Source organism: Mercenaria mercenaria, chromosome 15 (genome assembly GCF_021730395.1).
Source record: "Mercenaria mercenaria strain notata chromosome 15, MADL_Memer_1, whole genome shotgun sequence".
Taxonomy (NCBI): Eukaryota; Metazoa; Mollusca; class Bivalvia; order Venerida; family Veneridae; genus Mercenaria; species Mercenaria mercenaria.
This window is the reverse complement of record NC_069375.1, coordinates 6,497,352-6,569,440: the sequence shown is the minus strand read 5'-3', so window position 1 is coordinate 6,569,440 and position 72,089 is coordinate 6,497,352. Positions and strand designations below refer to the sequence as shown.

Below are 72,089 nucleotides of genomic sequence, written 5' to 3'. Positions count from 1 at the left end.
TTTCAATGTTCAGGCCCCTGTGACCTTGACCTTTGACAGAGTGACCCCAAAAACAATAGGGGTCGTCTACTCCAGCAGTCCTACAACCCTATAAAGTTTGAATGTTCTAGATCAAATGGTTCTCCAGTTATTACTCGGAAATTAAGTGTGACTTACGGACGGACGGAAGGACGGACGGACGGACAGGGCAAAAACAATATGTCTCCTGGGGGAGACATAATGATAATGAAATCAACCAGAATTACTCGACAAGACAATAAGGACCACACATAAGTATATTCAAACTGTTTACGGACTGCAAGTATACACATTTTACACAAATTAAAGACGAAAGAAGTCGCAAAAACACAGACAGACAAAACAGATCCAAAATATACATAAAGAAGAGACTCTACGGGGCATATTACATGTCTACAAGACATTTTTTTTACTTTGATACAGCTGTATTCTCGATAGCCGACAGCTGACTTCAACGACTGCCTTTTGCAAATACAGCGGCCGTTTTCGACAGTCTTTTTTTTTCGACCATGCCTATTTAACGGCTAATATACTTTTCCAGGAATAACGTAGAACCCGGAAACTTCACACAGGTGTTCCGAAAGGACACATCTGTTCAACCAGATGATAAAATTTTTCACAGGCTGTTCATAAACAAAACAATTTGCGCAAAACTTTGGATTTTTGCTCGATTTTTTAAAGTGAAGAAATTGTTAGCGAATATCTCAAAACATAACGATCGTTTCTGGCCCAGAAATTGTAAATGTAAGCAATGGTCTTTCCTTGATAAAACTGTTGATTTGCAAGAATTGGCTTCGTTTTAATAGAAATAAATGAAAAACTTTACCTACCTATTTACAGCTGCGTTACATTTCCAGCTGAGTTACATTTCCAGCGGGCGTCAAGATAGCCGGTTATCCAGTGTGGGTACTAAACAAGCAAAAACATTACGCAGATTTATAGAAAATTTCTCACAATGTTTTTCTCGAAAATCACGATGTATATTTTTTTCAATGAAATATTTGTCGAAAATAGAAAAACATCGAGCATATTGAGAAAAGTTAAGTCGAAAAGTGAAAAACATCGAGCATATCTAGAAAAATTAAGTCGAAAAAAGAAAAACATCGAGCATATCGAGATAGGTTAAATTGCATTACCTCTAATCTTTTAATCTTTGTCAATACATTTTATTGACATGTGTAAAACATCTTATCTAGGCGAGTACAGACAAGTCGACTTAACACAAAACATCTCACCAACTGTAGGCTCTAATAAGCTTCCGTATGAATATTATGGTATCATACTATTTACAGCACACAGAAACCACAATATGCAATAAAATAACAGAACAAAATTCGGATCCCTTACCTTTTCCATGTCAGCGTGTTTATACGGAAGCTTATTAGGGCCTACAGTTGGTGAGATGTTTTGTGCTAAGTCGACTTGTCTTTACTCGCCTAGATAAGATGTTTTACACATGTCAATAAAATTTATTGACAAAGATTAAAAGTATAGAGGTAATGCAACTTAACCTTTCTCGATATGCTCTATGTTTTTCTCTTTTCAACTTAACTTTTCTCGATATGCTCGATGTTTTTCACTTTTCGACTTAACTTTTCTCAATATGCTCGATGTTTTTCTATTTTCGACAAATATTAAATTGAAAAAAATATACATCGTGATTTTCGAGAAAAACATTGTGAGAAAAATTTAAGTTGAAGGTCACCGTGACCAGGACATTTGACCTAGTGACCTCATTCTCAGTTAGGGCCAACTAAGGCACTGGGAGATCGTTGTGGCAAAGTTTCATCAAAATTCATTCAGTAGTTTCAGAGGAGATGCGGAAGAACTGACTCACGGACGGATGGACAGACAGACAGATGGAGGGTAAACCTATAGTAATCTCCATATTTCCATGTATTCACATACCAAATTACATTAATCTAGCCACTATAAGTTTTTGTTATCAAAGGATCCATATGGGAAAACTATATTTTGACTACTTCTGTTGCCATAACAACATGAATTTTAACAAAGTGTTGTGCATAATTTCAATATTGCCATCTATTCACATACAAAATTACATTGATCTAGCTAGTATCAAAGCTTTGATAGTGTTTGATATATTTAGTCGAGCTAAAAAGGACAATCATATATAACTGAATGGGAGGGAGGTGGGGAGGGGGCGGGGGCATGTGGAAGTGCTCTTTTGAAATTTCACATGTTCATACTGAAATAGAGCTGGAAAATAAAAAAAAATAACTGGGGGAGGGATGTCACCCTGGTGGGGGTGGTAGAGGGGTTGGGGGTGGGTGCAGGGTGTCGGGATGCGGGGAACTGTTGTTTTGAAATTTCACATTTTCACATGTTTATATTGAAAATATAGCTGAACAATAGATTTTTTTTAATGGGGTGGGTGGGGTGGGGGTCACCTCAGTGTGGGGAGGGGGTTGTGATGTGGGGGTGGGGTGGAAGAGGGGGAAGTGTTGTTGTGTTATTATGGAATTTCACATGTTCATATTGAAATATAGCTGAAAAAGAAAATCATAAATGAAACAATAATTCTGTGCAGACAAGACCACAAATTAGACAAATTTTGCCCTTTTAGGGGATATAACTCTGGAGTCAATCATGGGATATGCCTGGTTCAAGAAAGGAACCAAGATCTTTTGGTGGTAAAAGTTACGTGCAAGTTTAGTTAAAATCAACTCACAAACAAGAAGGGTTTTTATAACAAAAACACATGTCTCCCCCAGCCTCCATGATTTGTTACAGTGACTATTTGTGCCAAGTAATTTGAAAATCCTTTTTGTGAAGGACAGACGGACGAACTTACAGGATTTGTGGGGTAATCCCTTATATTACCTATTATCTTCCTTTGATCCTTTTAACCCCACAATATTACTTTTTAATCCCACAATACCAACTTAACCCCAGAATGACCACAATCTCAGAATGTCAAATTCAACAGAAACGCTAACCCCATTTACATGTGGGCACGTCGGGACAGACAGACGGACAGACAGACAACTCGGGGAAAAACAATATGTCTCCCTAGAATAATTCTTTGGTAGACATAATGAAACCATCACTGTGCAGACAAAACCAATATAGGCAATTTTGAACCTGACGTGTTTAAATATCACGTGACATGCATAATTATATCGCCTTAAGGTAAACGTTCTCGAGAAAAGGATGTAACAAGTCGAGTAAATTATGTTGAAATACCAAATACATGTTATGTTTCTTGACGACTTCGCTGAAAGATCTAGTTAGACGTGTAGAAGTTAATCGCATTGACAAATATTTCACGCAATTCGATAAAAAAGTATGCGTAATGATTAAAAACATTTACGTATAACGTATTAATTATCACGCCTCCATCAGATGTTTTTGTTCAAAACGAAAAGACACAAGTTGACTTGACGCGAAACTTTTAGATAAGTGGAGGCCCTAATAAGCTTCCGTATGTTTAACAGTTTCTTGCATTTATTATTTCAAGATGCCTGTTACAATATATGTTGACTAAAAATATACGAAATGCAAATTGTGCTTCTGTCTTTGCGAGAAAAACGTAAGATGAGAAGTTGTTATTTTACATTAATTCGAAACATTTAAGGCGAGAATACCAATAGGATTTAGTTACATCGCTTTAATAAGTCGACATGTGGAAACATTTTCTCGCATCAGGAGTCCCTTTGAGGTTTCCGTAATAACCAGATAACATTTTCACGAAAACGTTCTCCTAAATTCACGAAGTTTATTCAAATTTTCGCGAAAAGTATTTTTTTCTCTCGCCATTTCATAAAATGTTCATAAAAATTGTATGAATATCGTATGCGGAAATATGCCACCATAATTTGTGATTCTCATGTTCACATGCAGCCCGCCCGCTTAGCTCAGTAGGTAGAGCGTCAGTCTACGGATCGCGGGGTCGTGAGTTCGATCCTCGGGCGGGGCGTTTGTTCTCCGTGACTATTTGATAAACGACATTGTGTCTGAAATTATTAGTCCTCCACCTCTGATTCATGTGGAGAAGTTGACAGTTACTTGCGGAGAACAGGTTTGTACTGGTACAGAATCCAGGAACACTGGTTAGGTTAACTGCCCGCCGTTAAATGACTGAAATACTGTTGAAAAACGGAGTTAAACCCAAAACAAACAAGCAAACATGTTCACATGCTTCCTGCTGGTATCCCATTTTGCATTGTTACATGACCATTTGTGCATCTTATGTTTACTTGTTCCCAGTTGACATTCCTACATTCTTAATATTGTTTCATTTTGATAACATGGTAACGTCTTCATTAGTCTATGACATTATCTTGCTTTCGGTCATGCTGCAATGTGACATGCATCACTCGGTGTATTAGCATGCGGTTAACCCAGAAACTCCTTCCCGATTTTTTATGTTGTATATATGCTGATGGTATGGACAGGAGTGGCTTGGGTTGGACGGGTTGAATGTGCTTAACCGTGCGCATGAACAGCTAACTTTGTTTAAGACACACACAATCTCCCTTGTCACTACGGAGAATGCAGCATAGCACTAAGCATAATGAGGTTACCATAATGTACATCTCTCATTATAATATCAGAGGGAGCTTTAATCTTCGTGCTGGGGAAGCTTCCGCTAAACAAAAGAACAAAGAAAGACACTGCGCATTTTGGCTTTCTATCCGATGACCAGACCTTACCTGTTTGGTTTGTACAGCGCCCAGTAATCAAGTTCGCAAAGGCCTGTGTGTCATCAAACATGTATTGCATCAAGTCAGTTTGGTACCATTCGTTTCTAAAAGCAGCATTAAAAAGCTACAACACTCATCGACTTTTTGACAGACAGCTACGTTTACTATCAATTGAAATTTTCCCTTTATGTTGTTAATTATGTATATTGAACTTAAAAAAGTTTCGGTTCTGCGGAAGATATAGCGTTGGCCAAGTCTACATACATTTCTCTCTGTACATGTACATCTCTTTTTAGTACTTTAAGTACTGCCAATAATTGGTCTACACTTTAACTAAGTAATTCTTTAGCACACTCAAAATCATGCACACACACACGCGCACATACATTTGGTAATGGTTTTAAAAGGACTAAGACTCAGATTATAAATATTCTTGAGGAACTAACTTTAAAGCCCTTTTCTTATATACTTCGAACCGGAAGCGGAAATTAAAATGCATCATTATTAATGAGCAATTTCTCATATACTTCGAAACGGATTCGAATGGTAAACCGAAACTGAACCGAAAACATGCACGAATTTAAATTCTAGCTCTATTACCAAAGTCGGGCCGAAAATGTAGAAGAATCATGTCTTTTCCGCATATTAGTATTTTATGCTTCCCAAATGGGAAAGCATATAGCAACCACTTCTGCCGTCCGTTTGTCATGCAATTCTTGTTTGGGACATTCCTCAGCAACCACTGGCTGTAATTCAGCAAATCTTCATTGAATGCTTCACTTCCAAGAGAAAATGGGCACGTTTCTTCATGTTCTGGTCGGATGATATTTTCACTTAGTTATTGCCCTTAGATACGCCAAATTTAGTATGTTTTTAGTTCCGTTTCTATTCCGAAGTATTTGTCAGCAACCACTGGCTGGAGTTCAATGAAACCTTATTGGAAGTTATGCTTTTTAAAGGAGATATGCGTATTGTGTTCATGTACCGGTCGGGTGATTTTACACAGAGTTATTGCCCTTTGATTATTCAACAATAGTAAACTATAGAGCCATCTTTGTGCAGAGATATCCACACCAACCACAGGCTGAAATTTAGCGAAACGTCATGGGAAGTTTCAATCAGCAAATGCTAAATGAAGCTCCAAGAAATGTTTTGGAAGCTTCAAGATTAAAATGAGGCATGTGCTTAGTCGGTGAATTTCTCTTTTGTACTTTTAGTATACAATAATAATACTTTTGGGAACATCCATCGGTTTTACCGTTGTTATCTTGTTTTTACTCTGCTAATGCAAAACAACGTTAAATATTCCAAGATCATCGTGCAATTCCTACGGGATTGCAGTTCATAATATCATTTTCATTCTCCGCCTTCTACTTCGGCGTACTTTTATAAATAATATCCGAGCACTGAAAACTCTGGCCGATTCCGAAACGAAAGACAAAAACGGTCGGGTGTATGTATGAAATGACCTTTAATAATGGTTGCATCAATCAACAAAATAACATTCAGCGAACAAGTTCCTATTCTAGGATGATTATTTTAAATTACTCAGAAGAAAAGATTATAGGTAAGGGTAGATTTCTCGGAAGCACAGAGTACTAAAACACAGCCCCAGAGCCACGTATTTGCATAGTAGTCCACAACAAAAAGAAGCTGTAATGGAAAAATATTTCAGACGGGTTGCTTCAAACATCCAACAAGTACATATTATTTTTACCCTAAATATAGATGGAGGGGAAGGAAATGGTAAGGGGCAAAATGATACCGGGGGTGGGGGGCAGGGAACCCGAAGGTGAAAGTTGAACAAGGACGAATATACAAGGGAATAACAGTCACAGTCATGTATCAAAGATAAACACACAGCGACGATCAACTGATTTAAATAGAAAAACGAGCAAGCAACACATAAGAAAACAGTAGGGCACCGTTGTAGACTCACAAGCATACAAATGCACCAACGGAAGTAGGAAATAAAATCGTGTACCGTCTTAGGATGTCAAAACAAAGGGGAGACACGAACACTTACTCAAAGTAAAGGGGAGGGGATGCAAAAAGTAACGTACATGCAAGGGAAAGGAGGGGGCAATAAGGGGAGTGAGGAGGAGGAAAAACGCTTTCGACAAACAAGAAAATATACGCAACAGACAATACAACACAGACAAAACAACTAGTTGAAAATAGGGGCACCGCATTGGAACGGTCAGTAACGTATATAAAGGAAACTGGAGGTTTAAACGCGTTTAGGGCATACCAACCTCGCACTTTTCCTATTGTTAACAAGTTAAACAACACAATGTAAATAAAATCCCCGCTGAGAAAGGCTCTAACATTAGTGCAAAAATTTCTCAGAATACAAACCTGTTACATGTGGTGTACCTCAGGGCAGTATTTCAGGCCCTCTTCTTTTCCTATGTTATGTTAATGATATGGTTATCAGTATTGACCCTGAATGTAAATTAACTTTATATGCTGATGATAGTGCTATATTGTTTGCGCATAAAGATCCAAAGGTAATTTCTTTAAAATTAGGGAAAGTTTTAAAGTCTTGTTCAAACTGGCTAGTAGATAACAAACTATCTCTTCATCTTGGCGAACCTGAATGCATTATCTTTGGCTCAAAACGCAAATTAAAACTAGTAAATAAATTTAAAATTGTTTGTAATGAAAACAAGATGTAGACCTCTGAGTGTAAAATATTTAGGTGTCACTATTGACAGCTCATTATCAAGAGAAAGCATTGTTAATAATATAATACACGGCTACTAAACGCTAGCGCCACCACCAAATTGTATTGATAAGGAAATGAGCTATCGACATTTCCGTGGTGCAGCTATCGCCCGTTTCTATTCGTAAACACGTGAGTAAAATTTACATTTTATCTTATGTTTTTATTGATAGAACTTTTTTCGAAAATCGGAGAATGTAGTTCCGTGTAACAACACTTTTACTACAGGTTGGCTGTTATTTCATTAAAATATTATGCAAATTGTGGTGTCAGGAGCTTTTCTCCCGAATCTGACTATGGCGCATTTTCATATCGGCCAGTATTCGAACACCATTCCGATGAATAGACACACTGTAAGAACATATCTGCGCAAGCAAATAGTGCAGAAATGATAAATAATTATATACGCCCACACCATGAATAATAGAATCTCGGGTTAGAAGAAATATACCAGGATTTTTGAAAGTGGTGGCGCTATAACTCTAGTGATGGCGCTATACAGTAGTGGTGGCGCTGTTACGACATTCAATAATACGAACTGCTGACGCGTCCGGAACAAAACAAACACAATATTTTTTCTAATTGATAATTTTCCTGCAAATAATTATGTTATTAAAGAAAGAAAAACACGATCATAGTTTATTTACCTTTATAAAACATTCTCTATCCAAGAAAAAAAAGAACAAAATATTCATAGACCCTTGGGACTCGTGTAGTCAAAGAAAATATTTTCCTTTGTTTAAAATGTTAATGTAGAATTATTTCTAACCTTTAAATATTGTACTTAAGTACACACGTAAGTGTACTTTAAATTCGGGTCAAGAAAAATAGTAGCAATACCTTTATTTCAAACGAAGATTTGTGTCCAGGCAATAATTTGAAGATAGTGTAGAATTTATTTTTATATTAATATTCTGACAGTTACTTCCCTTTGTTTTTATACGTCGTTTGCATATCATTGTAAACAAAAGATCTTACTTTCACAATTCTTTCTGAAAAGTTAATACAGTACATTTTCAATTCCAATCGATTAAATATGATTAATCAATAGAGATAGCTTAGTTGTACAATCTGAATCCATATATATGTAGATTATTTTATGTATGTATTTTGTTGAATAACGTAATTTTAGTATAGTGTGGGATAGGTTGATGTCATCGATTATTGTAGAAATTTCCGTGGCTTGCAGACAGATATTTTCATATATTAAAATTAAATATATATGCGACTAATCATATACAACAGCGCCACCACTACAGTATAGCGCCACCACTTGAGTGATAACGCCACCACTTTCGAAAGTAGTCGTGTTTTAACTTTTTACTGTGTTTTTCGTAATTCTTTGATGTATGGGAATACGTGTAATTCATTTCTACACCATTTGCATGCGCATGTATGTTCTTATAGTGTGTCTATTCATTGGAATGGTGTTCGAATACTGTCCGATATGAAAATATGCCACTGTCAGATTCGAGAGAAAAGCTCCTGGCACCACAATTTGCATAATATTTTAATGAAATAACAGCCAACCTGTAGTAAACATGTTGTTACACGGAACTACATTCTCCGATTTTCGAAAAAAGTTCTATCAATAAAAATATAAGATAAAATATAAATTTTACTCACGTGTTTACAAATAGAAACGGGCGATAGCTACACCACGGAAATGTCGATAGCTCTTTTCCTTATCACCACAATTTGGTGGTGGCGCTAGCGTTTAGTAGCCGTGTAATAAGTAAGGTAGATTCACGCCTTAGATGTTTGTATCGACAAGCTTAATGTTAAGACTTTAATACTAGAAAGTATTTATGTTCTGCTTTGATTCAATGTCATTTAGATTATGCTTGTACTTCCTGGTATCCAAACTTAAATAAGGGTCTTAGACATAAGTTACAAATTTGTCAAAACAAGATTGTTAGATTCATAAATGGCATGGAACCGAGGGAAAGCGAAAATAAACTTATCCTGGCTAAAATGTCATTGTTGAAAGTCGAAAATAGAAATAAGTGGTACGTTTGAACCATGTATTTAATTGTCCACGACAAATGCCCTTCATACATGAGAGACAATTTTGTAGAACCTTTCACTCTTATTCTACAAGGGCCAATATGTATAACTTTGTTCTACCTAAATCATTTGGGAAAGAAAAGATATCTTTCAGGTTTAGTGCAATCTGAAGAAATCAACTAAATTTAATCAAGTCAAACTTTCTGTGAAGAGACATCTGTAAGATTTAGCTGTGAGAAACAGTGTTTATTGTTGACATGGTCTAATACATAGTTTTGTGTTTTAATCACATTGGCTAGTTAATTGTATTTAAGATCTACAAATATATTACAGAAACAGTTTTAGTTTCATAGCGTCCAGATCCCTAATCATTTTTTTTTGTTTTTTGTCTTTGATGTGTTAAATATGAATGTTTTCATTATAGTAAGTATATTTAGCTAAGGAACTCATTGGAAATAAGCTTTCTAGCTTTCATGGGCCATCCTATGTTACTACACACTGCTATTATATATGTTGCTTCAAATTTAAACTATCTTAGTCTAATTAACATTTTTTTTTTGTTTCTATAATATAAAGGTACACACAGTATTAATAAGCCTAGCTGTTCTACATATTACATTGTGATCTTAATTAACTTGTTAATATGTGTTTTATTTATGTGAAACTATAACTTTTTAGTTACCCAGCTACTGGAAATTTTAGCTTAAATTTGTGTAAATTGTTTTAATGTGTGATCAATGTCATTTGTAACTTGTATATGTATATGTGTGTTTTAACCTAAATAAACATCTATCTATCTATCTATCTCTCTATCCTACACTTTATTAGTCATCGCACCATTAAATAGGAAAGCGTAGCAATTAACTGTAGAGGGGTCAATCACTAAACACATGCACTGTGCTTCATTGTTTTCGCATCGTATCCTCTTTTGATAAACATTTTAACCAATTGTACAAATATTTGATTAAAGTAAGGGCTATGTTTAATTTTCCGAATTTTATAAACTACATCTCCGTAGTATTCCGGGTGTGTACGTCCAAGTTTTAAAAGTGTTTTAAGGTTCGTATTGTATTTTTCCAACAGTTCCGATGATTTGTAGTAGAATTTACTAAAAGTTTTCCGTAGCTTATGATAACAGTAACCCCGTTGTAACAATTTCTTGGAGATATGAAGATTTCTGTCATTAAAATCATCTATCTTTGAGCAAGCTCTTGCAAAACGAATAAGTTGTGAACTATAGACACCGTATGATGTTGCTCGTGGGACGTGATGGGGAAAGTTGACAATTTCAAAATTAAAATCGTCCCTTTTATCAGATATTTTCGTTTCTAGATTATTATTCACAATTGTTAAATTAAAATCCAAAAATGAGGCTTCTAAATCTGAAGTATTAGCCTTGTTAAGCTGTAACTCTTTGGGTAAAATAGTTCACCATTTCTGAAAAATATTGGTTGTCCATATTTAAAATATCATCAAGATACTTTGAGGTTCCATTAAAAGCTTTAATAATTTCAAATTGTGTCTCAGTGGACAAACTAAGCATGAAATCTCGTTCATAACAGTATAAGAATAAATCAGCAATGAGGGGGCGTAGTTGGTTCCCATCCGGATACCAATTACTTGTCTGTAAGTTTTATTGCCAAATTTTATAAATATATTATCTAGTAGATACTTTAGAGCTTCACAAACTTGATCACAACTCCATAGGTTGTATCTTTTAAATGCAGTATTAGAAAAGAATGCTCTAGTTTCATTGCAAGCCAGATAATTAACGTTTTCTCCTGCAAATATTGTATTAGTTATTTAAAGCTAAAAGTTTATCTTTAATAAGATTATGTGGTAAATTAGTATAAAGAGTAGGAAAATCATAAGTGCTTATCTTCGAACAATTGAAGAGTTTGTTCTTTAGCTTTTTGATAACATCTCCAGAGTTCTTGATAGACCAAAACAGATTAACACCCGAATTCTCATATACCTTGGAGCAATTTTTCTGTACGTGGTCTTTGATTGTAGTAAGACAAGAAGTCAAAAGTACAGAAATGTTATTTTTTATTTTTGTAGTGCATAAGGTTGAATTTGCAATGAATCGAGCTTTATATGGAGTTTTGGGAAGTTAAGGGATCCAATAAAGTGTAGAGAGCTTCATTTGACTGTCGTCAAGTGCGACATTAAAATTTATGCATTGATTTACATCACTTTTGCAGTAGTTTTCGCATCTAGTTGTGATAACTGGTACGTTTTTGTATGTTTCTGCTCATTTTGTAATACTTCTGTGTAGTAAATGCGTCATATAATAATATTATTATTAATAGAAGCTTTGTCTGCAGGAGTGAAAACAAAACTCGTGTGTACCTTGGATAAAGCTTTCTTTAAACTTCGAAGTGAAAATTTGGGTTTAGGGGGTAATAAGGAAGGATTTGGTTCATAAAATTAAGCTCGAGTTTTAATGATTTTAAATATATTCTTTTTCCATTCAGTGAGAGCGTTCTGATCTGCATTTTCTTTCCGACACCATTTTTTTTTAATATTGTCATCAATAGACTGAGTTTCTTTAGGGAGACATTTTTCAAAGTAAATTGACGAAGGAATTCTATATTTTGGACCTTTGGAAAAATATTTCTGATTCTTTTATCATTAAAAATCTTAAAATTGCCGGTTATGATATGGCTAGCTGGTTGGTAACAGTATTTAGAATTTTTACAGGTACAACTCTCTGGAACATTAAGTTCTATGTCTAAATCCGAGAAAACTCGATTGTAATTAAATATAACGTTTCAAACTGGTTTATTATATTTGCAACAGATAATAGGTGTTTCTGAATTCTTGAAATATTTCGGAACAGAGTTAACTACAGATTGGTCTCTCAAAATACTGGTAAATCAATAAACTCGATTCCTTTATTTATGAAAGATAATTTTAGAAAGTTTCGTCTGTGATCGGATTCAAAATCAATATGAGGTCTAAGAAAATGTTGTGTATAAGTTTGTATCAATGAAGCAGTGCCGTAACATTGATGTGTGCGCATATAAATATTATCAGCTTCTTCATCAGTTTGCTTCAACGAAGAAAAAGATTAAACACGATAGCATAGCATGTCTACTAGAGCGTTTTAGTATCATATGGCAATCAGCAACAGTCATTCTTTTGCGAAGTTTAGGTTTGATATTCCCATTTCGTCGGACACCATGAGAACGAGTATTGCGTCTTCTTGGGGAATAAATGTAGAATATATCAATTCTGGAATCTTCTGAAATATTTCCCTTTTGATAAATGTTATATTTTTAAACATAATGGAAAGGATGTTTGTAGAAATTTAATCCATTTAAATTCAGAGACATGTCTGAGTTTTGCCTTGAAGCCAGAAGTGCTTTAGCCCTACAAATGACACATTTGGAATGTGTTATGCCCACAACTTATTTTAAGCGGGGTAGCAGTCAGACTAATCCTGGGCTAACTTTTATCCGATACAGTTTCCTTAAGCAGGCCCCCACAAAGAACTGTTATTTCGAATGCATATTATATCCAAATGCTGTCTGTGCCACTGGTACTTATCCCCAGCGAGAACCCTACGACCTTGATAAGGTGACTGCCTTTTATTATTATTAAAGTTACAAAACCCACATTTATCTGTCATCACTTATAACAAAGCTATACAGACATGTACATGTACTTGCCACATGTGATAAAACTGACCGGTCACTTGTACATGTATATCTGTAGCATTCCTATTCACACATGTTATGCATCAATAACTTTTACATTATGAACAGTGTATAGATAAGAAGTAAGTTTAAATCAAGTACAGGTTGTTTGCCAAAATTTCATTCCTTTTTTTATTTATTTATATGATTTTAATCTTAAAATATTATTTTTCCATAAATTAACAGATTTTGCCACATTTTTCAACTATAACTCATATATTTGAAACTTCCGTAAACTGAAGACATCATAATTTTCGGAAATTAAACATTTTTTTTTTAATATATATATATATACCCTGGCCTAGCTTTAATGAAGAGACATCTTGATAAGAATAGAAACAAACAAGTTTCTGCTGTAATATGTTAAGTAACACATTGGTTCCACTTTTCTCTATTTTATATGTAATTCGAAACGATTTGGGATTGTTTAATTACTTGATAAGAAGTGTGCATTCAAAATGTAGGCTAGAAGCTTATGATAGTGTCCGAAGTCCTTTCTTGTTAGCTTTGAAAATTGAAGGAATGAATCCATCCATAATGAAGAAGCGAGGTCTGTAAGTCGAGCCCCATATTATCTGGCGTCACAAAACAATATTGTTGTGATGAGAATAGCAGAGAAGAAGGAACAAAACAAACAGGTATTTAGTGTACTAAAAGAGTATTCACAAATGTTTCCGTCAAGAAACCAGACTGTTATAAAACAATAGGTATTTGTTGCATTGTCAACAGTTAGTTTCAATTCTTATGTAAATCATTATTTCTTGAATTCAATCTTTTCCTTACCTTTGACTTTTTATTCCAAAGAATCTCTCTGTCTACTTGCCTGCTTGCCTAATCGTCTGTCCATCAGACCTCATCAATCAGTTGTGAGGCAATACGTGATGGACTTTTTTCAATCTTGGCACAGAATTAATAATGAAATGTCATAGAAGAAAGTGCTTATATTGTTTCAATTAATTCCCATCAGATTGTTTACAGAACAAATCAATTTAATCAATATTTCAAAAATAAATTGATAAATAAATTATTTTCAAACTTGACTTGAATGTGGACTGTTAAAAGCTACTTCAAATTTCAATTTCATCATTATACCCCACTAAACGAAGTTTCGGGTGGGGGAGAGGGGTTATATCGGAATGAGCTTGTCGGTCGGCCGGTCTGTTGGTTTCATGATTCTGGAAATAACTTATGAAATGCTTGACAGATTTAAATTATTATTATATTATAAAATACAGGTCAAGTTCAACTTTGAGGTCAATAGTCAAAGGTCAAGGTCACGATGAAGAAGAAACAGCTTCAGCAAACAACAACTGTATGTTTAATGTTCAGTGCTGAACGATATACTTTAAAAATTACATAAAAGAAAGCCTGTGTCTTTTTATGCTCATTACGTGAGGAAAATAATCCCCGGGGTATATAAAGCACATATAGAAGAAACCAGATATACACTTCGAGCCTAGTACGGGGGCACAGACGTGACATTTAAGTTTTTTTACTAATACGCGCACATGTACTTCTTAATACGTGCGCGTATTAATATAAAAAGCATCTGCGTATATATAAGCATAAGACACATCTGCGCACGTATTAAGTAATATGTGCGCACGTAATAGATGGAAAGCGCGTACGCGATAGTAAGCCAATCACCAGTACTGTACTTGCGAGATTATTTGAACTGGGTGCAATTTTGAATAGGAGAACAACTGCATGGCAACAGAGATGCATTGGTGATAAATTAATTATTTCTGCAAGAACCTTTCACAATATTTAAGCAGGTAAGAATTTAAATTTTTATTTATAGCTAAATGAATTGTTTAAAATGCAGGAAACAACTGACAAATTGTTTTCCATGCGTTTCCACTACCCTTGTAGGCAAGCCTATATGGGGCCCATTTGGGCTATATCTTTGCTTGATCATTACCGAACATGTCCAAATTTTACAAAAGTATTTTTTTAAACTTTAATGAATTTTTTTTTTTAGTTCTAGAGAAATATTTCTCTCAGAAGGTTACTATCTTTTTAATTATTTAAATTTGTCATTTATTTTCTTGATATCATGATATTTTGTAAATAGATATAATTTTTATGGACATGTACTCAGACTGAAATTACTTTTTGCACTTTACAGAATGCCTTTACGGAGAAACTGCGACGTAAGCTCTTTGAGGTGCAATATATTTAGAGAATAAAACAGAGTCCATCGTGCTCCCAAAACAACTACATGAGCAGCTACCAATGTAATGGAGCCTGTTGACAATATCAATAAAAAATATGTCCCATATTGGCTCAGAGGGGTTCAATGTTGAACCAATGCATGACCTATATAGGTCCAATGTGATTTTAAAATTATTGGTCCCATACCAAGCCCAGAAGTTCCCCATGTTTGACCAATGTCATGGCTGATATAGGTACCATTCCCATATCTCATGTTGGACCCAGGTCCATATTAGTCCCGTATGACTCACAGTTGCATTCTCCGTCATTGGCACACTAAGGTGTTCCCTATTTGAGACCAATGTAGAAATCAACATGGGCCTAACATGGGTCCCATATCTTCTGTCAGCTTGGATGCTTATTTCCAGACTTTTACTTATAAATAGTTTGCACTGGCCACATTTTTAAAAAAAGTATTTTTTGGATTACTGTTATATCAAATATTTCTTGTATAGAATAAAAGTTTGTATTTCAAAAGTATTAGTTTTGTTCTACACAACAGTGGCACCTGCTATCTATAATGTATCCCATTGTACAAAAGCTGACTGAAAATTAAAAATGAAATTAGATTTATATATATATATATAATAATGCAACTAAAATAATTGGTTGCAAACAACTTGTTGTGCAACTGCAAATATAACGTATTAGATGAAACCGTAATAACGTTTCTATTTTCTATTGAAATTTCAGTATGCTTTTTAAAACTTATTTCTCTGAGTAGCCCAGTATTTCAATAGTATGTAACTGTTACGTGCAAAATGATTATTTTGAAGCTCTTTAAAAATCCAGCATTGTATAAAGGTAAACATGTATTGGATGCAGCTATGAAACGTCACAAAAATTCCGTATAAATATGCATTAATTATCTTGTGCATTATTTGCTCTTTATATGAAAATGTAAATTCCCGTAATATAATAAGATACAGGGAAACGAGGTGAAATACCTTATTTACTGGTCATCAGTTTTCCAAATTCTTTCACTTCTTATCTTCTTCTTTAAATTGCATAAGTTACTTAAAAGAGAGTGCCAAATTTATTGCGTATTTGACGATTAGAATTGTAAATAAAGACCCTTTAACACAGCATCAAATTTAAGATTTACAATGTATTTCATGTGCATGTAATGATTTAGTTGTAACAAACGTCATTGGTTAATAATCTGACCAGTGGATTTTTCGTCTCTATGAACATAGCATAAAACACAGTAATTAAGTGTACTTCATTACGTTTGTTTCTCGGCATCATTACACTATAGGCAATTTTAGCGACAACAATGTGTAAGGACAAAAATGAAAATTTTGCTGCTTAAGGTAGTTCTGCATGTTTGGATCGAAATTATTTCTACAATGTAGAATTTGATTAAACTTTGATTTTTAAAAATTTCAGAATCTACCTAGAAAATTTAGCAAATAAAAAAGATAGGGTCGTGTGCTTGATTTTTTGCTAGACTGATTTGAAAAATATGGCCCTCACGCAATATTTTATAATGGGAGTCTATGGGAAAATCATAACTTTCATAATATTTTCGCGAATAGAAATTTTTCTACAATGTAGATTTTGATGAAACTTCTCACAGTTGTAAATAAAGACATGGACTATAATTTGGTGAAATAAAATCTATAGGTCCGTGTGCTTATTTTTGAGATATTTGACCATGATTAAAGTAAATCGGACATTTCACGCTAATTTTAAGACATTATTTTGAATTATTTCACGTGTGATATATTTTAATATCATATTTTGACTTTAGAAATATAGCAACAATGTCATTGTAATAAATTTACTCACATGTTGCGATTAATTTATAAAATGATTTTCAATTCCGTACGCCGAATCCAGTCTTTATTCTACATTTTCCGGAAAAATGACGTTACGCCATCACTTCCGGTTTATCAAACGTGCAGAACTACCTTAATATAACTATCGCTAAACACTTCTAGATGTCTCCAATCTGAGCTGGAAGGAGGGAAAACTTCCATAGGTCTGGAGGGAGGCGATCATGGCACCTAATACGTGGAAAGGACAAAAAGAAAGTAGCCAGCTATTGCCCTATTAGCCTCACCAGCACAGCGGGAAGACCATGGAAAGCATCATAAACCAACGCATGAAGTGGTACTTGGAAGCTAACAATATCTTGGCCCACTAACAGGCTTGCTTCAGGTAATTCCAAGAAATAGAAAATGCCTTTCAGGCGAGAAAGGTTACTCTAGTGACATGGGTAGACCTTCAGAGAGCATTTGACAAGGTATTGGTGGATGGTCTTCTGGTAAAACTACTGAGGAATGGTGTTGGAGGCACCATGTACAGATGGATGAAGTCCTATCTTTTCAACCGAAGGGCTAGAGTGAACCTTGATGGAACCTCTAGTCATAAGTTTCTGAAGAGACCTGGAGTTTCCCAAGGAGGAATACTCTCTCCTACTCTCTTTCTTCCCTTCATCAATGATCTGGTGGCTGAACTTCCAAGAGGAGTCAAACCTGCTCTCTACGCGGATGATTTGGTGTTTTGGTGCTCAGAGGAATATGCAACAACTGCTAACCACAGGACGCAAGAAGACACAGACAGGCTTTCAGCCTGGGCAGAAGAATGGTGTGTTCATGTCAACACTGAGAAGTCCTGCACGATCCTGTTTTCCCTGTCACCAAAGCAGACAGATGCTGGTTATATTAGGATTTGTGACACCCCACTTGCAGAAGTGGAGGAGGCAACATATCTGGGAATAACGCTCGACAGGCGCCTTACATGGAAGGCACATCTAACCAATGCAGAAAGTAAGGCACGAATAAAGCTTCCCATTCTGCGGAAACTTGCTGGTACAAACTGGGGAGCACACGAAAACATACTCAAGACAGTATACCTTGGGACCATCAGACCCATACTAGAGTATGGCTCCTCAGCTTGGATAACAGCAGCCAAGACAAATCAGCAGAGGTTAGACAAGGTGCAAAATCAGGCTCTCAGAATCATCACCGGAGCACTGAAATCAACACCCATTAAGGCCATGGAAGACGCTACTGCCATCCCTCAACTTGCCAAGAGAAGTCAGTCCAAAACTCTGGTACAAACCAACAAATACTTATACCTGCCAGATCATCCCATGAAAGCCAAACTTGAAGGGCTTACAAAACAATCGTTTAAAAACAGGCAGCTTTGCACATAAAGCAAAGAAGCTCAACAAAACTATTGCAGAGCATCTTGGACAACCCACTACTCTCTTCACTGTTCAAAATCTACCAGAACCATGGAAACATGACCAATCCAACCTGTCGATACATACCAATGTTCCTGGTCTTCTCCCTGGTACTTCAGATGAAATGACCAAGCTATCCTTTACACAGGCCATGATCCATGACACATATCCGTCAGAGACATGGATACATGTGTACACTGACGGCTTAGCCTCAGCTGCAATAAAAGACGGAGGAGCTGGTATTTTCATACTGTACATCTCGGGAAGATCAGAGACAAATAGTATCCCAACCGGAAGGCACTGTACCAACTATAGTGCAGAGACTGAGGCCATCAAACAAGCTATTAAACTCATTGAGGAGTCTCCAGAGAGCTGCCCCAACGTGGTTATCTTCATGGATACTCTGTCAGTACTCCAAGCACTGGATAATTCCAAACAAACATCCATCTCCAGGGCACTGTTCAGTCTATGCAAAACAAGAGGTGTATCCTTACAATGGATACCTGCACACTGTGGTGTACCTGGAAATGAGAATGCAAACAGATTAGCCAAGCTTGAAGCTACAGATAACCAGCCACAAAATGTCATTACTCACGAGGAGAAGGTGAAAATGATCAAAGCACTGACAAAGCCAAGGCCAACCAAGGATGACTACCACCTACTAGACAGATGGGAACAAGTCATCATCTTTAGGCTTCGCACAGGACATAATAGGTAAAATGCCCACATGTGCACAAAGCTTAAATTGTCTCTCTCTCCGATGTGCCACTGTGGCCTGGAACAGCAAACTGCTGAGCACATTCTGCAGAGATGTCCACGTCTGGAAAACCAAAGAAAAAGTGTGTGGCCAAACAGCACCCCAATGAAAACCAAAGTGCACGACAAGAAGGAGGAGCTGAAGAAGATGGCATTTTTTATTGCTGGATCAGAGGTGACAGTGTAGGCGGTGAACGCCAAGAAGAAGAAGAAAACTATCGCTACTTTGCAAAAAAAATTATGTTCTAGCAGTAATTTTGAAAACAAAACTCAACTTGTTAAAATGAATTAACCAATAGTAGTATAATGAATCATGCAATTTCACAAGTAATGGTGTTATTAAATTGTGAAATGAGCAATATATGTATCTTTACCAAAGTTTATTAGGTTGCATTTTAGAAAACAAATCTTCAAAGAATAAAATATAAAAGACAATAAATAATTAAAAATGATCAAGTACTGCTCTTTATAATTCTTTTAGCGCACCTAAGCACAAAGAAAGTGCTCATGGTGAGCTTTTGTGACCGGCCAGTGTCCGGCGTCCGTTGTCGTGCGTCGTCCGTCAACATTTGCCTCGTTAACATTCTAGAGGCCACAGTTGTAATCCAATTTTCATGGAACTTGGTCGGAATGTTTATATTGATGATTTGTAGATCGAGTTTGAAATAGGGTCACGTTGGGTCAAAAACTAGGTCATTAGGTCAGATCGAAGGAAAAATTTGTTAACAGTTTTAGTTGGAAACCAACGATAATTGGTCAGAATTTGGCCTTGATGACCTCTAGGACATATTCAAAACTGAATCTTGTGGGGTTAAAAGCTAGGTCATTATGCCAGTTCAAAGAAAAATCTTGCTAACACTCTAGAGACCACATAGTAAGGTTGAAACTCAATAAAATTGGTCAGAATGTTTTTTGCGAGCTATTGTGATGTTTCAAAGTGAATTACTCAGGTGAGCGATCTTGGGTCATCATGATCCTATTTTTCTTCTATAGCATAATGTAGAACTTCTTCAATCTACTTCGTACGTTTTGCATGAAAAACATAGTATAATCTTTTTTCTCAGTCACTGCGATTCATCGATTTCAGCTTCGATTCAGTATCATTTTTTTTTGAATTCCAAAGCAATCTAGCCTGTCCAAGAGAAATACCACAAACTAGTTCATTGCATTTTGTCATGATGGAAGTGATAAAAAGTCTTTTTGGGGATTCATAAAAAAGAAAGTTGAGGAAATGTCAACGTCAGGGTCCAAAAAAATAAAGTGCGAACTTTGAAAAATGTCCAAGCTAGGGACTGTAAAAACTATATTTACAGGTCCTTTGGCATGAAGCACTGCTCGGCAGTAAGATAAGGATCAAGTGTTTTGTATATTTTTCTATATCGTGTTATGTTATTCAATCTCCTACAGATTTCACAGTGCCGATTCCCAGGCCAACGTATACTTATGTACTTGTCTTTATTACGAAGAAATTCAATATATCTGTTTCTGTCATTTCCAAGACTTAAGAGGTATTCTACTAAGGTGGTGATATTTAAAAAGTCTGCAGTGTTTATGTAAGTCTGCTCAGGAAGTAAAAGTTTATAGTTTGCACCACCTCTTACAACAACAATCCAACTAGAATTGTAATTCTGAAAAAACTTTTCTGAAATGTAATCAGTACAAAAAGAGTTTTCAAACGCCAAGAAGTATTTATATGTTGGAATAATATGTTCAAGTTCTTCCGAGCTCAATTTTCTTCCATCTGAACCACAGCCTCCTAGGATGTCTACAGGGAAACCTAGTCTTATCATTTCATTCACATACTGCCTTCGAGCACTAGCAACCTGGCAATGACTAACCATCCAAAGTGCGTTTCTTGTCTTTGCATTATAAACAGGAATGTAGTTTTGCACTTTATCTTCGTTTGATCGTATTAAAATGCCATAGGGATTTGGTATATCCGAATCAAGCCTGTACAGACTTGACCAGTTCATCGTGTTATGCCAGGATATTGACTTATAATCAGTATTATAATAATGTTCTGGAGGTTCGACAGTGGTAAATATCCAGGCCTGGTCTGGGTTTCGTTGTTTCATGTTTATTGGTGGATCATTTCCCATCCGCTCATTTCTTATTCCGACGTAAAAAATGAGAGCATCGGCAATCAATAGTTTGGTACTATCGTGTGATATAATGCAATTTTTGTATTCACAGTTTTTATACACAGTATCTTTCCTCGCATAATTTCGCATATAATCCGGTTCATTGTAAAATAAAATAAGTTTTCGCTCTGTCCTTGTTTTTGTTTCTATTGAAATGTCAAATATATTCTTTGTGAAATACAACACATTGATTGAGCCGTTTTGCTTTTCTGTTGGCGGAACGATTTTATCTTGCATTGAAAAGTCTTGAAAATTCCAATTGAACTTCTGCAGCAACACCTTCCTCAAACACAGAGCCAAACAGAGGCAAACGAAAAGGAAATAGATAATAATGACACGAGCAAGGAATTTCATTATGCTATTGCTGTTTAATGACTTATATAAATACTAATATAAATGCAGTTACTATTTCCGCACTTAATACTGATTGCGTTAATCAGTTGTAAGACATTTTGAATATGTACACTTAATTATAATATTTTACTTAGACGGCACTTTTTAGAGGATTTTATAACTGTCAGCGCAAAACTGTACACAGAAATCTTAGTGTTCGTCGATAAATACTATTTTTCTCTGTCATAATACACGGGAAAATCAATCTTTCATTCGGAGATTACGTTGTGGTTGATTGAAAGTCACTTCCTTGAAGGATCGGAATTCGGAACTGAATCCATGCCATGTCTATTTGCCGTTGAGGTTGTCTAGTTTAACAGTCACACAGTTCAATTCAGATTTAAAAGTTTGAATAGATATTAGGAATGTAAATATATCTATGCATAAAGACTAAGTGCAATGAATCAAATCAGTATTCATGGACATCGATATACAAAGTCATGGGTGAAAGTTTAGCGTTTGTTAGCAAAGGAGGCTGTATAACAGGGTAACGGGACTGTATCGAAACGAATTAGGGCAGAAACTGCATTGTGCTTTCGCACATCAAATCTTGCGATTTACATATATGCATTTGTATGATGGCATATTTCTGCATCAACTTAAGCAGATAGTTTTCGCGAAAATTCGTATAGTTATCGTGAAGATTTAAAAACATTTCATGAAAAGAAACTCTTGTTCTAAGTAAGAAAACTAAACGTTTGTTTCAACTACTGCAAACGATAAATATGGAAGCCACAAAGGGACTCCAGATGTGAGAAAATGTTTCCACATGTCGACAAAATTAAAGCGATATAACTAAATCCTTTTGGCATTCTCGCCTTAAATGTTTCGAATTTGTGTAACAAACTAAGTATTTTGCCCTCAGTTTTCCTGAAAGATAGAAACATTGCACATTTCGAATACTTCTTTGTCGAAAACATTTTGTAAACCGTCTCTTGAAAAAACTTTTTGTGCAATGCTTATAAAATTTTCCAATTCACGTCTAGATATACTCGCAATGATGCCGATTTCTTAACTTCGCAACCTACGTTTTTTTTTCGCAAAGACACAAGCACAGTTTGCATTTCGTATATTTTTGGTCAACATATTAGATTGTAACTGGCAACTCGAAATAATAAATGCAAGAAACTGTTGCACACGCACGAAACCGCTGACGTGGAATGTTAAAAAGGTAAGGGCTCCGAATTTTATACTGTTATTTTATTGTGTTTTATGTACTGTAAATAGTATGATACCATAATATTCACTTATAAAACCATATTTGTCAATTTCTGAAATGTGATACATTGATTTTTTATTGACTCAGTTTTTGATGAGAGTATTTCCATCTATTACACATCTATCCCTATGTGTCACCAACGTTCAACCTGATTAAAGAAACCGTGATATCCTTGTGCTCAGGTTTTTCTCTGCACGTGGTCAGGTTATTCTGTCTACCGAAACTGTCTTCATGCAGGGAAAGCCCTGACCAGGCCGTCTCTTATTTAAATCAAGTTGGCATATTCTACGGAAATTAGAATATTAACAAGATGGCATTTAAATAACAAAATATCTAAGATTTGTCATTTTTCAAGATTATGGTATACATGACCTATGCTAATGTATTCTGCGGGGCGTCGCACAGGTGAATTCATAACCTTCAGTGACAGTTCTAATTTTTCTAAGGTGTGTTTGGTTTTCTAAGATAGTTATAAGCTAGACAGGTTTTCAAAGTTTCCCTTTTTGGTACTTCAGGAAACAGCCACACCTTCTCAGAGCCAGTTTGCCAATATTGGTCCTACCGCTAATCAGATATCACAGTTTTAGTGTTGGCACGCCTACTGTAAGTGATCATAGATACAGTTTTTAAGTTAAACTTTAGTATAAAAATGTAGTTATGTTATAACCATCGTGTCATTTTATATCCGTGAACCTTAACATTGGCTATAGTTTTGTTCCAATGCAATTTCAAAATTTACAAATCCTTTCTTTAAGAGTAAAATGAAATGAAAAGAATTTATCTTGCACACTACTGCTTCAATTATTAAATCAGAAATGATTGTCATTGAGTGATCATTATGATATCTTGAAGAAAGCAAACATTTGAAATGTAAGACCATATAACATATACCATATAAGATCCTGCCCGTCGTATGGGTGATGAAAAACACAGAGCGTATGTGAATTGAAATATGGGCATTTATTCACATGCCGTAAACAACTATGGTATTCATGGCTAATTAATTGTTGACAATGAACACATAGCTGCGCGCAATAAAACCGCCAAAAGGAACCTGTACTAACATGGTTATGCTAAAAACATTTCTTCAGTGTTTCAGGTTCAGTGGAAGCTTTCAAGCAATAAATGCCCTGTATGCAAGGACATATTTAAAGATTCAGTAACTTCCTATGCGGACCCATGTGGGCTTCAGTTACAAGTAAACCATCATATCGTCTGTCCTTTATGCAGAGGACCATTACGAAAACTGTGCTCAGTGAATGACAACTAAAATATTAATATCAGGCTACCTACAAGTAACTTTTAAGAGCTAATTTATTACTCTGGACCATGACAGTCCCTCTTAGCTCACGGAGTGACAGGGTGAGCTTTTGTGATCGCCCTTCGTCCGTCCGTCCGTTCTCAATTTCCTTGTGAACACGATAGAGACCACATTTTGTGTTTGATTTTAATCAAACTTGCACACAACTTGTATGGACATCGTATCTCGGTTTCTTTTGAAAACTGGTCAGATCCAATCATGCTCTATTTTATTATCACAGCAGCGTTCTTTGTGCCGTGTGGTGGCCGTAAAAAGTCTCCCCGTACACTCAGTCAAGGCTGTTATATTTCGACCTTCTCAGATCGTTCAGCACGACGTTTATGTCGTGTTATTGGTACTGTTTAGTTTCTCAACATGACCATTTCGGCCTGGGTGATTCCAATACTCCCGCTTTCATAGCCTTGGGTATTGTTTAATCACCACTCGTGGATATGGTGCCTGCTTTTTAATTTTGTCTTTTGACAGTCCCTGTGATACGCAGGCTCCATAACCTCAGATCCTCTTCCTAAATTCCAGTTTGTTTAGTTCTGCCCATTGTTTTCTCGTTTAGGGCAAACCCTTTACTTTATCTGGGGACCAAACCCCGCTCTTCATGGAATTACACGCCTCAACACGTGTATCATTGAAGGTTACATGTTCACCGCCGTTTGAATACATCTGAGGATGTCTCTAAATTGCTTTTTGTACTTTAAGCATGTGTAAATGTTGAGTTCTGCTCAACCCGGGGCTAGAGAGCGTGGACGGTAGCATGCATTTCCACTACAGTCCATGAACAGGCTCAATCAAACCGAGCCTGCAACATTTTTGTTTTTGTCGTGTTAAGCGACCTGTGAAGTTTCCACTTTTCTCTATTACAGATTTATGGTCACTTAAAGGGCCATAATTTGCCATTTTTGGATCGTGAACATGATAGAGACCACATTTTGCAATCAACTTTAAAAAAAACTTGCACACAACTTGTACTGGCATAATATCTCGGTTCCTTTCGAAAACTGGCAAGATCCCGTCATGGGCTCTAGAGTTGTTGCCCCTTAAAGGGCTAAAATTTGCTATATTTTGACTTGTGAACATGATAGATACAACATTTTGTAATCAACGTTAATCAAACTTGCACACAACTTGTATTGGCATAATATCTGGGTTCCTTTCGAAAACTGGCCAGATCCCATCATATGCTGCAGAGTTATGGCCCCTTTAAGGGCCAAAATTTGCAATTTTTAGCTTGTGAACACGATAGAGACAGCATTTTGCAATCAACTTTAATCAAACTTGAAAACAACTTGTATTGGCAAAATGTCTAGGTTCCTTTCGAAAACTTGCCAGATCCCTTTTTGGGTTCCAGAGTTATGGGCCCTTAAAGGTCCAAAATTTGCTATTACGGCTTTTGCAGCCATATATAGACTTAATTTATGGTTTGATCTGATACAAACTTTTAAAATATCTTCAACAACAATAAATTTTGGATTACATGATGAATGTGTCAGAACTAATCATAGATTCCGGAGTCATTTTATATATGATTACCTCTCCTGATTTTAATCAAAATGGATCTATAAATATAAAAATTGATAATTTTTTACAATGTAGAATTAAATGAAACTTCTAACAGATGTAAATTAACATATGGCCTATAATGTGGTGAAATAAAATGTATAGGTCCGTGTGTTTAATTTTGAGATATTTGACCATTATTAAAGTGAATCGTACTTTTAACGCTGATTTTAAGACATCATTTTGAATCTTTAACGTGTCAGATGTTTTAATATCATATTTTAACTTTAGAAAAACAGTAACAGTGCAATTGTAATAAATTTCCTCTTAATTCATAAAATGATTTTCATTTCCGTACACTGAATCCAGGCTTTATTCCACGTTTATCCGGATAAATTACGTTATGCCAGCACTTCCGGTTTATCAAACGTGCAGAACTACCTTAATGTTTCAGGTTTATCTTCTTAGAATTAATGTTCTGGTTTTTGTCCAAAGTTGATAATTTATATATTTTATTAACCATTACAATATTGTAAGTTTAGCTGGAAGGAATTAAGATGTTTTTGATCACTTTCATATTAATGCTGGAATTCCTTTGTCTTATCGGGTACTGTTGAACTATCCTTTGGGTGCCTTGTTCAAGCATAAGATGTCTGTTTCAATTACTTAGCTCTTAGACCCTGTCATGACACTTGCTTTTTCGTGACAATGTTTACAGATATCACTATGTCGTATATAGTATCGAATTTAATAAAATGTGTTATAGTTCTGGATTTTAAATATAAAGAAAACAGTTGTGAAGGAGATTAGAAGATAAGGCTTTCTACGCTTGTTATTTTTTATCCTTAAATCATCAGAAGATTCTTTTTACCTGGTATGACAATGGCGCGTGATTTGAGCATTAAAGATAATTTGATGTCATCTGTTGGTTCAAAGGTTTCACCACAAAGTGACGTACTTTCTTTTTGGTATAAAATGTTAGGTAAACTTTATTTATTTATTTGTTTTGTTTTTCTTTCTTTTTTTCTTTTATCTTATTTTTTTTTTCATTGTTTAAGTTTTAGACTTTTTGTAATTGTACAACTGCAGTTAGCAGTATTGAATGTTTCTTTTATTGCAAATAAATATATTGTTCCAGTAGTTGCGTTCTTATACCTTCTCCCAGTTAGTGTAATGAAGATGGAATTGGTTGAGCAAGGCAGCTTAAGACAGAGCAATTGCAGCGTAAGAGGAAATTATCTACAATGTTAATAACAGAAGCTGAGTTTTATGCTTCATAAAATCAAATATTTTACTAATAATTTCAAAAATCAATGAAAATATCTTTGAAGAAGCAAAGATGAAGGCAGGTGCCACAGAAGTTGAAGTAAATAATCTCAACGAAGGGTTAGCAAAATCTACCTGTATATGACTTAAAAGGGAAAATGCACTTGTCCGTTCGGGCAATCACCTGGAAGGGGCAAATGCCACCTCCCACATTGCCCTTAAATTTGTAATTTTAATGCAAATGAAATCCAGATTTCACCCAAAAAAGTGCTTCAAATGATATTTACATACAATTATGTATTATCTAGTTACTAATTGCTAGACTAAGTACTGATTGAACAATTTCTTATTGGCATATGCCTATTGGTAGTTACCAACTTGCTAGTTGCCAAGTTGTACCTGTGTGATGTTTTGAATCCTTGTTTTGTCAGTATAGAAATGGATATTGTAAGTAGCAACTGGCAAAAAGCAACTCCAAATGGCAAGTAGCAACTAGCAAATAGCAACTGCCAAGTAGCAATTTGCAATTCGCAGTAAGCAACTGGCAAGTTGTAATTCCCATGTAGAAACTTGCATGTAACAATTGGCAAGTAACTACTAGCATAAGTTATCTGGCAAATGTCATTCAACCAAAAATCTTTTTACCATCTTTGATAAGATATTATAGAATGCCGGTCACGACATGCCAGTTGCTACTTGCCAAGTTGCTGAAACTGAAACTGTTTTATTTGATTAAACGCCTATTTTTACGTAAAACTGTTTAATGCCGTTTTTCAAATACATGATAAATACGTCTAAAAATTGATACATTTTAAATGACATATGAAATAAATGAGCATAAATATCATTGTGAATAAACTATTTAGTAAGCATTAAAACAGATCAGGCATCAGATAAGACCTATAAAATATTAATTAGAATATTAAGATGCAGTAAGATAGCTGTTTTGTTATTAAGTAAGTAGAGGTGGATTATTGTAACATGTCCATAAGTTATTACAAACAACTGTATTTTTCTATTTGTGATGACATAGTTTATATTCAAATGTATTTACATAAACAATCCAGTTCATGTTACTTCAATATTTTAAAAATCACAGTCACAGTCCCTAAAAGAGTGCAAAGTAATTTACAAAATAATGAGTTTTCAACTTCTTTTTGAAAACATCTATTGTGTCTGAGTTCCTTATTTCGAGAGGCAATTCATTCCAGAGTTTAGGTCCAACAGTACCAACACTTCTGTCGCTGAACGTTTATCGCTTATTGAAAGGAACAACAAAACATCCAGAAACGGAATTTGAAGAACGCAAGTTCCTTGTTTGTGTTTGTTTTATGATAAGTTCTGAAAGATATTCTGGAGAGTTTCCAACTTAACAATTATACATATAGTTGAGAATTTTGAATGTGATTCTGGCTTTGATGGGTAGCCAGTGAAGGTCATAGAGCGCTTGCTTGGAACTGTCATATTTTCTTCGATTGAAGACAAGTTTTGCACACATGTTCTGAATTCATTGCATTTTGTTTACCTCGCTTTGAGCAATACCATTTAGAATGACATTACAATTATCTAAATGGGATATCACCAAAGACAGCACAAGGGTTTTGGTAGTCTCTTTGGTAAGATATTTCCGGATACATTTTATTCTGAAGTAGATGAGCATTGCTGTTTTACATGTTCTTTTGGATTCAAGTTTTCATCCAGATATACACCTAGCTAGATATCGAATAAAGCTCACTGATTTCACTTCATCACCTACAATGTACATTTTGTCAGTTGCACACTTAAGAGAGCTATTGCCTACTACCAAACATGATGAACTCGGTTTTGGAAGTGTTCATTTTGAGCTTATTTTCATTCATCCAGTTGTTGATTGTTTTACCACATGGTTCAAGTTCTTGTATTGCCTGGGATTCTACTGTTGGAGACGATGGTTTGAAACGTTTTTAAGCAGTGTGGTCATCCGCAAAGCCGTAAACTGAAATCGATGGCGGAAAAAAGTGTCCCCGCATATGTCAAATAGAGCCATGGTCCTAAGCAGCTCCTTTGCGGAACGCTACAATTTAATTGGCGTGGAAAGGACATGGCTGAATTGATTCTTACACGGCAACTTCTGGGATGCAGACAGGAATCGACCCAGCTCAGTGCTGTTCCACGAACGTCATACTGCTTGTTTAACTCATCAACAAAAATGAGTTGCTAGTTGCAACTTGCTAGTTGACACTTGCCTTTGCTAGTTCCTACTTGCCAGTCCAATAAGGAAAAAGTGCTTTTGAAATATTTATTTTGAGTATATAACTCATAGAAAATGAAAATATCTGAAAGTTTGTGACAAAAATGACAACATCTGTTCGTCCGTACGTACGTAATTTAAGATGAAAGCTATATTTCCGTACGGAAAAAGTCCGTGATTTTCATTAACAACTAGTTAATATATGAACCAGTATGCATATTTTCACTAAACAAAAATGATACATTTTAAGACGGTCCCCCGACGAAACCGTTGGCGTTATATACAAATTACTGTTAAGACAATGTTAAAATTTAATTTATAAAAGTTATTTCATTAAAATATCTTATGTTTGGAACATTATACAATTATTTGAAGTTAATGAAAATCACGGAATATTTTCCGTACGGAAATGTACAGAAATACAGCTTTTATCTTAAATTACGTACAAACGGACGAAAAGATGTTATATGTTTTTCTCACAGACTTTCATAATTAGTCAATTTCTATCAAAACAAGTTTTCATTTGCAGTTATTTACCCGAATAAATATTTTAAAAGCACCTTTTCCTTATTGGACCGGCAACTAGCTACTGGCAAGTAGCAACTAGCAAGTGACATATCATAACCGGCATTCCATACTTATCGTATAAAAACATTTCGAATATGTTTATACCTTTTCTGCTAGACGGGTAAATTTAAAAGAAGTCAAAAACGTAAGTTAGTCAATTGTTAAAAAAACGTATATTTATAAAGATATGAAGGATAGATAAGCACCATTATACGAGTTTGAGCAAGAATACGCAATAATAGGTAAACAACAGAGACATACTCTGTACATACATAATGTTACACATTACTAAACCCTGTATACTTTAATCCAGTTAATACACATTTTAACAATACAGTCTGCAATAAAAGTTCTTCGGATAGTTTATAACACACTTTTACTTGGTATTGCCTACCAAAAAGATATAAGCATATTCCCTCTCAAACACGGGATTCCTACTGTGGCAGCCGGGATTACTACTTTGTTGGGCCTAGGACCCTAAAACTTAGTACAGTGGTAATTCGTGACCAGTAGATGATCCTTGGGGTGGGGCAAAGGTTAAGACCACCGTGACCTTAATTACCATAAAACCGTATAACGGGCAACTCTTGGGTCTACAACCTTCAGACTTTGTAGGGAAGATGGTTTTGAATAGTAGATGACCTCGTTGTCAAAGGTCCTGGTCATGATCATCTTGACCTTTGGTATGGTATTCATGTAAGCGATAAAGGGCCCTCTTGTTGTTGATTTGTCATTGTTACAATATGAAATTACACAAAAGTGTAAAATAATTAAAACGACAGTTCAGACTTATCATGTGTATATAAGCACAAATGATAAGTGCAAATAAATACATCATTTTATTACAAATGCAAAACAGCAGTAGCAATAAACCGATACACCAGCAACGTGCATAAAAGATGGTATTTATAAGCTGTAATGCAGTGTAATATAACATGACACATTTACTGATTTACAAGTAGCATACTTGAAAGAAGCAATAAAGACACCTGTAAGTTAGCATTGTTACATTAAAATGAAATAAACAAAGATACATTTCTCAGGTTGCATGTACTGGCGGATATCCCCTTCCATACGCATATGCCTTGTAATGAATCTTTGCCGTACAATTTCACATTTTTATTATCAATTTTAAAACCAATTTTTCAGAATGATTTGTGCTGTTAATTGTATATACGATTATAAAATGAGCCATTACAGTTTTAGTATATTCTTGTATTAGGTTCCAGTTCTTAGCATGTCAGTATGCAAAACAAAAAGGGAAGAATAATGTTCAATCTTCACACTGTGCTAAATATCAAAACATGTGTTACGTAAATTTTATGTCGGTTTTATCCTGTTTCTTCAAATGAATATTTATGCATACTTATAATGCTTACACAAGTAATAAACCACAAAATTATTGTCTAACATTTACATGTATGTCATACGCATATAGGGTAACACATAATATGAAAACTGAGCTGAAACAATATATATACATGTAATGTCAAAATTAAGAAAGGTGTAAAAGGATGTGTACAATATTTTAAAAATATTCAATGATAAAGTGTCATAGTGTCGTAGAAGGTTATAAATGTCTAAATCTAACAGAATTTTCGAAGAAGCAAAGATCAAGGCAGGTGCCACAGAAGTTGAAGTAAATAATCTCAACAAAGGGGTTAGCAAAATCTACCTGTATATGACTTAAAAGGAAAAATGCACTTGTCCGTTCGGGCTACCACCTGAAAGGGGCAAATGCCACCTCCCACTTTACCCTTAAATTTGTAATTTTAAAGCAACTGAACTCCAGTTTTTACCCCAAAGAAGTCCTCCAATGATATTTACATAAAAAAATATGAATCATCTATAATGATTTTATCATGATAGTGTGCAACGGTGTCAAGTTTACATGAAAAGCTACATACTGTGCTTTAACCCGTTACTAACGGTGTAAAAATCACACTGAAAAAATCGCCCAATTTAACACATTAGAGGAAGTTTACATATTACCTATTTGATTTTAAGAAGTATCATAGAAATTATAGAATCTGGTGTTAATTCGCCTTAACCACAAATTTGACCGATTTTAAAACGGGACCCTTAAGCCTCTCTTACCACCCGGGCAAAGAGCTGTGTATTATGGAATACGATTGGGCACATGTCATTTGCCTATTGCTAGTAACTAATTGCTAGACTAAGTACTGATTGGCATATGCCAATTGCTAGTTACCAGATTTCTGGTGGCCAAGCTGTACCCGTGAGACTTTTGTATCCTTGTTTTGTTAGTATAGAAATGGATATTGTAAGTAGCAACTGGCAAAAGGCAACTCCAACTGGCAAATAGCAACTAGAAAATAGCAACTGCCAAGTAGCAATTTGCAATTCGCAAGTAGCAACTGGCAAGTAGTAATTCCCAAGTAGAAACTTGCGTGTAACAATTGGCAAGTAGCAACTAGCAAAAGTAATCTGGCAAATGGCATTCAACCAAAAATCTTTTTACCATCTTTGATAATATACATACTATAGAATGCGGTCACGACATGTCAGTTGCTAGTTCCTACTTGCCAGTTGCTAGTTGCCACTTGCTAATTGCCACTTGCTACTCGCTAGTTCCTACTTATCAGTCCAATAAGGAAAATGTGCTTTTAAAATATATGTTTTGAGTAAATAACCAGGCGCGTAGCTACCTGCACGCCAGGACGCCCGTGAATCCACATAATGTTGCAAAATGTTTACATCTTCTTTATCCTATCTTGACTGGATGTGTTCCAAATCGTACATATTGTACTATATATGATATAAGGGGCCTTAATTCAAAACCCGGTTGTTAGTTACAGACTATGTCTGGGTATTGGTGGTGGTATTATTGTTTTGTTTTTGTTCCAAATTTTAATAGGTGTTACAAAAATGATTACTGTTTATTATTAATTTATGAATGCATCCACAAGGATACCCGTGGTTTCCCACAAAACATCCAAGGTGACAACTGCTATGCCATGGACTGTCTATAGTCTTCTTTTAATTACAGTAACTAAAAAGCAGTAAGAGAAAAATTATGTACAAACATTTTTTTCAAATTTATAAAATTAACACGCTCCGATCGATAAGTACAAGGCAGCTTATGTAATTTAATAGATTTTATTTTGTATCTTCTGACCGAAATTCTGAATTTTATGCCGGTAGTATTTTGCATTTATTTACGATAAAAACGAAATATAAAGGACATGAAAATTGAAACGATGACGTTGTATGAAATATTACGGGTATATTTTATAAAAATTGGTTGTTTCTATACATTTTTGCTTAACATTCTACCATTATCTTTTCAAAATTCTATATCATCCAATTCGAGCTATGTTTATTTTCTAGCGGTGCTGGAAGTATCAGGTGATAATATCAAATAACGAATGCACTACGCGCGTTTATTATTATTGTGTGTGTGTGTGTGTGTGTGTGTGTGTGTGTGTGTGTGTGCGTTACGCCTATATTTCGCGGTGCTTTGTTGAACTAAAAAATACCTGTTTCGTTGTACTTTACTTACCGTCTTCCTGACGTCGTCTAGTTTTGTACTGTACATCATCACTACTGAGCATTCCTATGATGGCCTCTTTCATATACCTTGTGTCCCTGACCGTACGTGCCACCATAGCTCACTAACACATACATCAACAAATGCTGGCCTTACTTGTAATAATAATTTTGCAATGCTCTTAATTGTATCTGTTATGAAGTTATTTTAGCCAATTTCTATTAGTTTCATTTAGATTAAAGTTAATACTGTTAAAAATTTGTTAAAACTAAGTAGAATTCGACAAAATTGGTAATATTTGATAAAATCAGAGCCAGCCTTTGCCCGTAAAACGAAAAACACAGATTTCTATTTTCTTATTTATGCCAAAATGTCTATAAAGTTCTGTGCTACAAATATAATTAAAATGATTTAGTGAAAACCGGTGACCATCTTTACCGAAATGTAAAATGAATGCAAGGATTTGTCTCCAAATGTTTAATATTATGCTCTAAAAAAACCTGTATATGACTTAAAATTTGTTTATGTATGGTTTCTTCAATTACAATGACATATAAATTTCAACGATAAGGACCTAAGCGGTCCCAATACCCCTCGCCTATTTGGTGAATCCACATCATTTAGGCCTTCCCTCGCGCCTGATAACTGATAGAAAATAACAATATCTGAAAGTCTGTGACAAAAGAGACAACATCTGTTCATCCGTACGTACGTAATTTAAGATAAAAGCTGTATTTCCGTGCATTTGCGTACGGAAAAAGTCCGTGTTTTTCATTAGCTACTATTAAATATTTGAAGCAGTATGCATATTTTCACTAAAACACATTTTAAGACGGTTCCCTGACGAAATCGTCGGTGTTACATACAAATTTCTGTTTAGACAATGTTTAGATTTAATTAATAAAAGTTATTTCATTAAAATATATCTTGTGATTGGAACATTCTACAATTATTTGAAGTTAATGAAAAACACGGACAATTTCCGTACGGAAATGTACAGAAATACAGTTTTTATCCTAAATTACGCACAAACGGACAAAAAGATGTTAAAAGAAGTTTTTCTCACAGACTTTCAGATATTGTCAATTTCTATGAAAACAAGTTTTTATTTGCAGTAATTTACCCGAATAAATATTTGATGAGCACTTTTTACTTATTGGACTGGAAAGTAGCAACTGGCAACTAGCAACTGGCAAGTAGCAACTAGCAACTGACATATCGTGACCGGCATTCCATACTTATCGTATAAAAACATCTTTGAATATGTCTATACCTTTTCTGCTAGATGGGTCAAATCTAAAAGAAGTGCAAAAAGTAAGTTAGTCAATTGTAAAAAGCTTTTATTTATAAAGATAAGATGGATAGAAAATCATCATTAGACGAGTTTGAACAAGAATACGCAATAATAGGTGATCAACAGAACTTTTATTGCAGACTGTATTGTCAAAATGTGTATTAACTGGATTAAAGTTTATAGGGTTAAGTAATGCGTTACATTATAAATGTTCAGATTGTTTATAATACATTTTAACTGTGTATTGCCTAGCAAAAATATATCCCCGTCCAAACACATATGCCTTGTAATGAACCTTTGCCGTACAATTTCTACTTTTTGACTATCAATTTTAAAACCGACTTTTCAGAATGATTTATATGGTTAATTTTGTGTACGAGTATAAAATGAGCCATTACGGGTTTAGTATATTCCTGTATTAGGTTCCAGGTTTTAGCTTTTACATGTCAGTATGCAAAAAAAGGGAGAATAATGTTCAGTCTTTACACTATGCTAAATATCAAAACATGTGTAAAGTAAATTTTATGTCGGTTTTATCCATTCTGTTTCTTCAAATGAACATCTATGCATACCTATGATGCTTATACGAGTAATAAACCCACAAAATTATTGTGTAAAAGAGACATTGTGTCATAGAAGGTTATAAATATCTAACTCTAACAGAATTTTCTGATAGACAAATCTTGGTTGTTCTGCTGTTCTCAGTTCTTGAAAGAAGTCCGCACTTAACGTTAACATTTCAACTAACTGCACTATTTCGACGGAGTAACCAGTGGTTAAGGTCACTGACTTCAACTTACTTGCCCCTCATTGATGCTGGTTCGAGCCCCACTCGGGGCGTTGAATTCTTCGTGTGAGGAAGCCATCCAGCCGGCTTTCGGAAGGTTGGTGGTTCTACCCAGGTCCCCGCTCGTGATGAAATAATGCAATGAGGGGCGCCTGGGGTCTTCCTCCACCATTAAAGCTGGAAAGTCGCCATATGACCTATCATGTGTCGGTGCGACGTTAAATCCAACAAAAAGAATCTATAGGAGGGTTATCTGTGTTCACCTGCGTGAGAGTTTCTAGATCTTCTTCAGAACAGTTGATTTCAAAAGAACAATCTATACCACCAATCATCAAAGACTGGTAATACAACATGTTGTGTTTGTCCGTTACACATTCAGTACTCCTTTGCGACCGAATTGTGTGTATTGTGTGTATTCTAGGACTTAATGAAACTGTCAAGATGGTTTTAAATCAGAGGCATAAAATTTCTCTTTAGAAAGCTCCACAACAGTTCAATTCCTTGAGTTATATCCTGACATGTACGCACAATCCCTAATGTGATTTGAAAAGTCTCAAAAATACAGTTTTTAATTCATTCATCAACACTGACCATTCTTGGACACGGTCAAGTTTCCCAATATACTGCGTGAAATAGAATGCCACGAAACTTTGGGAATAGTTTGATGATGCAGTCTTTAACCAAAGAATTTTTTCTGAAAAAGCCGCCAATAGCTCCGTGTATTGATATTCCAAATGACTTAAACTTATCATATACGTCAACGAGAATTATAAAGTTTGGCCCGTTGTTTACATAAATTCTACATATTTATCGTCTTGCTATTCTGTTATATACTCCACTAGAAGAAATCCTTATTGTTCTTTGATGACTTTAAAAATAACATTCGCCATACGGCTCTGTTTTCTGAATATCTTTGTCGATGTAGCTGCAAAATCGCACGAGCAATATCTCCTAGTCTGATTTCACCTCGAATACGCAGACTAGAAAGCTCCATTATTCGTTTTTTTTTTGTTCTTTGATTAATTATTAAATGATGTACGAACAATAACAGTCCAGCCATTTCTGGTATCCAAGATTAAAATAGTGTTGGACAACATCGCTAACGACCTGTCCTCATTTGGCAGCATTCTGGAGGCATGAGGAGCACTTGAAAGTAACTGCGACTAGAAGTAATTGAAACAAAACCAGAAACTAAAATGATTAAGATAAACTAGCTAATTAAATATTGTATTAAAGGTACTAGATACTAGAGAAACACACACCATTCAACCACCCCGTTCCCTCCTCCTTTCCCCGGCACCAGCCTTGAAAAACATGAATATATTATATGATTCTAGAATAGAATTAGTTTAGACTAACATGTCACAGTAGGATCATGATGCTATACTGGAAAAGATCTTGGGAGAGTGTGGTGAAATTTACCGGAACGTTTTTAGTCTGAATCCGAATCCGAATAAGGGATTGTATCCTCATCGATGTCTAATAAAGATACTTAGTTTAACTTGACAAACAACTACATAGTATGATATTTTTTCATTATATTACTTTACGGCGAAGATAAATAATGATTTTCTTACCAATGTAATACGAGCTTTATCCATTTTGCAACCCAGTCGTTATGCTTCGTTGTCCCTCTATAATTTCTTCAACAGGCGTGCATGCGTAACTATTTCTTGCATTTATTTTTTCGAGAATTGTTATGTTGACTAAGAATATACGAAATGCGAATAATGCTTCAGTCTTTGCGAATAGCTTAAATTGTCAAGATAAAAAAATGGCATGATTGCGAGTATACTTAGAATTGGATTGCAATATCTTTTAAGCATTGCACAAAAAGTTTTTTGAATAAACGGTTTACAAGAAGTTGTCGACAAAGAAGTATTCGAAATTTGCAATGTTTCTGTCTTTGCAGGAAAACTGAGGGCAAAATGCTTATATTTTGTACATTAATTCGAAAAAATTAAGTCGAGAATACCAAAAAGATTTAGCTATATCACTTTAATTTTGTCGACATTTGAGGCTTCTGTACAAAGGGACTCCAGATGTGAGAAAATGTTTACACATGTCGACAAAATTAAAGTGATATAGCTAAATCCCTTTGGTAAAATATCGTAGCATTTTGCCCTCAGCTTTCCTGCAAAGACAGAAAGGTTGCACATTTCGAATACTTCTTTTCTTCGAAAACTTTTGTAAACCGTTTCTTGAAAAAACTTTTTGCGCAATACTTAAAAATATTGCAATTCACGTCTAAATATACTCGCAATCATGCCATTTTTTAACTTCACAACTTACGCGTTTCACAAAGACAGAAGAACAATTTGCATTTCGTATATTTTAGTCAACATATCAATTTGTAACTGGAATCTCGAAATAAAAAATGCAAGAATTTGTTACATACGCACAGAGCCGCGGACGTGTAATGTTGAAAAGGTAAGGGCTCCGAATTTTATCATATTATTTTATTGCTTATTATGCTTTTTTGATACCAAAATATTCACTAATATAACTATATTTGTCAATTTTTGAAATGTGATATATATTTATTGGCTCAAATTCTGATGAGAATATGTGTATTCCCTTCTATTTCACGCCTATTCCTTTGTTCCACCAAGGTTGATATTTTTCGGATCAACCTGATTAAACAAACAGATCCGTGTGGTCAGGTTTTTCTCTGCACGTGGACAGGTTGTCTTGTCTACCGAAACTGTCTTCTTGTAGGGAAAACCCTGACTACACCGTTTTCTTTTTTAAATCAAGTTGACATATTCTACGGAACCTAGAATATTAACGAAATGACATTTAAATAACTGAACAAAAATCTATGATTTGTCATTTTTTATTGCGGGTATTTTGCGTACAATACTGATACACATGCACTTAATCAAAATGAAAAATTAATAAAAATCATTCACACCTAATTTAAGAAAATGATGATAATGAAAAGTATAATTCATTGATGATCATGGTATTGAAACTATTATTGATGACGATGATGATTCTGTTGATGAAAATTAAATAGAAATCATGATGGAAATTAGAAAGATGATGATGTTGATGATGATGTTGTTGCTGTTGTTGTTGATGGTGATTACGGTGATGATGTTGACGATGATGATGATGATGAAAATACTAAAATGAAAATTATAATAATATTGATGATGATGACGACGACGACGACGACGACGATGGTGATGATGGTGGTTGTGGTAGTGGTGGTGGTACTGCTGCTGCAGCTGCTGCTGATGATGACGAAAATAATAATTGCTTAGCGCTATCAGTGTCTCATGCAAATCGTGGATAGGTTGTTGTAGAGCATAAACACATGTACTTAGTCAATATCCTAAATGTATTATGGTATTAATTTGATGCGTTATAATGCTTTAAAGAAAAGTTCATGTTTTTAAAAAAGGACTATTTTAATATGGTATGTCCAACCTAAAACAATGAAGCAGTCCTGTATGTTCGGGCAAAAATACACGTTTCTTAGATTGACCCATTTCCACCCCAAAGGAATGGAAATGAAGATATTTTTTGTCTGAAAGGCTTTTGAAAAATGAAAATATTGGATTTTTCTGTTCAGCTGAAAATAAACTAAAAAGTTAGATATTGCTGCAAAAAAGTAGTCATTTTTTTATTACTTACTTCTTTTATTGTGTACAAATTTTGAATTAGATGATGATTGAAATCAGTTCATGTACTTTCCCAAAATTTATTTGATTTAACGATATTTTATTGCTTATGTATACATGCATGTAGATACTTAAAATTACAACAATACAAAAGTAAACGGGTCGGGCAACAAGTTCTGTCAACATTCATTTAGTTCCAGATCACGAACGCACAGAGGCCCTTTTATTGAAATCTTAACTAGAAACTTTAAATATTGTATGCTGTCCAACCCCTTCATCCATTTTTGGAAAATCACCTTCTTTATGTAACCGCGCATAATTTAATTAGGAATAGACTGTTTCACACCATTTCGTATTTATCTGTTGTACAATATAGTTCAATGCGGAATAATTTACCACTTCTGACGTCATTATTGTTACAGTCTGGAAAATTTGGCCACCACGAATCACCACCATTGAGGCAGCCGAGCTTACAAGTACTCATGCCCAGTAAAACATCTTAACATCTTTTTTACTTTACAGGGGGTTGAATGCATAACTGTATATATCACCAAATCGCAGTATCATATTGATCATATGGTTAGCCGAATCAAATCCTATAAATATTTGGTTTCTAACTATCAAAGCGCTCGTAGCGCTTGTGTCATTTTTAAATTGATTCTTTTCATACACGTACTAACATAAATCACCTTCCATCCATACTGTACTATCAGTACTTTAATCAGATTAATCAGATTAATGGGTGTAAGGTCACTAAAACTTTAAATGGATAAAATAACATTGCTCATAATTCGATCATGACTTGACCTAGGAACTTTAAATTGCGTATGAGGGTACTTCTAATGAAGATCAGCCCACTTTTTAACCACTTTGGGATCACTACTACTATAAATTTAACATAACCCATAACTCTGTACTGGCTTGACCTAGGAACTTGAAATTTAGTTAGTGTGCACATCTAATGGAGACCTAATCCTACATTGATTTGGGGGCCAGTGGTCAATGTCACTTATTATAAATGGAAAATTTAACTTTGCATATAACTTAGTATGTGGTTACCTCATATGGAGAACATCCTCTGTTACTAATATGCTTTTAGACGAATAGTAGTTACATACTACAAATAGTTTCTTTTACATAGCCCAAAGCTCGGTACTGGCTTGACCTAGGAACTAAATATTCAAATCATTCATGTGTGATTGGTATCAAACCTCATAAAGTATCAACATTCCCATCTCTCCCCAGCTGTGAAAGGCACTACGGGTATTATCCAGATCCAGATGTCAGTTGTGTATGCCAATGAAAAAAATTATGGTTCATCAAAAGTACATAATCTATGTACGTGTCGTGTGGGGCGTCACACAGATGTATTCATAACCTTCAGTGACAGTTCTAGAGTTTGCTAAGGTGTTTTTGGTTATCTTATATAGCTATTAGCTAGATAGGTTTTCAAAGATTCCCTTTTGGGTACTTCAGGAAGCTGCCACACCATCTCAGAGCCAGTTGCCAATATGGGTCCTACCGACTTTCAGACATCACCAGTTTTTCAGAGTGCTGGTACGCCTACTGTAAGTAATCATAGATACAGTTTTTTAAGCTAAACTTTTGGATGAAAAGGTAGATATTGTTATATGGGCATTTATTCACATGCCGTAAAACAACTATATTATTCATGACTATTTAATTGTTGAAAATGAGCACATAGCTGGGCTCAATAAAACCGCCAAAAAGGAACGCCGCTTAGGTGATTTCTGTACTAACATGGTTATGTTAAAATCCATTTCTTCAATGTTTCAGGTTCAGTTGAAACTTTCAAGCAATCAATGCCCTGTATGCAATGACAGAATTAAAGATTCAGTTATCTTCCCATGCGGACACTCTTTGTGTTACTCATGTGGGCTTCAGTTAAAAGTAAACCATCAGGTCTGTCCGTAATCAGAGGACCAATACGGAAACTGTGCTCAATGAATGAACTAAAGTATTAGTTTCAGACTTCCTACAAATATTTGTTAAGTGCTAATGTATTACTATGGACCAAAACAGCCCTTTTTTCTTAGATAGTACCTTATTATTGTTCATGTACTTCAGTTGAAACCTCTACATCAGAGTGTCATTAATCATTATGTTAAAGATGTTGATCTTGAAAAAAATAATACTAATTGCGTTAAAATGTCAGTATTGCTTGAACTGATTCTACGTGTTATTTTTTTTTTCAGATCAATAGTCTTTGTCTGATCATAACTACATGTAGTTTATTTCTGAAAACAAACAGTTTATCAAGTTAGTTAATGTTAATGTTTTTGGCTTTTGTTCTTAGAATGTTATATTTCCGGTTTTGTTGAAATTTTATGTATTTTGTTAACCATTACAATATTGTTAGTTTAGCTGGAAGGAAGATGTTTTTGATAATCTTAATATTAATGCTGAATTGCCTTTGTCTTGTCGGGTCCTGTTGAACTATCCTTTAGGTGCCCTGTTCAAGCATAAAATATCTGTTTCAACTACTCGTAGTAGCTCTTAGACCTTGTCATGTCACTTGCTTTTTCATGACAATATTTACAGATATCACTACGCCATATATAGTACCCGACTTAATTAGTTTTGGATTTTCAATGTACAGAAAACAGCTGTGCAGGAGAATATAAAGATAAGGCTTATTTGGGCTTGTTATTTCTTATCCTTAAATCATCAGAAGTTCCGTTTTACTTGGTATGACAATGGCGGATGATGTGAGCATAAAAGATAATTTGATGTCATCTGTTGGTTCAAAGGCTTCACACAAAGTGACTTAGTTTGTTTTTGGTATAGGGTTAAGTACACTTTATATATTTGTTATAAGTTAGTTTTATTGTACAACTGCGGGAGGCAGTATTGAATATTTCTTTTATTGCAAATAAAAATGATTATACCAGTAGTTGTGTTCTCATGCTTTTCCCCGCTTAGTGTAAATTAGTCTAATAAAGATGGAATTGTTTGAGCAAGGCAGCTCAAGACAGAGCAATTGCATCTTAAGAGGGAATTATCTACAATGTTAATAACAGTAACAAAAATTTAAACATAGAAATGTGTATTTTAAGCAGCAACTGGCAAAAAAGCAACTCAAACTGGCAAGTAGCAATTAGCAAGTAGCAAATGGCAAGTAAAAACTGGCAAGTAGAAACTGGCAAATAGCAACTGCCAAGTAGCAATGTACGATTCGCGAGTACCAACTGGCAAGCAGTTATTCGCTAGTAGAAACTTGCAAGTAACAATTGGCAAGTAGCAACTAGAAAAAGTAATCTGGCAAGTGGCATTCAATCAAAAGTCTTTTTGCCATCTATGATAATATTTATCGTATAGGAAAATCTTTGAATTTGTCTATACCCTTTCTGCTAGATGGGCGAATTAAAAACACTAGTCAAAAAGGTACCATTTCTTTTTCTCATATTCCTTTCCAGTATGTGTTTACTATTTTTGAAGACTACCTTTTATTGTTACAATTTGTACAAATTTGGAACTTTGGTTTTATAATCGATTTCTTGCTGTTCCTAGGGAATTTACCTCTGTAACAGAGTTAGACATTTTTGAAAATGCTGAGTTGCATGCGGTAAAAGTTCCCTAGTTTGCCTAAACTTGTTAACATAATTATTGTAGAAGATTTACTTCGGCCCAAGCATTTTTTAGGAAGCTGCAAAATTTTAAACAGTCCCACATGACACAATGTGTATTTTTTCAATGTTTGAGTTAGAATTCTTGGGCCACTATCACGAAGGTACCTTGTGTCCTAAGATGTTCGTAAAGGGTTCGTAAGGCATTCGTAGCGATTTATTCAGCTATCTCGTATCCCTCGTAACTTACGAAAGTTCGTAGTTTTTTACGTAAGTTATGGTAACAAAATCCACCACTTAACACTCGTATCTATTTACAGTTTTTACGAAAACATATTTGAAGGTGAGTGTTTCCTTTAAAATAGTCTAATTTAGTTTTTGTGTCGTTAATCCATCCAGTCGAACGTTTGGACAATAGCAAATATAGATATTTTTCGCATAGGCATATTATGGTTACAGTGTCTTTTATTTTCAAATCATACTGCTGGTATCGGGTCATGTGTCATTTTGACAAAGGAAATCAACACAACAGACAACAACTGCTCATGTCGTATGTTGGCGTCTTCTCTTTCAGCAGGTTGACGCACGACATCCGATAACGAAAGAGCACGTGAAATTAAGCACGACCATGCGACATGTAGCCCGGCAGACAGAACGACGGTTAACAAAAGAACAACGCGACTTAATATGTCACAGTGTCGGGTGTCATGTAACGTGTCATGTCGTATTTTCGTGTCACTTGCGTTGACCTAACATAGTTTACGTCAATGACATATAACGAGTATAAAATATGACACGAAGAACGACAGTGCGAAAAGATGAACGGCCATGCAACATGACGCGAGACCCTACTATCGTGATGTCGTGTCGTATTGTTACCTGTCGTGCTGTGTGTCAAGTGTTCGGTAGAATTGTCGTGCATCATATTACACGCAATTGTGTGTTTTTGCGCGTCGTATAGTATGTAATGCGTCGACCTACAACAGTGGACACATAACACAAAGCCCGACTATGCGACACAATCATGGCGACGCTGAAAACAATGATACGACAGGCGACTATGCCACACGAAATCGAGATATGGCGCACGTCGTGTCGATTGTCGTACATCGTAATACATTTCATGCGTCTGGTCATGTCGTCTTGTCACACCGTGTGTCTTGTACTGAATTTGCTTTGTGTGTGTTGGGGGGTGGGGGGTGCATAGGGCATTTCAGAAAAGTAATTTAGGTATTAATGTATTTAATTTGAAAACATTAGATTAAGTAACATAGCATGTATAAATATTTTATGACATGTTACCGTTTTTTTTTTTCATTTCAGCTAATGTCATGTCACTTCTCTTGTTGGCTAACAATTGACGTCAAGTTAATGCATCGCGCATTTTTCCGAGACAGAAACAACCCCTGTGATTATATGAGTGACGCTAACATTATAAGCAAATATCGTTTTGATCGGCATTCAATATTTGAATTATGAAACGAATTGCAGGAGTCACTTAGAAGACCAACCCAACGTACTCAGTCACTACCCGTATCATTACAAGTATCACTGGCTTTAAGGTCTTTTGCAACGGGTAGTTTTAAGTCCGTTATTGCTGACAGTCATGGCGTCAGTGCACATTCCGTATCCAGGAGCATCCATGCAGTTGCTAATGAACTGACCCAGAGTATAGACAACTACATAAAATTCCCAACAACTAATACATCAAGAACAACAATAAAACAAGGTTTCTATGAAATAGGAGGATTTCCGAATGTAATTGGTGCGGTCGACGGAACTTTTATACCGATTATAACACCCTCAATAGATGAGCACTTATACGTTACGAGAAAGGGAATTCAGGCCATAAACGTTCAGGGAATATGCGATTCTAATAACATGTTCTTGGATCTTGTGGTTCGTTGGCCGGGATCAACTCATGATGCTTATGTCTGGAATAAGTGCAATGTTGCTAGATATTTAAAAGAAGAAAAATTATCAAACAGTTGGCTGCTCGGAGATAGCGCTTATCCTTTGAAGCCTAATCTTTAAACACCAGTACAAACACAGCAGATGTAGCAGAAAGGAGATACAATTATTCTCACCAAAAGACACGATGCACAATTGAACGCGCTTTGAGCATATAGAAAATGCATTTCCGTTGCTTAGATAAGTCTGCTGGTTATTTAATGTACTCCCCAAGTAGAAGTATAAAAAATTATCTGTGCTGTTGGTGTTTTGCACAATATCTGCACTCTTAATATAATTCCTATTCTCGATGATCAACAAGAAAACAACGGCGACGACGACGACGATGATGATGATGTTGATAATGATGATGATGATGATAATGATGATGATGAGTTTAGAGAGGAGTTTGTAGATGGTGGTGCTGTAAGAAACATGGTGATTTTTTAAACATTTGGGAGAAATAACCCATAATTCGAATACAGCACTCAGGGACCTCAGCCCAATGTGTATGTGTATATGTAATCTTTCCTTAAATCACCTAAATTGAAATATGGAAAGTCTTTTATAATATGTCTGACTTTTTTCCTCTATCGCAAATAGTTGTCCTACACTTGAGTGTTAAGCATATTTTGTTAGAAACACAATGTGCATTGAAAATTATGTCGTATATGAAAGTTTAGAACTTTGATTTATTCCTAAATAGCAGTTTGCGAAGTCAGCAGATTGTACAACCATACATTTTACAAATGTATTAAGTTAAGATAGTTTCATTGAATCATTTCGTTTGTAGTGAATCTAAGAAGTATTTTATCGTACGTGTTCTGTTTAACTTTCTAATATTCAATAAAAGCAAATTAATGATTTTCATGGTCTTTTCACCGGTACTTAATTATGGAGTTTTCTTATATTACGTTCGTATTTACTGTCAGATAGTCGTTGATAAACATGTAAAAGTAAATGTCTTGTTTATTATAGTGTCACCCCTTTTGAAAGGGCCAGCCGATTTCGCTTATGAGACAAATGTATTGTACGTACCAATTACCTCCCAACTCCTACCGCTATGCCAGGCACCGTGCAGATGAAAGTCGGTAACCATTCATTTTCCTAGCTCGTTGCTCTCGAAAGGTCCTTTTCGGAACGAGTCCCATGACAATCATCTCCCGGACGAATGCTCCCCATGGGGCTTGAACCTTCGACCTCCCGACCCCGAGGCGGACGCCTTAACCACTGGGCCACGGTGACTGGTTATATACATGTTCAGTGAAATGCAACTGTACGCGTATACACGTGCGCGTACACGTATAAGATCTCAGACATTGTGATGCGACCAGCAGGCAGCTCATTCTTTGTTATGACGATTTAATTTGCTGTAGTCTAAGAGACAGTCACTTCTACTTCATGGCAAAGTCTATAAACCTACAAACAGGCGATTGTAGTGAAAAATAAAGTTAAAACTAGTTTGCTGCTGTTCCTTCTTTTGGTAGTACAAGAATATGTCATGATTAAAAAAAACACACAAACAATTTATGAACATTTTATACGGTGAAACATGTGTTTTCCAAATATCAATGAATGCTGCAAAGCGCAGAAAAACAATTGTACATGTTCTCCAAGTACCTCTCTTCAAAACTAAAAATACGTAGATATCTTAAAGTTATCAACGCTAAACATTAGCATAAGGCTTCAAGTGTTAATATATTAGTACGCAAAAATAATTACAAAAACATTTAAACAATGGACATTTTATAACGTGATGTTACACAGAAAAAATAAGTGATTAAAAATATGTACCTACGTTGGCAGAGTTAGGACAATTCGTGAAGGCATGCGTGTTCGTGTGTGTATTTTAGAAAGACATTTAAACTCAGACATCAATGAAATTTATGTCAAAATGTGTCGATATATGAGACATTGTCAATACGGAAATTATAAATGTAAAATTCTAAATAATAATCTTCTTAAAGATATTTCTGTCAGCAGCATCTATCAATAACGGAACGTATTTTACTAAATAAAATGCTATTGCACGTGTTCTGCGAATTTGCCTCAAATGTGATATGGATATGCTAAGATAATTTTATACTGGCTGTTTTGTCACTGTTTTCAAAATTTGAATTTAAATTATTTGTCTTGCTTTACAGAATATGGATTTGCTTGGAAAAGAATGTCTGCATAATTCGAGACAGTTTCGTCGCAGTCTAGAAAATAATTTGAGATAAATATGTGCATCAAACTTTAAATTTACAGTTTAACCACGGCCAAAGACTGCCTATGTGTGACATTTTTCCTCTTTCTGTTAAACTAAAGTAAAAATTTACATGCAATATCCGACCAGTAGTCAACAAAGTCCACTTTTTCTAAGGGCAGTCTTCAGGGACAAGTTTTTATAACGTGTTTTCTCAAACTGAAAAATCTCACATTTTCAGCATGTAAATGTACATTTGTACGCCCATTCATGAAGTAAATATATCTTAGTACAATTGCAGATATTCCAAATTAGATGTCCAATATTCTAATTAAACTTCACATTTAATTTAAATTGTGACCGGAGAAAACTTAAGACATTATTGACAAAAGAAATAGAAACCTTCAAGATACAATATAAATCTATTCTAAGATTTTTATGCAAATTAATCCATAATATCATTTCCCCTTGTCAAAAATAACTAGTTGTTTTACAACAATCATAGTGCATTTAACTACAAACCTAATATTAAGGGAAAAATATTTACAGTCGAGAAGCTCCGATATAGAAAAATACTTAAAGAAACGTTCTTATCTCTAAATCTACTTGCATACATCGTGGTTGAAATAGTTCATGTGTCGATTCAGAGAAACGCTCTATTCATACATTGTGACTCAAATGGTACATGTGTCGATTATAAGCCAATAAATGCGTTGGTATCTGTTCAATCATCTGATGTGAAAAAGATATCTTTCTACAGTTCGTATTAACAATAACTGTCAGTTGTTCCGGAGAACCGTGTATGGACACATTTAACACTTTTAAACATTTTAACTTTGAAAGAATATATTCTAGCTCATGCGGCTCCAGTGGACATCCATTCTTTATAATTAAGGTTTTCGATTTTTTCATCCTTTCCGAAAGAAAAAGCTGCTCTTCCTTGGTGAATAAAACGCCGCTCGTCTCAAAATATTCAAGATGGTTTAGTATTGGTTTTACACATTCTACAATTTTGTCGCTTTTTTCCCGAATCCAAGAATACATAAGAGTAAAATGATTTTCAAATAAGCCTTCCAAGCGAATCACTGAACTATTAGCGTTTTGAGATCCGTCATTTGATGAATAGTGTGATAATAATTACAATTTGTTGACGCCTTTTCCTTGATATTAATAGCCTTTTACGGCTTGATAAAAAAAGTGAGTTCACAACACCATTCAACTTCATGCTGACTTTTGGTATGATTGTAATCACTTCTTCTATTGGAACGTATGAAAATATGAGACCTATAACTTCAAATGTCAGGTCATCAAAGTAAAAATAAAAAATAAAATAAAACAACCAATTAAACTTTATTTCTGAAAGCTGTTCCTCCATTTAGTATACTGAGTAAATCTAGAAATACAGCACTTGGAATTGCAGTCAAAACGTTTTAATCAGATAATTGACAAGAAAACTACACTAACTTGATTGTTTTTTTTTTTTTGTTTTTTTTTTTGGTTTTGGATTTGGATGATGGTCAGGTTTCTACACTATTTTCCAATACTACTACACAAAATTCAAATATACTAAGAAAAAATCGGGGTTAAACACGTGCGTTTCTTGATGAACTGAGTAGATAAAAAGTAAATTTGACTGTTCATCAAAATATGATCTGTCAAGATCAGTTTTTTTCACTTACTTATTTAAAAAAAATATATTACACTTAAACAAAATAATAGTATATACTTGCTGATTGAGTTGGCCGTTTCTAAACTTTTGTCCTAGGCCCTGCAGACTTTTTTCTTACCTCGGGCAATAGTTTTGACTATTGATTAGCAAGGCATTCAGCGAGCAATTTTATAAATGGCGTCAGAAATAAATATTTTCTTTCAAGTTTTGACTGAACAAATGCAAAATTTATAAATGAACAATAGACCGTCAATTGCATAAAATATAGGCCGGCTTTTGTGTCTCCAGAAAGTTTTCTATAGGTGATTGAATGATGCAGCGTGCTTCAATACCTGCGCACATACTTTAATAAATGTATTTCTGATGTGTTCATCATGTATATCAATTTGTCTAGCAAGTACTAAGGATGCTGACATATTAATGTCAATGTAAGGATACCATTTGTTGTAAAAAGGCAAATATTTATTGGTTATTAACTTTGTATGTGGATATATGCACGAGTTCTGCAGCGGTAATATAGCGTGTATATATCCGCATACAAAGTTGATAACCATTGTATTACATACTCACTATCTAATAATTAGTTAATGTCTAAATTATTGTTCTGTAACGAAAGACAGGAAAAATACGAAAAGAATTTCTTCGAAAATGTAATTAATAAATCAAACTGATGCGCAATATGTTTTTCCATGCAAATGACGTCAACTTGTTGTCGCAACTTGTACGCCGGATATGAAATCGTTCCACGTCACGATATGGAAAAATAATGCACGATCGCTGTCCATTGAAACCCAATGGAAAATAATTTTAGGTATGTAATAATACTCAATTCTGTATTATCAGATCATAACAAAGCAAAAGCATATCCATCTCTTGCTTCAGTTCCTCTGATTTTATGAACTCACAACCGTGATATTTAAAGCTTGTTTGCCAATTGAGAAATAACAACAAGACGTGCAATATGGTATTAAAGTCGTTATTTAAATACCATAAAAACTGTTGTGTTTTAACTTTAAAGGATATCAAACAGTCAACTCTTCAATGACGAAGACGCGATTTGAAAGTGTTGGGAGCGGGATATGCCTAGCCATACACTCTTACCTGAGAATTTACAACAAAAACAACAAAAAAAATTCATGTAAAAATTTATAACCATACATGCCGATAACATAAATCAATCAAAGAAGTTGTTAGTGCGATGGCACATAGGTGGCATAGATGTGTTTTATAGTTATGTTTTCGTGCGCACGTATTAGTAGATGAAAAAATACCAATATGTGCGCTGATGTTTTTTTTTTATACCAAAACATACGCAGATGTTCTTTTTAACTTATACTTGCCCACGTAATAAGTTATACAATTGCAGATGTTTTATTTTCTAAAATTGAAACTAATACGTGTGCACGTTTTCTCGATTATGTGCGAACGTAAGAAGTTGTACGTGCGCAAATTTTTTAGACTAGCTCTAAAATGTGCATTGATGTTTTTACACAAATACGTGCGATGATGTTTAATAAACTAATTCGTAAACACGTAATAAGTTATACGTGTTTAGATCTTTTTTTTCTATATATATTATACGTGAGCTGATGTTTTTTTCTATATAATACGTGCGTACGTATTGGTATAAAAACACCTGTATCACCTCTGTGCCACCGTATGCTAGTAGTCCTCTCGGGAATTATGCCTGGTCACTATGATAAAGATATAGGGAGTCTCAGCTAACACACCCGCCACCTTTTATCATACCGACCCAACATATTTCCGTAGGCTGTCACTGACAAACCCACTGATTAATTTCTAATGCCCTTTCTTCGGTCAAAATTTTCGTTTGCCAGTTTTCTCATTAGATTCATTATTATGATAACTTCTGCAAGGTACCTTCAAGTAAGCAATAAAAAAGTCCCCGTAGAGCGTGCTAATCTTTATTTTCATTGAACTTGATCACTCTTTTTAAAAGTTAGATTTAAAGAAAACTGTATCTTGAAGAAAAAATTAATAACGTGTTATGCTAAATTTCTGTAAGATTCATAATGCCGTTGTTTAAATATGGCAGCCGCATTTCGAATTCACTAATCCAGTTGAATACATTAATAAAATGTGAGACTCTGCTGAGCATTTCATGAAAATCAAAAATATAATAATTTCTATAATAATTTCTATAACATGATAGCTTTTCTTGTCGAAAAATGAAAAAATCTACTTTGTTTTACAATATAAACAAGTCGATTTGACCAACGTCTCATATACTATAACCGACGCGGACGTCTAAGCTTTATAAAACTAGAGCATTATCATTTTTAAGAAATGGCATTTCACTCCCGCAACGTCAAACATGTGATAAAATTAATTTTGACGGTTTATTTACCCATTTTCAACATGAGAATTGTAAAATGAAAATGGAAAAAAAAATCCTTTATAGGCGGAAAAGTTGCGGAGCACGGGAATCTTCACTGCCTGCACCCTGTTGACAACAATAGAATGTAGCATGTAATAGTATTATCATTCTGCAGCCTTTGCATATCAATGGACAATGCGCGTTCGGCCATATTTAAGCGCATTTCCTCCACATGAAGTCTTTCTTTTTCAATGCGAACGATTTCGCTTTGATAGTCATCAGTTGACTGATCCATGGGAATCTTGCGCTTCTTTGGTGGTCTTTTCAGAGGCAAATAAGTCTTAGGTGAACACAACTGTTGCGTTTGAACCTCTGTTTCTTCCAACTCGAATGGATTTTCATTACACTGATCTATTTGCTGACCTTCAAATTCAGTCACAGGAGTATCAAAACCTGCTGACTCGGTAGCTGGGTCGTCGGTAGCACCCAGGGGCTTAAGAGGTCAAATTGATTCTACGCCTACGGGTATGCCCTCTACGGAAGTTACACCGATTACACTTAGCACCTTTTCCTCAGTAGGGGTAAGTCCTGTAATCTGAGCATGTCCACTCCCAGTCTTTGTTTGAGAATTTTAGATGCCTTTACCTTGACATATGACGACTAGTCCCTCCATTTTTTGCGTATTTCTTCAGGAGTTCTTTCACACATTGCTACTACATTTACCTTAGCTGTTACTTCCTTCCAACACCTTGATTTCTTTTGCTCAACCCGGGGCCAGTGTGTGTGGATGGTAGCATACACTTTCTCTACCGTCCATGAACAGGCTCAATCAAACTGAGCCTGCAACATTTTCGTTTCTGTCATGTTAAGCAACCTGTGAAGTTTCCACTTCTTCTATTTTACTCAAGCTGGCACGCAGTCCCGTGCAACGTTTTGGACAACTTTATAGCTTTTGAAGGATATCAACTTTGTAATTATAAAATCAATCATGTCGATCATCTCGATAAGACAAATAAGTAGAGGTCAGCTGTCCTTAAACATACCTAAGGTTTATATAAAGTGTTCTGAAACTGCCTCTCATGTGAATTTTTGTTCTACGCTTTCATGTCTTATAGGCCTGTAGCCTTATAGAAACAGACCTCATAGGACCTGTGACAATACGTGCAGCCTCATATTGGAGTTTTTCAAGAGAATGTTTTTCGTAATCTGCACAGCCATCCCAGACTATTGATGTGTATTCTAGAAAAGGTCTCATGTAGAATATACAAATTTGATTTAACGTATTTCTTTTTAGTTTGACATAGGACATGGAGATATTTGTTTTTGTTTATTATAGGAGAGATCGTGTTTGTATACAAATCCGTTGTATTTTCTATTTTTAGAACTGATAAGACAGTGATTAGCTGGGCAGAAGCCGAACGTCCATGTTTTTTGTAAAAAGTGATGTTTTTCTAACGGCCTAAACTTTCTTGACACACAAAATATATATAATTATTTGATCAATGGAAAGGTTATAAAAACAATTAATTTATTGATTACTTTTAATTATTATTTCGAAAGAAAATAGATTAATTATGAACGCTTAACTTACAGTGTTTTTCTAAGTTTTGAACATCACTACGCCGCAATTGAAAATATGTCATTAAAAATGGTTATTCATTTAAAAAGGATGTTTGAATACGAAAATATGAAAATTGTAAGTATTTCAAAACTTTTTTAATTTTGAAAATCCATAAATGAGCGAAGAAGTTATCAAAAATTAAAAATTCCGATCCCATGTACACAAACGATGTAAAACATTGTTTTGCCCACCTGTTAATGCGTGACGTCACGGCGATATTTCCTATTATACGCAAACATTCTAATCATTTTCGATTGTACTTGAATTTCTTCTGATCATAATTATAATAACTAAACAGTGTATTATTTAAGTCTGGACTTATTATTAAATCTAGACTTCAGGCGTTTTGCGTTTTGAACAGCCTATAAGTGATATTTCTTATATAATTACACTAATAAAGAGAACAGAAATGTCTCCCCTACTTCCGTAATAACTAACAATGATTCCATGGTAAAACTGCTTTCCTATTGCCTATAGTGTCGAGGGCTGACTGGAAACAAAACCAATTGCTTAGTGTTTACAGTTCAATTTCATGAATCAGTATTGCTCTAAGGATATACCAAGTCGTCCTTTACTTACCGCTTCTCCGCATCTGGTAATTTAGATAACTCTGTCGGTCTTAATCACAGGAGTGAGCATCGCTAATGGGGCACCCGTCGTTGCATGTTGTTAGACGTTCAGGAATGACTAAGTTAGACGTTCTGGAATGACTAATCCTTCTGTTTTGAGTTAGACGTTCAGGAATGACTAAGTTAGACGTTCCGGAATGACTAAATCGCCTGTCTAAGTTAGACGTTCTGGAATGACTAACCCGCCTGTCTGAGATAGACGTTCAGGAATGACTAACCCGCCTGTTTTGAGTTAGACGTTCAGGAATGACTAAGTTAGACGTTCCGGAATGACTAAATCGCCTGTCTAAGTTAAACGTTCTGGAATGACTAACCCGCCTGTCTGAGTTAGACGTTCAGGAATGACTAAGATAGACGTTCAGGAATGACTAACCCGCCTGTCTGAATTAGACAATCTGGAATGACTAATCCTTCTGTTTGAGTTAGACGTTCTGGGATGACTAACCCACCTGTCTGGGTTAGACGTTCCAAAATGACTAACACGCATGATCTGAATTGACTAACCAGACTGTTTGGGATAGACAGTCTCAAACGAATAACCTCCGATTCTGGATCCGATATATTCTCGAAAGGCTAATGTCAGGAACTGTGTTAGACATTCCTGAATAGCTAATTTTCAATAGGAGGTATATTTCAATACTTGGTTGGCGTATGGGGATTGCTTTAGTTTTGGATTTTTTTTTAATAATTGGGTTTAACGTATTTGGCGTAATTAATTTTGACCTTCTTATACAGTTTCTTTTCAAGTATCTGTTTATTTCAGCAATTAGATTGGTTATAGCCTCTAATTTCACGAGATCGTAGCCCAGGTGAATTATTCTCGCGACGTATGAGTGATTATGAGTGTATTAATTTTAGTAAAAGACGATTTTGCTATTTATCCTACCCTCATATGCGCAATATCGGCCTGCCTAATAAACTTTGCTTTATCTAGTCAGTGTCAAGATATCACTTTTACGGGAACTTTTGAAATCACTTATTTTATCAAAATTTTGCATTTAAATCATCACCATTGTATTGGAAATGTCTGAACTTGGAAAATGAGTGGTCAAATCAAAGGTTTTTATCCTGAAACAAAAAAGTTATTGCTATTTTTCACTTTTACAGCACTTCAGCCGGAAATTTTGAAAACAATTTTTTTCCGATTTTTTCATTGAAACTGTTATCATTGTATTGGAAATGTTCTAACTAAGAAAATAAGTGTAAAATCAAAAGTTTTTACCCAGAAACAAAAAAGTTATTGCATTTTTTCAATTTTCCACAGACTGAATTACACTAGCAAACGTCATATTATATGACGTCAATTCTGCACGCTGTTGCTCTTTCTAACGACTTTTTCTTAATTTTCTGAACAGGTAGGATAAATAGAATATTAGATTACTGTCTGTATAAATTTAAATTTATTAGGCTCGTCTACGAAAAAATATAAGGCTCGGCAGAGCCTCGCCTAATATATTTTCTTCTACTCGCCTAATAAATTTGAATTTATCAGACAGTAACCTGATATTCTCTATATATTGTTTCGAGTGTAATATGCCCTTAATCTAAGTCAGTAGATAAAATAGCACTCTTTCTTGGTTGCAACAAAAATATTAACGTCATCGCATGTACACATGACGTCATTTAGCGTAAGCGTGTTTTAACAGCAACAAGCGTATTAGAATCAACTTTTCAGTTTGATATTGATTAACCGTGTCCTTTCTTATTACAACGCATTTGATTCCTTCATATTGGGTAAGTATTCATTACTGGTATCCAAGCTGTATTTAAACATTGATGTTTCTGACTATGAAAGAAATCATAGCAAATTATCATCGCAAATTTAGCAACGATCGATATATTTATAAATAATAATTTCCATTTGTCAAAGGTTTTCCCTTTTCCGTCCTATTCTGAAGCAGGAGATAAAGTGTTCAAACTTCTACAGTACATATTTTTCACTCGAACACTGTATAAATGCAACTCAAATCTTGCTTCTACGAAATTTATTTAATGTTTATAACACATCTCTATTCAAAGGACTATCAAGTTTAGATTTATATAGTGATACCTGACATTTGATACGAAAATAAACAACAGAACCAAACCGCCAAAATAAACCCCTTATTCAGAATTCTGAGACAGATGTAACATTTTTAAAATTTTGATTAATTCAAGGGCAAGAGATTTAGAGCGATGTTTAGAGTAGCAAAGATAATGAGCTGACAAAAATTTTGACTAAGGTACTGTCATTTTTCGTAGTAACTGAAGGGCCATAGCTGGGAATATCCAGATAATGAGCTGACAAAAATTTGGCTAAGGTACTGTCATTTTTCGTAGTAACTGAAGGGCCATAACTGGGAATATCCAGCTAGTTATAGAACTATTCTGAGATATTATGCCTGTAAGCATAGTAGTCAAGTTTGGTGAACAAAGGATAAGAACTGCTCAAGTCTGGTCAACTTTAGCAAATTTGAGAAATTCAATGGCCATAACTTCAGAGAAACTTCACAGGCAGTGTGCCTGTCAACATCGTAAATAATGTATAAGAGTGAAAATAACAAGAGCTGTCGGTAAGACAGCACGCTCCACTATTCGGCAATTTGACAGTAAAATAAATGAAATTAATGTCTCAATAAGAGACATCTACTTTAAAAGGAAGATACACCAGTATATGAAAAGCCCCTACTACACAGAGGGGTTAAAGGTCAAGTAAAGAAGGTGTACTGACATTCTTTATTTTTAATTTTGATTTTAAGTATGAAAGGGGCATAACTCTGTCAAGAAATACAATTAGAATTATTGTGATTGTAACCACACACGCAGATGATGATAGTAGTGAATAAAATAAGGTTGCGGGCATTATTTGGCCCCACCTGGCTCCTTGACCCCTTCTAAAAAATTCAACACCGACCAATTCAAATTTAAAAATTCCAAAACCAACCAGTCTTTAAGAGAAACAGAGTTTCTATCTTAAAATACTAACTCAATGTATTTGTACCCTGAAAATCTTTAATGAACGTAAGGTTGAAGGGTCAACCCGATCTTATTTAACCTGTAACCCTTAACCAGCCCAGACAAATACCGGACAATTAAACAAACCACAGGTTTAAACCCAATTAAAAGTTTTAAATACATATGATATAGATGAGTTTACAAAATAAATTATATTGTTTGAAAGAAAGAAGATTTACTGATAAAATAAACCCCCATTATGTTCAAAAAAAAACGGGAAAAAAGAATGATAAGGGCTACCTGTTCCATCTTGTGGAAGAATGAAATCAAAGTTTGTTAAAAGTACTATCAAAGCAGGTAATTTAGATATCCATAAAAACAGTGTTACCCTTATTACCTAAAAAAGGGTTAACACTTCAGGATATAACTATTGTGGACCAGGAAATCCTTTAGATAATGGACCTCCTATCAACGAACTGGACGCAGTATTTTAAGACCACGACTTTTGCTATGACAGCGGTGTAAAAAAGAGTATATGCGACAAAAAAATGCTTTCCAACTTAAATAACACTAAATCAAAAACATTTGGAGAAAAGTTGCAAAACTTTAGTTGTAAAACCCGTAATCAAAACGAAATACAAACTTGGTCTCGGACAAAAACGAAAGTCAAAAAACGGGAAAAGGGGGTATACTCTACCCCCGAAATAAATTGGAGTGATGAATTAGCAGAAGAATTACACAAACCAATTAAAAGAAAATTTAGGAAACGAAGAGTGATTGTCAATGATATTGATGATACTTGGTCTGCCGATTTAGTTGATATGCAAGCTTTTTCAAAATATAATAAAGGAGTAAAGTACTTGTTAACCGTTATTGATATATTCAGTAAATATGCTTGGGTTATTCCATTAAAGAATAAAACCGGAGAATCTGTTACTGAAGCATTTGAAAAAATAATTTTAAAAGGTAGAATTCAGGGACGAAAATCCCCAAAGACTGCAAGGATTCCACAAAATGTATGGGTAGATGAAGGAAAAGAATTTTATAATAAAAAGTTTGAATCATTTTTGAATAAAAATAAGATTAACATGTATCATACATTTAATGAAGGAAAGGCCGTAGTAATCGAAAGATTTAATAGAAGTTTAAAAAGAATAATGTGGAAATATTTTACAGCAAATAATACTTATACTTATTTAGATAATTTGCAGGATATGGTTGATAAATATACAAAACAAAACACTCTAGTATAAAAATGACACCAACCAAAGCCAGTAAAAAACGTAAATAAAGGTACTGTTTACTTTAAACTTATATGGTAATTTAAGATACCAAAGAGTAAAGCAAAATTTAAAATTGGTGATCGTGTTCGCTTAAGCAAACTGAAAAGACATTTTGAAAAAGGATATACACCAAACTGGACAGAGGAGATATTTATAATTCATGGAATTAATAATACAAATCCCAGAACATACACTATAAAAGATTTAAATGATGAAATAATTCAGGGTTCATTTTACGAACAAGAACTTTTACCTACTACACAAGAAGTTTTAGAATAGAAAAAGTTATCAGACGAGACTATAAGAAAAAACAAGCTTTAGTAAAATGGAAAGGTTACAATGAAAAATTTAATAGTTGGGTTCCATTTAGTGAATTGGAAGAAATTTAAATTGAAAATATATTATATAAATGAGTAATAAAATTTTAATTTCTAATAATGGAATAGAAACAATAGATCAATTAATTATTCACCTAACTAAAATAGCCGCTGCTTACAGAAAAAGTTATAAATTTTGTGGGAGAGTAAGTACTGGGTTATATATTACAAACAAATATCTTTAGTTGTTCAGCTGCATTAGCACTTGTTCAGCTATTCCTATATTTGTAGCAGCTGTTGGTGTTGTTCCATCAGTAATTACCATATTTATTAATAGACTAAAACTTAACGACAAGAAAGCTATTTTAAAATTACATCACCACAAAATAAAACAACTAATAACAAAAGCACGAATTGCGGCTTTAGCTGTTCATAACCCTAATGATCCTAGAAAAGAAGAAGAGAAAAAAGTTATTCAAGATATTTTTTCAATACTGTTAGAAATGCAGAAAGAAAAAAATTATTTAATGCCCTTTGAAAGATATATGAAAGAATTTAAACTTAACGGATATAAAAGTAAAAAAGAAGAAGAGTAGTATTAAATTTTACGTGTGTATTTTAAAGATTTTTTTCTATAAGTATATTATATATAGATGGTTAATAGAAAGGTAGATAGAATGATTATGTCAAAATTATCTAGCACTTTAGGAGAAATAATGAACCCAGACAAAAATTCATATAAAAAAGTTCTTAAAAGAAGAAATGTTATTAAATCAAAACTTAATCAAATAGTTAGCGATGAATATAAAAATCATGTCATTGATAAATTACAAAATGTTATAGATCCTTATCTATTAGAAAGGAATTTATTTGAATTGGAATGTGGTTGTCTATTAACTGAAGAAGAAAATACTGAAAGGTTATGTGATTGCCCCAGACCAAATAATTATCGAAACAATCCTAAAAAAGTTATTGTAACCGATTGTGATACTAATGAAGAAAAAACATATAAAAGCACTTACAAAGCATCCAAAGAATTTAGTATTAATGCTGGGTTAATAAAAATGTGTTGTGAAGGGACAAACCGAGTAAAATGTGGAATATCAAAAACTAATGGAAAAAGATATAAATTTAAATATTTTATTTCTTCTTAAACTTTATTTATTTTATTATTTTTTTAATCATTTTTTTTGCTTGAAGATTTATTTTCTAAATATAATATATAGATGGAAACTGAGAGATCCACAAAACAATATTATAAGAAATTTGAAATTAAAATTGAATATAGACAAGATCCAAAGAATCAATTATATTTAACTATAAACGACTCATTTGGTATTCTTAAATCCGAACTTAAAACTTTAAAAGGTATAAAAATAAACGTTGTTTTAAAAATAACTTTTGTAAAAATAAGTGCAACTGATACAATATATAAATCAGCTTATTTTCAATCAAAAGCTTTAGAAATTATGAACACAAACGAAATAAAAAACACTTTACATCAAGCCTTTGATGAAATAATAAATAGAATTGGTAACTGGATTTCAGAAGGAAGTGGTTGGAGAATAGAGTCAGTTGATGCTTATTATATAAATAGATATAAATATACACCACTGGCTGCTTCAAGTTATTTAGAATTACCAAAACCATTACAAAATTCAATGAAAGGATTGATAAATATAAAGAATGATGATAATGAATGTTTTAGATGGTGTCATTTAGTTTACAAATTTCCTGTTGAAAAAAATCCTCAAAAAATTTCAAAATATAAAAAACATATAAACGATCTTTATTATAAAGGAATAAAGTTTCCTGTTACATTAAATCAAATACCTAAAATAGAAGTTTTAAATGAAATATCATTTAATATATTTGGTTTTGAAGAAACGGGAATTTATCCATTGTACATATCAAAATATCAATACGAAGAACACTGTGATATGTTATTAATTAATAATAACGAAATAACACAACAACAACATTATGTTTGGATAAAAGACTTTAATAGATTAATGTTAAAAAAAACAAAATGTAAAAATAAAAAACATTTTTGCAAATCATGCTTACAAAATTTTTCACAAGAAAGAATATTAAAAGAACATGTTGAAAATTGTTTAGCTATTAATGGTACCCAAGGTGTTAAAATGCCACCAGAAGGTAGTAAAGTAGAATTTAAAAACTACCACAAACAATTAGAAGTACCCTTTGTTATCTATGCTGATTTTGAAGCAATAACTAAAAAAGTTTCAAGTACCCAGCCAAATCCAGAATCTTCATTTACCGAAGAATATCAAAAACATATAGATTGTGGTTATGGTTACAAAGTTGTTTGTTGTTATGACGACAAATATACTAAACCAACACAGGCTTACAGAGGACCCAACGCGGTTTATAAATTTATAGAAAAAATGCTCCAGGAAGAGGAATATTGTAAAGAAATATTTAAAGAGCACTTTAACAAAGAATTAAGAATGTCTAAAAAAGACGAAATTGTATTTAAAAAGCAAACATCTTGTCATATCTGTGGAAAAGAATATAAGAAAAATGAAACACCAGTAAGAGACCATTGTCATATAACTGGAAAATTTAGAGGAAGCGCTCACTCAGAGTGTAATATTAATTTTAGACTAACGCATAAAATTCCTGTTGTTTTTCATAATTTAAGAGGTTATGACAGCCATTTTATTATGCAGCAAATAGGAAAATTCAAAAAAAAGAAATTAACGTCATTCCAAACAATATGGAAAATTACATGACGTTTATGATATCTGATTTAATTTTTATTGATAGTTTCCAATTTATGTCGCAGTCATTGGATAACTTAGTAAAAAACATCCCAGATTTTAAATATATTTATCCCAAGAATTTCCTAAAAATAAACTTAATTTATTAAAAACAAAAGGTGTTTATCCATATGATTACATGGATTCATTCAAAAAATTCAAAGAAACTAAATTACCACCAAAAGAAGAATTTTATTCAGTGTTAAATGAAACTAATATTTCTGATAATGAATACGAACATGCTAAAAATATCTGGAAAAAATTTAAAATAAAAACAATGGGAGATTACCATGATCTCTACCTAAAAACGGGACTTTACGGCTTCTAGCAGACGTATTTGAAAATTTTAGAAGGTTGTGTTTATCATATTACAAATTAGATCCGTGCCATTATTTTAGTAGTCCTGGGTTAGCCTGGGATGCAATGCTTAAAATGACCGGAATTCAGTTAGATTTAATAACTGATATCGATATGTATTTATTTATTGAAAAGGGGCTTAGAGGCGGAATTAGTTATATTTCAAATAGATATAGCAAAGCAAATAATAAATATATGAAAGATTACAATCCAAAAGAAAAAAGTAAATACATTATGTACCTCGATGCCAATAACCTTTACGGTTGGGCCATGTCGCGACCTTTACCCTCTGGGAACTTTAAATTCATATCCGAAAAACAATATAAGAAATTAATTACAAAAGGTAAAACTAATTTTATAATTGAATGCGATTTGGAATACCCAAAAGAATTACATTCTGCTCACAGCGATTATCCTTTAGCTCCAGAAAAAATTAAAATACCAGATGAATGGTTATCTAATTACAGTAAAAATATTAAAGAAAAATTTGAAATAGGAAAAAGCAATGTAAAGAAGTTGATTCCGACTTTGAAGAAAAAGAAGAATTATGTAGTTCATTATAGAAATCTTGAACTGTATACACAACTCGGTTTAAAAGTAACCAAAATACATAGAGTATTAACTTTTGATGAAAGTCCCTGGTTAAAAGAATATATTGACTTTAATACACAGAAAAGATCTGAAGCAAAAAATTCATTTGAAAAGGACTTTTTTAAGTTGATGAACAACTCTGTATCCGGTAAGACGATGGAAAATCTGCGCAAGAGGGTTAATATTAAGCTGACCCATGATGATAATATTTTATTGAAGTATATAGCAAAACCTTCATTTGTTAGTTCAACGATGTTTAACAAGAATTTATTTGGTATTCATAGAATAAAAGAAAGTTTATTATTAAATAGACCTTGTTATGTTGGAATGTGTATTCTAGATTTATCAAAATATTTAATGTATGATTTTCATTATAATTACATTAAAGAAAAGTATGGAGATTCAGCAAAGTTATTATTTACTGACACAGACTCATTGTGTTATGAAATTAAAACTAAAGATGCGTATAAAGACTTTTATAAAGATAAAGAATTATTTGATAATAGTGATTACGAAAGTAATTCAAAATTTTACTTCAGTAACAATAAAAAAGTAATAGGAAAATTTAAAGATGAAGCTGCCGGCATTCCAATAGTTGAGTTTGTTGGATTACGTAGTAAAATGTATTCAAATTTATTAGAAAATTCATGTGAGCATAAAGCTCAGATTAATATTAGAAAATGTTAAGGAATTAAAAAAAGTGTTGTTAAGAAGACAATAGTTCATAAAGATTACAAAGATACTTTGTTTAACTCAACACAAAGTATGCATAAATTTAAAGTTATAAGATCGAAAAAACATAATGTTTCTAGTTATGTTATAAATAAAACATCATTATCATGTTATGATGATAAAAGATACATCCTCGAGGACGGGGTTACTACCCTGGCTTATACATAAAAAATTAAAGATTTATACATCTTTCACACTTTAGAAAGAACATAGTTTCTTATTTTTAGGACATCTTTTATGATGTAATTTTTCACATTTTAGAAAGAACATAGTTTCTTATTTTTAGGACATCTTTTATGATGTAATTTTTCACACTTTAGAAAGAACATAGTTTCTTATTTTTAGGATATCTTTTACGATGTAATTTTTCACACTTTAGAAAGAACATAGTTTCTTATTTTTAGGACATCTTTTACGATGTAATTTTTCTTTGGGACATCACTTCCCAATTTTTAGCTCCGGTTTAGAGAAACATAAGTTTCTGTTTTTATGATTGTTTTAGGAGAAACATAAGTTTCTACTTAAATTTAATGGAACCATAATTGTTAATTGAATATTTTTAACGTTCAAAGAATTAATATAAATAACATCATTCATGTTAAATTTATTAGCATAATTAATAGAAATAGATTCATTTTTCTGTTATTTTTTACATCGTAACTTTGAAGAATTATATTTTCTTTGTTTTTTAGTTGTAATTTAGCTTCTCCTTTATCTAATTTAATTGCATCAACAAGAATAATTAAAATACAATTAAAATTAATTGTTACATTATTACCATTTTGAACTAAACCAGGACTAGCATCTACAGTTTTCCATTGAAATAATCCACTATCGGTATCTTCGGTATAACATGTTAAAAACAGTGGAGGCTTTCTTATTATTTGTCTTTCTATTTTACTTACTTTTTCGTTTATATTATTGAATATTCCCATTATATTAATTATTCCAGTTATTATAAATAAAAATACAGTAATTAATTAAAGTTTTTAATTCAAAAGTATACTTTCTCTATAATTTATATATTCCTCCAATATGTAGAATTTGACATGACTCTCCACCATAAGATTAAATGATACTTCTGTAGATGATGAATCGTCATAAGGATGAATGTCAAACATTGTCCTTTCTGTTAAATAAATTTTATTTTTTTTTTTGATATCTACATAAAATGTGTAGGGGGAGATTTCTTGCAACTATCTCGGGTGTTATATTTACACTCCCACCGGGAAATTTACCTGTAAAACCATTTTGCCACCACCTAAAAAGAAAATGTGATATTTGACATTTTTGCATATCATCAAACGACGCTAAATAAAACCTAATATCTATTATATAAGTTCCAGCTTTTTTGGTTGAAAACACATTTTTAATAGCACATCCGGTACAGCTAGTTTATATTCTTGGTTTGTGTTTATAAAATCTTTATAATCTACGACATTACCAGGTATCAAATTAAATGCACTAAAATATCCCTGGCCACTTCTAATTATATTTTCATATAATGAATATATCCAGACACCGTGGCGATCAAAATACTTTTTCATTTTTATATATGAATGTATTGAAATGGAAGCTGGTAGTTCTCCAGAATTATAACCACTGTTATATTCAAAAAGAAACACTTCGCGTTTTACTTTTTCCAGTTCAGATTTATATTCTGTAAATTTATTTTCATGCTTGAGAATTACTTCAGCTAAATCATCAACTCGTTTTGTTGTAGCAACTTCAGAAGCAGATAAATTGTCAAGAGTATTCTTTGTTCTAGCTAATTGTGCTTCTTGTTTTAAGAAAGCATTTTTTACTTTTGTAATTTCTTGGGTATTAGTAGAAATTACTTGGGTATTAGCAGTAATTGATTCTCCTTGTTTAGTTGATATTTCAACTACAGAGTCCAGATCATTTATTATTTTTTTAATTTTATTATTAAACTCGTTGATATCTTTTTGTAATATTTCTGTAAGTGTACTTAATTCCGCGTACTTTAAATTATGACGTGTGTCAACAGTACTAATCAAGATCCGGAGTTGTTTCTTTAAATTTTCTAGCTGACCATTAATTGTGTTAATTGCTTCTCCTTGTTTGACTGATTTTTCAACTACAAGGTCCAGTTCATTTTTTTTGTTCTTCAACTTTAGTAATAATTCATTAATATCTTCTTGTAATTTTTTGTAATATTACTTAAGTCTGCATACTTTAAATTATGACGGTTGTCAACAGTACTAATCCAAATTCGAATTTGTTTTTTAAACTCATCTATTTTAGAATTAAGCTCTTCTTTAAGGTTATCTAATGCTGTGTCGTGATCATCACCTCTTTGTGAAGCTGCCTTTCCCAGTTCAGATTTATATTCTGCAAGTTTATTTGAAATTAATTCTAATAAATCTTTATGCTTATTTTCAGTTTCAGTATTTAGTTTATTTATTTTTGTTTGATTTCTAACTGATACATATTTGTAACTTTTTTCTCAGCTTCAATAATCTTGTCTTTTAGTTCTTCATGTTTAATCATACTATCTTTTAATTCTTGAACTTGAGTGTATAACATTCAAAATTTGTTTAAATACTTCTTTTATGTTTTCGTCTGTCAAATCAGATTTCTCTTCAAGTTCTTTTAAAAGAATCAACCATAGCTTTCATTTTTTTTTCAATTTATCTTGTAATTCAACTATTAATAATGAATTCTTTTTAAAATCTTTTGTTAATTCTTCAATATTCTTTACTTCTACTTCTAGTGGTTTGTTTTATACTTTTAACATCTTCAAGATCATAGTCATCTATTACACTTTGAACTTTTTTAAACACAAATCGTCTTGAAACTGCATCGTTGGGTTTATCTGGATCTCCTAGATTGATTATTTCATTACCTCCCATATCTAATGCTCTGTTCATTGTGTTATCAAGTTCCTTATTTTTGTGAAGATATGATTCCGATTCTTTTTTAAGTTTTTGAATTGTTTTTTAGTAGCATAATCACTTAAATCAATATCAAATTTACTTTACTTATCTGTCAGGTTGATTAATTTGTTTTACATCATTAAAAACTCCCATCTATATATTACCAGTAAAGTTTTTCTTAAAAACTTCCTTGGTTTGTCAATATATAAGAAACCATATTTTTGATTTGTTGCATTAGCAAAAGAGTTAGGGTTAATATTTTGTTCATTACAAATCATACATTTTCTCGTTTACTTGGACTTTCAAATAAAATATAATGTGAACAGTTAATCCGAATATCTTTTGGTGTTTTTTAATAAGACTGACTTAAATAAATAACACAACAGTTTTTATGACGCCCTTGAATACGTATTTTGTTATTTCATTCTGAACCTTTTTATCTTCACATACAAAATCATCAAATATTACTACTTTTTGTTTTTCTGATTCAAGATTCTCACAGGGTTCAATTGGTTGGGATCAGCTGAATATTCAAGTATTTCATTTGGGTTATTTTATTTTTTCTGCAATTCCATTTAAAAGTTTAATTAAATCCTGATATTTAGATTGTTCTAGGTTTTTAGCATACCCAAATTAATTTGTCATAATATATAAGAGGTTTTCGAAGTATATGCATTAGTGTATTTGTTTTTCCAGATCCAGAAGACACACATATTAACATTCTAAAACATGAATCCGGCATAAAAGGATAATGTTGTTTAAAGTTATTATGCTTGGTATTACTTTTTGTATCATAATTTGGAATTTCCATTTATATATAAATTAAATAATAATATTACATTATCTTACATTATTTTACATTATCTTACATTATTATATAAATGCAATCAAAACTTAATGAAATGAGAATAAGAAAAAACTTAGTCGGGCAAAAGATGAGGGCTCTTAGAGAAGAAATAATGAGAGAAAAAATTAAAAAAGCTACAAATCGGGATATCTACACTGAAATTTATAAACCAATTACTGAAGGAATAGAAAGTCAAAAAGAAAAATTATCAAGTCAGTTAAAAGCATTACCTGGAATTAAGGAGCAATTAGCGTTACTAGGTGATGAAATGAAAGACATACAAACGTATCAAGGTTTACCACAGCTATTCCAAGAGTCACTACCAATTACAGAGTATCCTGAAGATCATATGGGTTTGGATATGGATAGGGATGATGGTGATCAGTTTGAAGACACTGAAGAATTTACGGCAAATTTAGATATAAATATCGATAAAGATGTATTATCAGAATATGGATTGCCTACATTAACAGAGTTAGCAATAAACAAAGATAAAGATGATTGGGTGCAAATAAGAAAGGGGGTCACCAGGAAATTAAAGGCCTTTACTCATGATATAAATAAATATAGTAAACAAGAACCAGATAGAATAATTAAATTTACAGATGCAGAACCTATGGCTGCAGGTGAGTATGTTTCAGAGTTAGAATTACATAGAGAAAATCTTAAAAGATACAGTGAACGCTTATCAAAAATGATTAAAGACCCAAAGGTATTTGGAAAGGGAATAAAATATCATAACCCATATAAAGTTTCACCAAATGGACAATATGGTAATTTAATTATTAACTTAAATAAACTTTATGGTCAAAACAAATTAATTGCTAAGGATAGAATAACTGGAAAAGAAGTAATTAACACTAAAGTAGATAATGATTTGATTGATTTGATTAATAAAAGATATAACAATAATTAAAGACATTCAATTCATTCTAGAAAAATATTTAAAGAATTAACAGAAAAATCAGGATTACCTATCAATAAAAGGTCTATGAAATTTAAAAAAGTAATTAGGGGACAGGGTTATGACGTTTGCCCATGTAATCCAGAAGAATTGGTTAATGACTTGGAGTTAATTTGTGGTTCAATTGATGCTGGAAATAATAATGAAGAACTAAAAAAATAAGGGTATTAGGGTAGTAGATCAATTATTAAAAATGAATTCACTCTTACCAGAACAACATGAAATGTTATATAAAAAATATTTTTCTTGAATATATAAATGGAACAAAAAATAGTTTTAAGTTCTGAAACAGTTAAAGATGATAATAAAAATACTCCGAGTGATTTTACAATCAGATTTGGTCGTTCTTTAATTTTAGATAAAAATAAAACTTATGCTGTTGGTTTGGATAGTATTAACACTATGACTTATTCTTGGCATAATATTAGTGATGAATATGATAATAAAAGAAATTCGTTATAATAATGGTACAGGATTGGAAAGATATTATATTTACAAATGGTTCTTACAGTTACACTGATATTAATAATTACATAAGGGAAACATTAATAAGTAATGATGATTATGAATGTTTAAAAAATCAGACATTGCTCCAATAAGTTTGGAATTTGATTTAAGTAGTTTTAAGATTTTGATTTCAATTAAAGATAATTTTATGTTGGATTTAAGAATGTCAAATTTTCATACATTGCTTGGATTTGATAAAAAAGCATTGAGAAATACTGAATGGGGAACTACAACACCAAATATAATTAACTCTGTGGATACAATTTATATTCATTGTGATCTTATTGATAATTCACTTGTTAATGGTAATTTCAGTGATATTATCTATGCTTTAAGTACTGCAGATTTAACAAGAGCTTATCCATTTACAAAAGAACCACAAAGAGTTGGATATTCTGAAATTAATAAAAATATTATAAATTCAATGAGAATATATATTACAGACATATTTGGTAGAATAATTAATTTTAATGAGGTTGAAACAAGTTTTACATTAATATTAAAAGAAATTAATTAAAATTTAGTTTTATATAATGTATAAGAAAGTTTATGACAAAAATAAAGGAATATTTATTTATATCGATTCTCACACGAGAGAAGAAAATATACATGGTTCGGGTATCTTTGACACTTTAACAAAATTGTTTTCAAGTGGAGTTGCATCTTCAATTAGCACAGCTGGAAAAAAAGCTCTGGAAACAGCAGGAAAAGCCGCGCTAGAAAGTGGAACAAAAAAGGTTGGAATGGAAGTTGGAAATTTAGCTGCTAATAAAATTGTTGAAAAATTTAAAAAGAAACCTGCTCCGGCAGTTGGTGATTTAATTGTTAAGAATAACAGTAAAAATAATAAGGAGGATATTAATATGAGAATAGATAGAATATTGTCAGGATCGGGGACGCGTAAACGTATTAATAGATTAATTTATAAAAAATAAAATAATATATAATATATACATGTTTAGAACAAAACAATATTGTGAAAGATACGAACTAACTCCTATTCAATTAGATACAGCTTTAATATCTGTCTTGGGAAATAATGTTAAGCAACAAAAAAACGGATATCACTTTACAATTAATGATAGAAGCTCATATTTTGATTGGTTTAATGGTTATTTTGAAGAAAGTTTTAAAGTTAATAAGCTTGCTGATGGCGCTAATTATGCTGATGGAGATCATGTTGCTTTAATTAATAATGTAGCTTCAATAATTGATCAGTTAGTGGTTAAACAAAATGGAAAAATTGTATATGATTGTAATAATTTATACAAGGTAGTAAATGTAAAGAATTTGGTTGAATTATCTAAGGATTATGCAGAAACAACTGGAACAAATGAATTTATCTTTTTAGATACTACTGGTGTTGCTGAAGATAGGAAAGATAATGCCGATTATAATCTGGGGTTCACACTATTAGAAAGAAATTAATCGAAGATGGTAATGAGATAAATGTTAAGATTCCGTTAAATAATTATTCATTTTTTAGGGTTTGGAAACTAATATTTTACCTCCAAGTCAAATTCAAATAACACTACAGCTGACGGATGATGATGAATTAATTTTTAGAACTGCTGGTGTTGATCCAGGTAGAGTAATTGTAACAAAATTAATTCTATGGGTTCCACGTTTAATTTTCAATGAATTTGGGTTTAATCTAGTTGTTGAAAGATTTACAAAAGCAAGATGGTCATACCTTCGGGAAATGGTGACACAATCAACCGATACACGACAAAATAATATAACCTTTAGAATAACAGCTGGTATAACAAAACCACAACATGTATTTGTTTATTTACAACGACCTAACAAAAGTAATTCACAACAACATAACCCGCATTTATTAGATACATTTAAGGTAAATGCTAATAATGATGATTGCACTTTAAGCTCCTGTCGTCTTGAAGTTGGTAATGGTGTTTTTTATCCAGAAACAGAATACACAAGTATATCAAGAATATATGATGATGTAATTAATTATTATTATAAACAAAATAATAAGACTACTGGAAGTCTGCTAAATAGATCAAATTTTTCTAATTTATTTGAATTTGTTCATTTTAACTTGGAATATAAAAAGGAAGTAATAACAGAAGTTCCTAAGCATATTACATTAACAGCTAAGTTAAATGTTGCATCAGCAGCTAATATTCGTGTTTACGCAATTGTATTGTATGAGGAGACAGTTGAAATAAATACTATTGGAAATGAACTTGTTATTGTTTAAATAAAATAAAATAAAATTAAAATAAAATAAAATTAAAATAAATATAAAGTATATAATGTCATCAAATTATATTGAATATAAAATAAATTTAACAGACGGTCAAAAGAAAAACTTAGCAAAAGCTTATAATAATAAAACTCCATATAATTTTAGATTAAAACATGAACAATTACGTGGAAACTTCCCTTTACTTTTAACAAAAACACAAATTAATCAAATTAAAAAAGCTGTTGCGAATAAGAAGGGGTTAGAAATTACAATTTCAAAAAAACAAATGTCCAGTCAAGGCCAAAATGGTGGATTTTTAGGAGCTTTAGCTGGTTTGTTAGGAAAAACAATTCTTCCAATGGCAGCAAAAATAGCTCCAAAAATATTAGCCCCTCTAGGCATCGGGGCCCTCTCTGGGTTGGCCAGTACCGGTGTTAGTAAGTTACTTGGGAATGGTATGATTTCGGTAGCTAATGATAAGAGAAATATGATATCACCATATCTTACACCTAATCAAAAAAAGCAACTAGTAGGATCTGGGGTGATTAAATTAACACAAAAACAGAGACAAAATGGCGGCTTTTTGGGTATGCTGGCTGCTAGTCAAGGAATACCTTTGATTACATCTTTGTTAAGTGGGAAAGATTACAGATTGATTCCCAACGGGGGTCGTACAGACGAATTCCTATAGTAAAAAAAAAATAAAATTTATAAACAAACCAATTTCTAACTTTGAAAATTGAACAATGGGTTAAAAAATTAAAAATTAAAAATTTTAGGGGTGTATTTAGTAGAAATAATTTACCAAGAGTGAAACTCTCGGAGACCACAGGTTTACCAAAATCAAAGTTGAATAATGAATGTGGAATTATAAATTTGGACGACTCTGTTGGACCTGGAACACAGTGTTACTTAAATACTTTGTACTTTGATCCATTTGGACTTCCTCCGCCGAAGGAGGTAACTGAATATATACCGGAGGTTAAGTATAAAAAACATACAATATCAAGACAAAACAAGTACGCTCTGTGGTTACTATTGTTTATTTTCCTAAAAATGAATACAAGATGGTATAAATATTTATGATTTATTGTATAAAACACTGAGAGTAAACAATGTAAAACATAATGAACAAACAATTTAAAAAATTATTTCAATAATAAAAGTTAATTGTTCCAATATAAGACTATCAACTCTCATTATTATGATGTTCAATCAAGCGTGTGCTTATGCCATAAGCATACGGTTGAGTTGAATGATTCTGACAATATGAAATTATTATGTTCAGTCATGCGTGTGCTTATGCCATAAGCATACGGTTGAATGATTCTGACAATATGAAATTATTATGTTCAGTCATGCGTGTGCTTATGGCATAAGCATACGGTTTAGTGATTCTGACAATATGAAATTATTATGTTCAGTCATGCGTGTGCTTATGGCATAAGCATACGGTTTAGTGATTTTTACAGCTAACGCACAGATAAAGCAACTATTGGAAAACTAGTGTGATCTCAAGGTGTCGTCTGCTACTTGGATACATGTAAATCAATACAAACGGTGTACTGTATTCGTTGGGCTTGTTTGTATTGGTTTACCATTTTAATTCTTGGAATACTTTTTTAATGGTTGTGAAATTTTTGGAAATATAATCAATGGATAAAGCACATTTTAAAATGTTGTTATGGTCGTTTGCAAATTCGTAAAAACGAATCAAAAGTTGCAGTGCGACAGTGTATACTTAAAACGTGTTTTTCTAGTGTATTTTTAATCCTTTTTTTTCCTTTTTTTGATAATATTTTCAATTGTTTTAAGACGTGTCCTTTGTGGCATGAGTTCAAAATTATGTTTTTCTTGTCTGAGTTTATTAAACTGTCAAGTGTTTTCAGTTGTCCAATACATTCGTCTTCGGTTGGTTCTTCTTTTGGTGTATATCCTTGGTATAGTCTTCTTTCTTCCGAATATGATTGTTGAAGGAATGTTTTTATTTTATTGTATTTTATTGCTGTTGTTCCGGGTGATTTTGTTGTTTTTTTCGGTGTGCTCTGTTTAGATTCATCATTTTGTTTTTGGAGTTTTGTTAGTTGTTTTTGTAAATTCCATATATTTTGTTTTAATCTATTGTTCTCTTTTTGAAGTTTTTTATATTCCTGTCGATATTTACTTAAGTCCAAGGCAAGTCTGGAGAATTCTGGAACTAGTCCTCCAATATTTTGCTGTTGTTGTTGCTGTTCTGGTTGTTGTTGTTGTTGTAGTTGTTGCTGTGGTTGTTGTTGCTGTTGTTGTTGCTGTTGTAGTTGTTGTTGCTGTTGTTGTTTCTGTTCTGGTTGTTGTTGTGGTTGTTGTTGCTGTTGTAGTTGTTGTTGTTGCTGTTGTTGTTGTTGTTGTTGTAGTTCCAAGTATTCGTCACTTTTTAAAAGAATTTCATGATGTTGTTTTATTTCTTCTATTTTGGTAACAGATATAGTTTTACCATTGTTTTTCTTATTAAAGAAAGAAGTTTGTCGATATATTCGAAGTCTTAAAAGGAAAGTTTCTATAAAACCTTCTCTG

General features: G+C 33.4%; 1 protein-coding gene across 1 annotated transcript; it reads right to left on the bottom strand.

Moving 5' to 3' along the window:
• Positions 1-20,588: 20,588 nt before the first annotated feature.
• LOC128549192 (alpha-(1,3)-fucosyltransferase C-like) lies at positions 20,589-21,380 on the bottom strand. Its single transcript, XM_053525717.1, has one exon. It carries the CDS (start codon positions 21,378-21,380, stop codon positions 20,589-20,591), a length of 792 nt encoding a protein of 263 aa, XP_053381692.1.
• Positions 21,381-72,089: the final 50,709 nt, after the last annotated feature.

Excerpts from the sequence above, each read along its gene's own strand:
- LOC128549192 (XM_053525717.1), bottom strand. The coding sequence starts at position 21,380 with ATGGGAAATGATCCACCAATAAACATGAAACAACGAAACCCAGACCAG.